The 72,089-nt window shown below is 42.3% G+C and overlaps 2 protein-coding genes across 8 annotated transcripts; both read right to left on the reverse strand.

The window, feature by feature from the left end:
- Nucleotides 1–444: 444 nt before the first annotated feature.
- IL18R1 (interleukin 18 receptor 1) lies at nucleotides 445–40,754 on the reverse strand. 6 transcript variants are annotated; one of them, XM_027128723.1, is made up of 13 exons: nucleotides 40,095–40,753; nucleotides 39,492–39,566; nucleotides 34,839–34,924; nucleotides 30,615–30,858; nucleotides 27,030–27,195; nucleotides 24,398–24,548; nucleotides 21,694–21,795; nucleotides 17,736–17,798; nucleotides 13,580–13,700; nucleotides 10,254–10,393; nucleotides 8,064–8,225; nucleotides 5,131–5,289; nucleotides 445–2,867 (listed from the first exon to the last, which is right to left on the reverse strand). In XM_027128723.1, exons 3-13 carry the CDS (start codon nucleotides 34,894–34,896, stop codon nucleotides 2,512–2,514), a joined length of 1,722 nt encoding a protein of 573 aa, XP_026984524.1. In that variant the 5' UTR covers nucleotides 34,897–34,924; nucleotides 39,492–39,566; nucleotides 40,095–40,753; the 3' UTR covers nucleotides 445–2,511. The 6 variants fall into 6 exon arrangements, with proteins under 6 accessions (XP_026984524.1, XP_026984526.1, XP_026984523.1 ...); XM_027128725.1 differs by lacking the exon at nucleotides 39,492–39,566 and having other exon boundaries at nucleotides 8,064–8,222; nucleotides 40,095–40,754; XM_027128722.1 differs by lacking the exon at nucleotides 39,492–39,566.
- A 5,020-nt stretch (nucleotides 40,755–45,774) lies between these two features.
- Nucleotides 45,775–69,911, reverse strand: IL1RL1 (interleukin 1 receptor like 1). 2 transcript variants are annotated; one of them, XM_027128729.1, is made up of 11 exons: nucleotides 69,754–69,911; nucleotides 60,346–60,517; nucleotides 59,602–59,812; nucleotides 58,452–58,626; nucleotides 58,193–58,355; nucleotides 56,714–56,785; nucleotides 55,041–55,182; nucleotides 54,802–54,947; nucleotides 51,293–51,439; nucleotides 49,967–50,284; nucleotides 45,775–47,245 (listed from the first exon to the last, which is right to left on the reverse strand). In XM_027128729.1, exons 2-11 carry the CDS (start codon nucleotides 60,404–60,406, stop codon nucleotides 46,848–46,850), a joined length of 1,833 nt encoding a protein of 610 aa, XP_026984530.1. In that variant the 5' UTR covers nucleotides 60,407–60,517; nucleotides 69,754–69,911; the 3' UTR covers nucleotides 45,775–46,847. The 2 variants fall into 2 exon arrangements, with proteins under 2 accessions (XP_026984530.1, XP_026984531.1); XM_027128730.1 differs by having other exon boundaries at nucleotides 50,117–50,284; nucleotides 69,754–69,910.
- Between the last annotated feature and the right edge of the window lie 2,178 nt (nucleotides 69,912–72,089).

Below are 72,089 nucleotides of genomic sequence, written 5' to 3' on the forward strand. Positions count from 1 at the left end.
TTGGGTGGCCTTGTGAGAGGGAATGGAATTCTTCTTTTGCTCCTGGATGGATTTTAAAGAAGGTAGGTACAAAGTAATTTGACATAAGAAAAGACAGATCTAAGCATTCATTTTGAATGACCCATATCTCATTTTAAAAGGTGGGAATCTATGTTGAGACTGAGGGATTGAAATTTTTTTTTTTTTTGCGGAACGCGGGCCTCTCACTGCCGTGGCCCCTCCCGTTGCGGAGCACAGGCTCCGGACGCGCAGGCTCAGCGGCCATGGCTCATGGGCCCAGCCGCTCCGCGGCATGTGGGATCTTCCCGGACCGGGGCACGAACCCATGTCCCCTGCATCGGCAGGCAGACTCCCAACCACTGTGCCACCAGGGAAGCCCCTGAAATTTTAAATTAAGTGAAAAAGGTGTCGAGATTTTTCAAAAATAAAGGCACGAGACTAATGGTTCATTAATGTATTTTAAAGCCTATATTTACTGTATACATTTAACACATTTAATACAAAATACATTTAATGTATTTAAATCATACATAATAAAAAAGAAAAGCAGATCATTCTATTAGAGACTATGATGATAGCAATAAAATTTCTCACGACCATATATTTTCACATATAAATCTTCTTAGTAATTAAATTCCTTTACTTTTTTTAGCCATCCAACTAGCACGCAAAATTTTAAGTGCTACAAAAATTAGACCACTTTCTTGTACTGAAAATCTGATGAAAATCTCATTTTTCTTTGATTTTCAGTAGTATCTACTACAGCTGTTTTATTATTTAAGTTGCCTGATTTTATTTTTTTTTATTTTATATTGGACTATAGTTGATTTACAATGTTCTGTTAGTTTCAGGTGTACAGCAAAGTGATTCACCTGATCCGTTCTTTTTTAGACCCTTTTCCCATATAGGTTATTACAGAACATTCAGTAGAGTTCCCTGCGCTATACGGTAGGTCCTTGTTGATTATCTACTTTATATAGAGTAGTACCACAGCTGTTTTAAACAGTCTCTGCTTTAAATTTTTCTGGAACATTCATGCCGCACCCATATCTTCTAACCAGCCTTCCAAACTTACCCAGCTCTTTCCTTTCTCTGTAAGCCTGCTTGCTATTTATCACTCACTCAGTGATTTTCATGAACAGACCTCTGAGGCCGTCAAGAAGGCCCAGTACTAAGGAGACAGATATATGTCTTCCAATGTGAAAAGTTGCAGACGTCCAATGCAGATATGCTGATGTGCTGCTCCTCTAGGCTTCTCTGTAAGAATGAATCGCCTCAAGTCAAAACTGCCTTCCTTTCCAGATCTTGTCCTCTTTCCACCGCTAAATGACTGACCTAGGTGATAACTAATAACAATAACAAACGTAGCAATACCAACATTTATTGAGTGTTAAGTTTGTGTCAAGAACTGTTGTAAGAGCTTCATTTGTATTTATTCACTTAGTCCCCCTGTACAGTTCTTATAAATTCTAATGTTACAGATGAGGAAATCGCATCACAGATGAGTTAGAAGAGTTTCCGGAGATCACAGAGGAAGTGGTAAACCTGGGATTTGAGCTCAAGTGTCTTGGCTGCCATGCTGCCTCCACCCAAAGGGCATTTAAAATCTGTCGCCTTTTAAAAATCAAGCAAGTAACCATCCTTTTTTGGCTGTTGAATAACTCATCTGATCTGGCACCCATCCTGTGTCTAAACCTTTATGCAGAATCAACAAATGTTTTAGACCATTTTTTGGAAAGACCCAGAAAATTATTTGAATTAAAACTTGTGTCTGGCATGAAAGATTAAAAAGTTGTTTTGAGTTCTTTTTAAGAAGTTCCCACAAATAGGTCCAATTAAGCAAGCCCTCTGCAGCATCTTAGTGGGGTTTCAAGAACTGTAGGTCTGCAGCTGTAGCCAGGATACATTAATGCACGTGCTCTGAGGCTGAGGCCCTGTTACAGCAGCTCACACCTCGCTCCCTGCTCTGCTCGCAGCCCTGTCGGTTCTCCCAGAGCCCCACCCTGCACCCCGCATCCCAGGCACTGTCAGAGGTGTTTAGAGGTAGGGAGCTATTGTGGGTTCATGAAGGCACCATTCCAGTTCCTGTGTCACCTACTGGCTCATAGAGAAATGCCACTTTGTGAACTTAAAATCCTTCAGTTCAATTGTTAGCATTAAAAAATCTCTTAAAGACGTGCCCTTATTTTAAGGCATAAATTATTCTGCACCGCGTGCAGTCTCACAGTTGCTGAATGGGATTGAGCAGAGTGCCTGCATCCAGTTATGGAAGAGGGAGAAACAGGAGACCCATTTCTGTTGAATTCCAGGGTCTTCTGAGGGCCCACGACTATAGCTCAATGCTTAGTCTTATCCCCGGCAACCTAATGACAAGTTTCATCTTCAGACTGTGACTAGGACATTCACAGCGTAGAGTTAAATATTTGAATAATGCCCTTCGTTATCAACAGGCTCATACACTCAGTCCCCAGAGTGTCAAGAGTTCTTTCTTCTGCTCAGCTTTTCTGAAGATCAGGGCTGCGAAAAAACAGGCAAGACTTCTGCTTCTTCTCTATATGGTTTGACTGCTTTTGCGGGCATCAGATAAAGAAGATTCTTCCAGAACCTTGAGTTATAAGACAGAGACTTATCGGCCTGCCACTTCAGAACTCTGTGGGATTTCAAAAGCTTCAGTGATTGAGGCAAGAATGTGAAGTCACCGACTGGTGTAAATTCAATTAAGATGATTTTAATTTTCCTTTCCACTAGTGCTTCATGGAGTCCACTTTCAAGTTCATACCTGACTTCATTAGACATATAACTTTTACTCAGGACAATTATCAGTCTTCGGCTTTTCTCTATCAATGAATGGATTTCATCAACAACAGCTGAAAATACGAGAAGTGGCAAGATTAAGAAAACTGAAAGGGTGGGCATGAGATTAAAATCATTTTGCACAGGGCTTCCCTGGTGGCGCAGTGGTTGAGAGTCCGCCTGCCGATGCAGGGGATGCGGGTTTGTGCCCCGGTCTGGGAAGATCCCACGTGCCGCAGAGCGGCTGGGCCCGTGAGCCATGGCCGCTGAGCCTGCGCGTCCGGAGCCTGTGCTCCGCAACGGAAGAGGCCACAGCAGTGAGAGGCCCGTGTACCGCAAAAAAAAAAAAAAAAAATCATTTTGCACAGTCCTATTTTGTATTAACTCAAATTCACTAGTAAGTTTTTCTTTGAGATAAACCATTAATTCTCAACTTTATATGCCTATTAAAAAAGCAATCATCTACACAACAATATAATGAATACCTACTTGGCACTTTTTCTGTGCCATACCTTCTTCTAAATATTTTATGTATATTAACTCATTTAATCATCATAATGACCCTATGAAGGAAGTATTGTGATCACGCCCATTTTACAGCTGAAGAAGCCAAAGCAGAGTGGTTAAGTAACTTGCCCAGAGTCACGTGGCTAGTAAATGGCAGAACCAGAATCTGAACCCAAGTGGTCTGGTTCTGGAGTGTATGTTCCTAAACATTCCACTATCTTGCCTCTTTACATGGATGGTGGAACATGGTAAAATTTGAATTAAAAAGTTTTTTACAAAATCCTGCCATTATTTCTAGACCACAGGTTGCTAAATTTTTTCCTGTAAAGGGGCCAGGTGGTAAATATTTTAGCCTTTGTGGGTCATACAGTCTTTGTCACAGCTACTCAACTCTGCTGTTGTAACTCAAAAGCAGCCACAGACCACACATGAACATATGTGTAGAGATGCTTCAATAAGAGTGGCAGGCAGGACCTGACCTGTGGATGGAAGACTGCCAACCTCTGTTCTAGACCTCTAGCCCTCCTCAGATAGAGTTCTTAGCCAAAACTAATCATATCAAATATACAAACATTCTTTATTTTTATTTAAAAACTAAGAAGAAATCTGTTTTTAAAATGACTCCTAGAAAAATAATGGAAATATTGGGTTGGCCCAAAAGTTCTTTTGGCTTTTTCTGTAACATCTTCCGGAGAAACCCAAATGAACTTTTGGGCCAACCCCAATATAATAAAATTGATGTAATCGATGTAAAGTCAAGCAGAAATACTTTGTACGTGACAGAATGTCTTCTTAGATACAAAGAGTGATGCACAAAAATATCACAGTGTTGAATGCATCTGACAATTTGGCATATTATTCCTTTTGAGAAGTTATCTATTACTAAAAAGTATTCTCTATTTCTGATTTGTAATATTTTCCCTTCTTAATTTGTAACCCAGGAGGAAAAAAAAAAAAACACAACTGTTTCTTATTTCCTACTCTGTCCTAAATGCCCAGCTTAGAATTTGGCACAAGGATGGTGCTCAGTAAATGTTGGATGAATGAATGAGTGATGGTAACTATGAAGACATCTGTATTGCATCATCTGTGATGCGTCAGCATCCAACATAATTTGACACCAGATTCGAAATCTCTGGAAGACTTCAAAGCTCTGGAGGACTTTCAGAGAAAACATGGAAATGTTACTAAATTTCTTTGATTTTGACTGTAATATACTTCAATATATGTGTTATAGACATTTGTATTCACATATTAATTAAAAAATAAAATTTCACAACTAAATTATTCTAGGAACCACCAATCTCCTTTTATTCATCCTTTGCCATCAGTCCTAATTTCTACTTCAATTTTCTCAGCAATGTTAATGCGATAAAGAAGAAACATTTTCTGGTAAGAATTAACCTGTTTTATAGTCCAAAGGATCACATATTAAATTAAGAACTGGTTCTGCTGTACAAAATATCATCAAAAGAGGTATTCTTACTGTGGGGTATTTCTAGCTAAATGCCTCATGATAATGATTCTGGACCTGCTTCTGAGAATGGAATGCCCACTTCCTTTCTCCAAAGACTCAGAGAACTGTGAAGCCAAGTGAAGAGACCAGGTCCCCAAGAGGCCATTTTTGGAAACAGTGCAATCTTCTCATCTTCTCACTACTGCTTGTATTGATTTAGCTGGTTATTTCTGGTTTAGAGGATTACTTCATTTGTTTGTTTTTAAGCAAGCAGAATAGCCTTCTGTAAGGCTAAGCTCTTCATCTTCTAAAAGTAAAGATGAAGTTAAAGATGAAAACTCCACTAGTTTTCTATCTGATATTTCCTTTCTTACCTCTTCCAGGCACCACATCCCGTTCAAATATGCATAACTTATACCCAAAATGCTTCTCCAACACCCTGGGCAAAACCTCCACAGCAAAGGTGTGCTCCTCTCCGTTCTCGGGCCGACATTCTTTTAGGTAAGACACAAAAGCATCGTACGTTTTCCCATCTAGGAGATAAGGTTGACTCTTTTAATTAGTGTGAAAATAAGGGTTTATTTAAGTACAAATTTGAGCGAAAGTTCTGAAAAATGGGAACAGAATCATTGAAAAAGAAGAGTTAAATATAGCATCCTCACCTCTAAATGCATCGAACAGTGTGCATTAAATATGTGTAGTTCGTTGTATATTGATCATACCTCAATGAAGCTCTTAAATAAAAGAATAAGATACTTTTCATAGGAAACAAATAATTCTATAACTTAATGACAAATTTAGCTCAAAGCAAAGTGAATTAACTTCGTTATTTTTATATTAGTAAATTAGAAGTTGTAAATGTGAATAATCTATAAAAACTCAAAGGAAAAATATGAAAATTATTTTATGACTTTGAGGGGTTCAAGACTTCATGGGAGAGGTAACTGTAGCTATGATGGAAACAGCAAGAGAACTAGAATTAGAAGTGGAGCCTGAAGATGTGACTTAATTGCACGATGAAACTTTCAACGGATGAGCAAAGAAAATGTTTTCCTGAGATGGAATCTACTCCTGGTGAAGATACTGTGAAGATTGTTGACCTGACAACAAAGGACTCAGAATATTACATAAAGTTAGTTGATAAAGCAGCAGCAGGGTTTGAGAGGACTGACTCCAGTTTTGGAAGAAGGTCTACCATGGGAAAAATGCTATCAAACAGCATCCCATGCTACAGAGAAATCATTTGTGAAAGGAAGAGTCAATCGATGCAGCAAATTTCACTGTTGTCTTACTTTTAAAAATCCCCACAGCCACTCCAACCTTCAGAGGCCACCACCCTGATCAGTCAGTAGCCATCAACATCGAGGTCAGACCCTCGAACAAAGACCCAACAAAAAGATTATGACTTCCTGAAGGTTCAAATAATGTCTAGCAGTTTTTAGCAACAAAGTATTTTTAAGTTATGGTATATAAATTGTTTTTTAGGCATAATTCTATTTTACACTTGATACACTACCCTATGGTGTAAACATATTTTTTATATGCACTGGGAAACCAAAAACTTCGTGTTACTAACTTTATTGCGATATTAGCTTTATGCAGTGGTCTGAAACTGAACCCGCAGTATCTTCAAGGTGTGCCTGCACATTAAAAAGTCTTCCATGTAGCACACCACTATCAAGAAAGTCAAAAGCACACCACGATCAACAACCTGGGAATAATATTTGCATTTTATATTATAGACAATAGGCTAACCTCCCTAAAATGTAAATAGCTGCTAAAAATAAGCAAGCAAAAAAAAAAAAAAAAGTCAACAACCCAGTAGAAGCATGGGCAAAGAATATGAATGGGTACTTTGAAAAAGGAAGTACAAATGGGTCTTAAACACATGAGAAGCGGCTCATACTTTTGCACAGTAAGCAAAATGCAAGTGAAAACTACACTTCGATACCCCTCAGATTTTATCTATCAGATCGGCAAATATCCAAAAGGTTGTGGGTAAGGCTATGAGAAAAAAATGTACTCCCGTCCTTTGAAGGTGGTAGGCAGTAGAGAAATATGGAGCACAAATTGGTAATATCAATCAAAATAACAACTATATCCACCTCTGCACTTCTAGTAATTCCACTTTAGGGAATTTTTCCTTCAGTTACACTGCACACATGTGAAACAATAAGTGTACAAAAGTTATCCACCACGTCATTTCTGCAGTAACAAAAGGTCTTAAGCAACCCAAACGTCCATCACACGGTGACTAAATAAACAATAATACATCCACAGAAATAAAACACTGTGCAACCCTAAAAAATGAGAGATTTTATAAACTAATAGGGAAGGGTATCCAAGGTATAGTACAGCAAAGTTCAGAATAGGGCACATAGCATGCCAAGATTTGTCTTTTAAACAAGAGTGAAATAAGATTCTCTATTCATATTGGTTTGGATGTACATCAATGTGGGATGGGGTGGGAAACAGGCACGGGACAAGTATACATGTATAATTTCTGAGACTTTTGGTGTTTGAACTACGTATGTCCTACACACACACACACACACACACACACACACACATGGAAACAAAAGCAAGTGCAATGGATTAGATTTATTTTCTAAAATTTGGTAGCTATTTCGAATCTTGAGGACTTCTAGTCACCTGCAAAAATAGAGAAACTGAGACAGTCGCCAGATAGAAGCTGGAGTAGATGAAAAGTGGCAGATCTAGGGGACTGGAACTCAGGTCATTTGGTGCGCACTTCAAGGTTCTTACAAGTACATCATGCAGCCTCCTTTGCCAGGTTAAAATAATGAACCATAATACAATTCTTTATTTTTCTGGCCTTGCCACGTGGCACATGGGATCTTTGTTCCCTGACCAGGGATTGAACCCGTGCCCCCGCACTGGAAGCACAAGAGTCTTAAGCACTGGACAGTCAGGGCATTCCCAATTCAATTCAATTTAAATGACCTTTATTGAGTGTGAACTTTGTAAAGGCACCAGATGGCGTGTGAGCAATGACATTCAGACACACAGTCCCTGGGCCTAACCATCTCACAGGGCATTTAGAAGGACACGACACACATGCATGAAACAATTAGAGAACAACTTTTAGCAACAGATAAGCACAAGAAAAAGTGGCCCAGACAACATTCACAACAGACGCTTTGTTCAGATCAATTTTTCTTATGGAAAACTTCTACCGCCAATATGTCTACAATATAATCAAAATGAGGTGAAGATTAACGTTTATTTATATAGCTTCTTAATAAAACTGTAAAATAAGAAATCCCAGCATGACGACATTCGTTACCTGTTAAGGTTTCATCTCTTCCCAAGAAATGTCTATAAAATAGAACCAAGTCAACTCTATAAATGGCACACACGGTCACTAGGCACACAATGACCACTGAGATCAAAGCAGCTATGATCATTCCTCTAGTGAAGATGTGGCCGGGGATGTCAACTGGGTCTTCTAGAAAGAAAAAGAAAATGGGAAAAACTAGAGAAATTTCACCAGCATCTTTCGCCATCACTCTGTGGTGGTCAGCTTTCACCTTTAACACAAATCTACTTGTCTACCCAACACATTCCATTGAGTTACTCTGCAGTCCTGCCTTTAGTCTCCAGTGGTGACCTCTCTGCTGCATAAAAATGTGTACAAGGGTATTCAGAGACGTGAACTGAAAGCATTATGATGTAGTCTGTCCACACTTTTGGAAGCTGGATCTCTAGGATGATAAGACACTAGGATGAGATTCAGAGGGGCCCACACCGAAACCTCAGCTAGCGGCTTGGGAACATAGATGGAGGCACAGAACCTTGAGAGAGCAAGCACTGAGCTGAGTCTGTGTGGGCTCCAGCCTGGCTCCATCATCTACTTTGTATCCTAGGGAAAGTCACTGATGCCCTAAACTCTTAGTATTTCATCTGTACACATAATACAGCTATCAAGCTAGTGATATTTTCTCCTTCACTTACAGGGTTGCTGTTTTGGAGGAGGGTTAAATATTACACATAAGTAGTTGACACAGTGCCTGGCACTCAGCTCTGAGAATTTTTGTATATTTTTATATGAAAGTGTCCTTTGAGAAAAAAATTACGTTTCCTAGATTGATTCAGTTTACGTTCATTGTGGACAACATGAGATAACACAGAGGAGTATAAAGGATAGAATAATTACTTAATAACCATCCCACAGTGTGGCAACAGCCACCGCCAACAGGCTAGTACATTTCCTTCCAGATTTTGTTTTTTCCCTGAAAACATTTACTTAGTTGGAACCATCTGGTGGTCACGCTTTATTTCTTAACATTATATTAGAAGCATTTCTCTAGGTCTTTAAAATTATAATTCATATTATCTCAGTATTTAGATCGACTGCAATTTTTCATAAATATACAGAATGCTGCAATGAACACAGGCATAAATCCTTATCTATGTTTCTGATTATTTCCCTAGAGTAGATTCTAATGGAGGTGGGGTTTCTAGGTCAAAAAGAGTAAGCATACATAAAACTCTTGCCATCGTGACACAATTTGAGGGATTATCTTTCTGGTAAAATTAATTATTAGGATGTAAGTAAGCAACCATCGTTGCTTGGTAAGTGAACTCTGAATAAAGCCAGCCCCTGGGGTTCCTGCATCTCTGAAAGGCTTGCATATCTATGACTGTGTCGCACAAATACCACTCTCACGTTGGCCCACACACTCCTCCGGGGATGATGGTGGAGTCAAAGACCCTATTCCCCACACAACACTTGTGAGCCCAGCAGAAGGAAAAAATGATCAGGGTAGAAACATCTATGGCAGAGAGAGCACAGCCATGCATTGATCTAGGACAGTTTACAGAACTACTTCTGAGCAGCTCCTGAGTCTGTGGCCCTCGGTTGGACTGTTTTGGTGGAGGATGCCCTCCATCAGGTGGGCACTGAAAAACTCTGAGTCCAGTGATCAGAGCCATCAACTAACTGTCCACTTGCCAAGTCCAGGGACTATCCCAAGAGAGGGAAGCCTAAGTGAGTCTTTGTTGAACGAAAGACCACACCACAGACACACCTGTGCCCAGGGCCCAGCTAAGGTAGGGTGGAGGCAGCAATTACTCCTGGACCACTGGTCTCATCCTACACGGAGCAGCAAACTTTCCTCCTGTTGTTCAGAGTGTGCCAGAGCTGCCCGGACCACCTCCCCTGTGACTCACCAACCCTGAGCTCTACCTACCTCCCCGCTCTGGGCCCCTGGTTGCTACACAGGATTGGAATATGTTTGAGAGCAGAAGAATACGCTTGAGGTTTTCATTCTCTGCTTGGAATCAGGGCACAGGGGATTGCAGCAAGGGCTGAGCACTAGCTCTGCCACGGAACGCCTGTGACACAGGGCAAACCCTTCACCTCTCAGGAGCTTGGTTCCTGGTGTGTAAGATGAGGAAGTGATGAGCGACGACAGGTCTCTCAGCCGCTACATTCTAGGTTTCCACAAACTGCCAAAGATAAAATTTCTCACACCTTTTTTCAATAAGATGAAGCTTTTGGTGTCTATGCCTCCCTCGCTGGCTGCAGTGCAATTATATGAAAAGTTCAGATTGTTTTCATTAACAGTCTCAACTCTCAGTATTTTTGAAGCAAGCCATTTGCCTTCTGAAGTCCTGTAAGAGAGGAAAATGGTTTAGCAATAGGCTTTGTGGCATTGCCAACATGTTACCCACGAAAGAGGAATTTGTATGTGCAAATGCATCTGCACAAAGACACGGCTCTGTGGACTCCAGGGAATCGTCCCCTTCTGGTGGGTTCTCTTCAGGTGTGAGCCTCCTGCTCCCCGGGGGTCTCAGCCCTCCTGAGACCATCTGGGGACGGCGCTGCAAACTGCCTAAAATCAAAACGCCTGGGAGGTAACGATGCTCAGTTGAAAACACAAGAAAATATTCTCTCTCTCAATTACAGGCACACTTCACTGTACTGAGTTTTGCTTTATTATGCTTTGCAGAAACTGCACTTTTTACAGATTGAATGTTTATGGCAACAGGGTCTCAAGCAAGTCTTTTGGTGCCCTTTTCCCAACAGCATTTGCTCACTTGATGTTTCTGTGTCACATTCTGGTAATTCTCAAACTTTCACATTTTTTTCATTATCGTTATATTTGTTAAGGGGACCTGCGATCAGTGGTCTTGGATGTTACTATCATAATGCTTTGGGCATTTATTTTAGCAATAAAGTATTTTTTTTTAGCAATAAAGTATTTTTAATTAAGGTATGTACATCATTTTTTAAGATGCAACGCTATTGCACACTTAATAGACTACAGTATAGTGTAAACATAACTTTTCTATGCATGGGGAAATCAAAACATTCACGTGACTTGCTTTATTGTGATATTTGCTTTACTGCCGTGGTCTGGAACTGAACCCTCAGTATCTCCCAGGTGTGTCTGCGTTTTCCCCCATTCCTCCTGTCCTGACGACTCAGCATTCCTCCCACTGTGAAGTCTCCACCAGCTGTGACGATGCCGCGGATCGTTAATACAGACGCAGATTCATATCAAGTGTGTCCTAGCAGTCCTAACGACCACTCCTCTTTTGTTCAGCATTTAAAATAAATTAAAACCACTATTCTCAGACACCCCCAAGCACGTGAGAAATGCCAATTAAGCTGCTCAGTGAGTGTCAGAAAATGACCGGAGGCCACCAGGAGCGGCCAGCTCTCTTTCTCTACTAAAAGGTCTCAAGCCACCCTGTCCCTGATGCAGGGCACACGCTCTTGGCACCTGCCTCCTGCTAGTGGCAGGCTCTGAAGGTGCGCCGTCAGCCAGCACTCCCAGGTGTAGTCGCTCACCTGGCAGGCCCCCCGCAGCTGGATGTGGTACCCACTGTAGCCTCTAACTGTCTCAAATGCATTTTAGAAGAGAAGTCATACATCTGTACAGAAGTCACCCACCCAGAAATATCAACCATCTAACATCAATGTAAAATCCACAAAGAAAGTAAAAAAAAACCCACTGAGAAGCCAAAATAGATGACATAAGTTCATGCGCCCAGTATAAAGAAAGGTTTAGCCTCGCTTAAGCCCTTAGTTTAGCTGAAGCTCCGTTTCTAGTAAGTTTGGTGAATTGGTCTTCTGTGCCTCCAGAGATTAACAATGGATCATGAGAAGGAGGAAATGCAGGAATCCAGTGGGGGACAGACACTGAGGACAAGATGAAGTGGCAGGATAGCCACGCAATCCAGCTGAGCCAACACTCCATGAGCACTAATCACGCACCCGGCTCTGGGCGAGGGGATAAAAAAAACCTCACAAGTGCAGCTAAGATGACAGACACCTTCGGACCACTACTCCCTAGAACCTGAGTGTATAGTTACCTTAATAACGACAGTAATGACCCAAAGCCATTCAGAAACATTGTAATGGCCACAGGCTTAGCATGTTTTGTTTTAATAAGTATAACCATTCCTTAATACAGGCTATTTAAACTAGACGGCATTTGGAAATTTTTGCACCAACTCTGCCTCCTAGATATTTATATCTAACCATTGCCCTGTTTGCGTTTTCTAGCTGTTCTTAGTGTGTTTCTAGTTTCCATTAATGGACTCTGACAGGAGAGTGCTGCCATAATTATGATCAGTGGCAATGGACCAACAACGATGTCACAGGGCAGGAGACTGGTCATTTAAATTAGTATTTTCTTGGGTCATCACTGGCATCTGACAATCTTTGGGGACCCTTCTGGACTCGAGAAAATTCCTCACTTCTCACCTTTAAGAAAGATAATCCCTGTAAGGAATGTTCTAAAAACAAGCTCTGAACTATCTCTAAAGAGCTGGAAGCAGTGTCTGTGTCAGCATATCTCACGCCCAGCAAAGAAATCCACCCACCCCACTCCCCCTGCCACACACACAAAGCTGTCTTCAGAGGGCTATTTCTCGCTTTGTGATTTCTGGTAATTCTCAAGTATCTTATAATGAATTCTTTTCAACAATCAGAACAAAGAAAGCTGTGTGTGTAAGCCAGGTACAGGGCATAGATCTGGACAGGTAGCCATAGGTGGATGGCCTACCTGTGCCCAGGGCTGCCCCCAGGGTCCTCAGGGAAAGGTACTGATGACGTGCTTTGTCACCTATGGATACCCAGCGGGCCCCACGGTGACACGTGAGCAACACAGCTAGGCACGCCTACTGCACACAAGGGGCCCGGAATAACTTGTACGTGTCCCAGGCTCCTGACCTGGTCTTTTCTCTGGTACACTAGTAAAAACAAAGCATTTAACACAATTTTCAAAATTCAAATGACAGTGGCCTAGGTAATCGCTCTTTTATAAGATGCTTAGGTAAAGTCCCCACCCCCATCAGATCCTGACTGACCAAAAGCTACTTCTGTAAGGCGATGCTAAAAAGCCTCATTGACCTTCTTTTTCTTTTTCTTTTTTGTTTTTTTGCGGTACACGGGCCTCTCACTGTTGTGGCCTCTCCCATTGCGGAGCACAGGCTCCAGACACGCAGGCTCAGCGGCCATGGCTCACGGGCCCAGCCGCTCTGCAGCATGTGGGATCATCCCGGACCGGGGCACAAACCCATGTCCCCTGCATCGGCAGGCGGACTCTCAACCACTGCGTCACCAGGGAAGCCCTGACCTTCTTTTTCTAATTTAGGTCTCAGCAATAAATTTCTGCATAATGCGTCAGCCTAGAGTATGCGAATTATAAAATATGTAAGTTATAAGTTAAACTCATCTCAAGCATCCTGTCAGCCATTCAGGAGTCTGGTGTTTTTATCTCATATATATATGACACTATATGATTTTTGTATATCATGATATGTATTACATATATCACATATTCATACCTAATTCTTGTCCCTTCCTCTTCGTGTACATTAGGATCCTTTCCATTTTTTTTCCAAATGTTCCAGTAAATCACATCCTTTTCATTCAGCAAGGCAGAGCAGTTGAGCTGTACATCTTTTCCTAGGTAGAAGTTGACAACCGATGTTCAGATTTTAGAAACTCAGGTTTCTCAAAGGTTGAAATTAATACAGCCAACGTATATTAACCTAATATACAACGACAGTATAGAGCTGCATCTAAGGAAAAAAATGCCTTGTTTTCCAATTAAAAAAAAATTATAAATCAGAGAAATTAAGTTGCAATTACAAGTCATCACCAAACTATGAACTGGCTTCTCTTCAAATGTTTATGTCTAAATCAATTATTAAAACTTAGGATGGCCAGTGGACTTTCTTTTCAACCTATAGTCTAATAGGTAGTGTCAGGCCTACATACCCACTGCAACTTCTGGAAAAACAAAATGGATACAAAACAACAAAAAAAATTACATTAGCTAAAAATTAAAGACATCAAAGTGCAGGGAAAACAAAGAGAAACAGATGAACTGAAACTACAGTCAGGAATAAAGTCCTTCCAGGGTGAGCTGAGATAGCCACCATTTTACTCCTTTAAGGAATTTGCTTTGGTTTGTACAAAATAGAGGGAACCTCATGGAGAAAAGAGAGTCCAGTGGAGATGCTGACAGCCACATGGGCTCACAGGATTATTGCTAAGGGCTTGGGCAGCATAGGAGGCTGGAAAGGCCTAATGATTTCTGCTGCAGTTTCACGGTACTTAGCAGAGTAAGTCCCACTGGAGGACAACACACACATGACTGGAGTCTCCCCCCAGCCATAAGAGATGAAAAGCAGGTTAATTCCAACAAACCTGCATCCTAGCTACTGCTCAGCTCAATTCCTGACTGGATTGAGATGATCAAACCCTCACATTATCTGCCTAACAAAGAAAAGGCAAACACTCTTAGGGAAAAGTAATACAAACTTCATTCACCTTGGTTGTTTTAGATACAGAAAGATCAACAACAACAAACAACAACAACAAAGAGAGACATACAAAGGGCAAAAAAAGGGGACAGTAATCAATAGAAAAAATAGGTAATAGAAGTTGACCCAAAGACGATCCAAATGCCTGACTTGGCAGATAAAGAGTATGAAATAACTAATATAAATAGGTTAAAGAAAACAGAGGAAAAGATGGACAAGTAGATGAAAAGATGGATGTTTTCAACAAAGAAGAGTAACCTATTTTAAAAGAATCAAATGAGCAATTGATAACTGAAAGAAACATGAATTTAAGACCTCAATGGTTTTAACAGAGTCTGAGCATAAAAGAAGTCAGGATTGCTAAGGCTGAATACAGGCCAAGATCAAAACTAAAGTACAGAAGGGAAAAAACTAAAAATGACAGAACAAGAGCGTAATACATGTAATTGGAGGCCCAGGAGAGGAGAGAAGAAAGGGGCAGAAGAAATATTCAGACATAATGGCAGAGGATTTCTCCCAAATTAATTAAATACATCCTTTGCAGACTCAAGAAGCTCAGAGGGACCCAAATCAGGATAAATGCAAAGAACACCACACCCGGATGCATCAAAATCAAAGAGAAAGAGAAAATTCTGAAAGCAGCCAGAAGAAGAAGACACATCAAAGTACCAACAATAAGACTAAAGGCCAGTCTTTCAGCAGAAACTATAGAAACCAGTGAACAACAGAAGGGCATCTTTAAAGTGCAGGAAAAAACTGCCAACCTAGAATTATTGAAATTATTGAAAAAAATCTTCAAAATTGGAGGTAGAGATATTTTCAAGTAAATAATAGCCAAAAGGATTTATTGCCAGCATAACCACACTATAAGAAATACCAAAGGAAAATTTTCACTCTCAAAGAAAAATTATCCCAGATGAAAGCAAGGACATACATTAAGAAATGAACAGTGCAATAAAGGACAGACATTTGGGTAAATACAAAATAATTTTTGTGTTTCAAGCAATAATAATGCCAAATTATTGTGAGTTTTATAACATACGCAGGAGAGAAATACATAAAATAGTAGCTTAAAGTGAGATAAGAGGATGAATGAAATTAACTGTTGTGAGGTTCTCACGTGTCTGTGAAACTGTCAACTAATATGTGATGCATATCTAATGCACTAATGTGCATTAGTACAAATGCACATATGTACTAATATGTGCATTTGCCTTATTGTAGTAAGAGGATATATATTGTAATCTCTAGGAGAACTACTAATGAAGAATACAAAATGGCATAACTAAGAGGAAAACAAAACAGATTAAATAAAAAAATATTAATCTGAAAGGAAAGGAGAATAAAAGGAAGAAATAAGACATAGGACAACTGGTAAACAGCAACGTGAGAGGTCTCAAACCGACTGTATTAGTAAGTCATTAAACGTAAATGTACTAAACACCATAGACTGGATTTCAACAAAGATCCAAATATATGCAGTTTATATGAGACATATTTTGTGTACAAAGACAATGAAATGTTAAAAGTGAAAGGATGTGAAAAAAGATAAAACATGCCAGTCCCAAACAAAAGAAAACTGGTGTGTCTATCTAACATGAGAGAGAGTAGGGATTGGGAAAAGATCGTATGATAGATGAAGAGAGAAATTTCATAATGTTAAAGTGTCAATTCAAGAGGCATCAATTTGTATGTGCCCATAAGGTAACCTCAACATACATAAAGCAAAAATAGACAGAACTAAAGGATACGTAGACAACTTGACCATCATAGCTGGAGATATTAACATCTCTCTTGGCAATTAGTAAGGATATTGATGATTTGCAGAGTACCATTAACCAACTTCACCTAATTGATATTTATAGAAGGACTAAACCAAAATCTGCAGAATACACATTTGTTTCAAATGCACTTAGAACATTCTGGTCCAAGTAAGTTACTACAGATTCTAAGATTTAAATGATACAATGTATACTCTTGGACCATAATGGAACTAAACTGGACATCAATAACAGAAAAATAACTGGAAAATCCTCCACATATTTGGAAATTAAGAAACATTAAGTAATCCATAGATGAAAGAAATATCACAAGGAAAAATTTTTTAAATAGTTAAAACTTTGAACTGAATAGTTATGAAAATATGGCATATCAACATTGTTGGAAACAGCTAAACAGCGATTAGAGGGACATTTAGAACTTAACATACACATACTACAGGAGAGGAGAATGTAAATTAATTCTCTAACTCTCAATGCGTACAAAGGAAAAATGAGGTGCAAATTAAGCCTAAAATGAGAAGAAAAAATAATAAAGTTCAGAAATCAATAAAACTAGAAAGCAGGCAAGCCACAAACACAAATGGCAAAGTATCTGAGCTCCACTGGGCATATGTGGCCATATACATGACTGTGGCCATCTGTAGTCAAAGGGTATGTGCTTTGGAAACAATCAACAGGATCAAATGACAACCAACAACAAACAAACAATGTAAGAAACTTGAATCCCAGCTCTGCCCCTTTCCTGGGGTTTAACTTCAGACAAATTACTTAACCTTTCTGAGCTTTGGTCATTTAATCCAAAGCTTAAATGGGAACAATACCCCTCAGAGTTGCTTTGAGGATTTAAGACAATAACATATTTCAGTTACCTAATCCAATACTCAGTTTAGCATATGTGAATTTATTCTTTTCCTTCCGTCCTTTCTCCTTTGAAAGAAATTACTCAACTGGACATTATCGATTCATCAAGACCCGTCTAAACAAACCCTAAATGTAGAGTCGAGTCCATTGATTCAAAGTGAACCCATTAATCAAATATTCAAACCACACAATAAGTTTGAATCATTTCTCCAGAGTATTCTCATTGAGTTTTCATATTTAAAAATGATCATAGATACTATTAGAGGAAAGCCACATACAAAGTGACTAAAATCACAGGTCTGCAAACCACAGGCACTTCCATAATCTTTTGAACAGACTGTTAACTGTAATTATTACTAAAAAGGGCAACATTCAAACGACGACGAGGTTTTCCTGCTTTTTCAATATTCTTCAGTAAACATGGTACGTGTTATGAACACAATGTTGATCAATAAGGAACCAGATTTAGCCTTGGAAGACTGTTATGACCCCCATTCACAAATCCAAAACATACGTATGTCAAAACATACCTAATTCCACTTTAACATGCGTAAGCTTTGGTCCAAGAAGAGCTGGAATTATATTACTGTTGTCTGAAAGTGAAAAAAGAAAAGAAAAATGCATTAGTGTTACAAGGAGTTTTGCTAAGACAGACATTTGTTGTAATACACTTATTATTCCAGGTAACCAAGATTCTAACAGTCATCACTTTACATTTATTATTTAATGTATTTTCATTAAATAAGGGTTGCAGGGAATACTGGTCGTTGTTTCACTTTCCATCAACTCAAAGCTCACCTCACTGGAGAAAGCACACTGAATTTCGTCTCCCCTCAATTCCAGCCTCTGCCTTCTGCCGCTTCAGATAAAAGCCAGAAGAAGATGCTCATCCAGGGAGACAATGAAACTTTTAGGACTTAGAAGATGCAAAGTCACTGGGATATGTCTTTCTGCTCTGCCTTTCTTCCTTCCATCTGCTCTCAACTCCTCAAGATAGATTTACTGGGTGCAAAGACTCAGGTAGGGTAGGCAAAGCGTTCACTCTCAGAAGCCTCCTGAGACCCTCCCCTGGCAGGACAGTGAGAGGAGTGCCCCTGGATGCGTCACTTGCCTCACCTTAGTCCCAGTCCTGCTGGGGTGTCCACCCCTGTAAACTCAGTTCTACTTCTGTTCCTTAGTGACCTCTGACCCAGACTGGAGGTACACAGATATGCTCTACCTCAGCCCCACTGAGTAACACTGAGGAAGGAAGCAATCCCCCAGCAACCTCCCACTGAGGACCACCCCACAACCTAGGATGCTAATAACTGCAGAACACGGACAGCCCTGTGGTCCCGCATTCACAAGGTATGTAGTCCAGTCCCTGCTGCTCCCATCATCAGCATCGGCAACTTTCTTCATGACCCGGACTCCCCCTTCTAAGTGCTTCCGGTGCTTCTGGGGCATTTACAAGTAATGTCCAGTGCCTCCCTCATGGGGGCTCCCAGGCGCCCAGCAGATGTGCTTGCTCACGAGGACTAAAGGGGACTCAGGTGCTCTCCTGCAGCACCCACGCCCTCCTAGGCTCTCCCAGGAAGCACGCGCTACAGAGTGAAGAGCAAAGAAGGGAAAGGAGGAGTAATGTGGGCAAGGATACAGAAAGACACTAGTGTAGCAAAACCTCAGGGTAAAGGACTTCCCTGGAGGTCCAGTGGTTAATAAGACTCCGTGCTTCCACTGCAGGGGTCACGGGTTCAATCCCTGGTCGGGGAAGTAAGATCCCGCAAGCTGTGCAGTGCAGCCAAAAATAAATAGATAAATAAAAATTTTAAATAAAATAGTTAAAATACAGTGATCTTCAACTATCTTTGTAATGAGCTGAGAGGTAGATCATAGATAATTAAAAACAAAAATCCCAGGGTAAGAATCTCTTCTGGGATTCAGACTCCAGGCGAGACTAGAATTCACGTCGGCAGGAAGAGCTGGAGGAACCGCTGCCGGACAAGGAGCTGACCCTCAGGTCTGAGCACAGAGGAACAGAGGTTGCTTCAAGCACACAGGGGCAGGAGGTGGTTTTGAGTACTGGAGAAAATTGCTACTGATTATTTTTCTCTTCATCGATCTCCTTTTCTCAGGAATTTGGTGGGAGTCCTGGGAAGAGGAGGTGTAAAGGACATCTTTATGAAAGGACATCTTTGAGAAAGGATGCCATCTACTAGAACTCGAAGCAGATCATGGAGAACCCAGAGCAGTACTGGGTTTGTACAACTGGTGTAAAGTGAAGGGTACAATCCTACTGAAGGTAACAGAAGGAAGAGAACACTTCAGTGTGTGCCCCTGGCATGGCTAGTCTACCTCTGAAGTTACTATCCCTGGATCAAAATGGCACAGAGACGGTCAGCTGCAGGAGGAGAGACATCAGCAGGTCAGCCAGAGAGTGAGATGAAGACAAAAGGCAGAGGCCAGGTGGGTTGAGAGGCCTGGGATCCACAGCAGTGATGCTCCCCACGTGACAGTGCAGAGATCTACGTCCGTGACCACAGGTGAGCACAGACAAGGTAGGCGCTCAGTCCCGCTGCCCTCAGCAGAGGCCATGATACCTCCTGATCATCAGCGTCAACTCTAAGCTCCGCATTTTAAAAGAATGGTGGCAAAACTTCACCAAATCCAAAGGAAAAGGGCCAGGATGGTGAAGAGTCCTGACTTCCTGTGGAATGAGGCACGACTGAAGAAACTGTTCCTATCTCAGTACAGAGCGACCTTGGAGGTATTGCGGGTTCTGTCCAGACCACCACAATAAAATGAATGTGACGATAAGGCGAGTCACACAACTCTTTTGGTTTCCCAGCACGTATACAAGTTATGTTTACACTGTACTACAGTCTATTAAGTGTGCAATAGCATTATGTCTAAAAAACAATGTACGTATTTTAATTTAAAAATAATGCTGTTGGAAAAATGGCGCTGATACACTGGCTCAATGCTGGGTTTCCACAAACCTTCAATTTGCAAAAAATGCAGTATCTGCAAAACGCAATAAAATGAGGTATGCCTGTAATTCACTCAACAGACATGTAATGAGCACATGTACAAAGGTCCAGTCGTAAGTACAGGAGAGACCAACATGAGGAATAGAACACAGGTTAATCCCTTCTTTCCAGGAGCTCTCATTCTAGTGATAGAAACAGACATGTCATCTGATTCTGAGAGCAACCAGAAATAAGAGCAAGAGGCTGTGGGAGCACGGAGGAGGACGGACACTTAGCTGAGTCCTGAAAGACACAGGTGGCGTTCTCCAAGAAGACGAGGAAAACAAGATGGGTGGTTAAGACAGAAGGATAGCACGTGGGGCAGTGTGGGGATGTGGGAGTGAGGAGACGGGAGACGGTAATACTAAGATGGTAATGACAGAGCTTTCCACGTCCCTGGCACCACTATCAAGGCTCTACAACCTCACTCACTCGGTCCTCAAGGCAACCCTCTGAGGGATGACTCAACTCATTACTGTCCCATGTCACTAGTGAGGAATGAGAGGCAGAGAAAACCTCAGTCATTTAACTCAGCCACGGTCACAAGCTCACAGGGTTCAATGCTCCAGCACAATTCCTGGTCTTGTGCACGTGCTCTTTGGATAATGGATATTCTTCTTCTTCTTCTTCTTTTTTTTTTTTGCAGTACGCGGGCCTCTCCCTGCTGTGGCCTCTCCCGTTGCGGAGCACAGGCTCCGGACGCGCAGGCTCAGCGGCCATGGCTCACGGGCCCAGCCGCTCCGCGGCATGTGGGATCTTCCCGGACCGGGGCACGAACCCGTGTCCCCTGCATCGGCAGGCGGACCCTCAACCACTGCGCCACCAGGGAAGCCCAATAATGGATGCTCTTACTGCTCCTTCCAAGAAGGAAGGAAAGAGGAGCTGATGGGCAGAAAGCAGAGATGGATGAAGGGAGGGAGTTGGCAGTGGAAGTGTCAAGGGACCAGAGATGTAGGATTTATACGATATTAAAGAAAGTCAAACTGAAGGATTTAAGGTAGATAAACAGAACTTATTGAGTTTAAGAATTTAGTTATGGGATACGCAGGTTATGGGGCGTGACAAGCAGGATAATGTCCCCCCCACCAAAGGTGTTCACATCCTAACCCCCAGGTGCTGAATATTATACCTTACACGGCAAAAGGGACTTTGCAATATGATTTAATTTAGGATTTTCGGATACAGAGGGTGTTCTGGATTAGCCAGGTGGGCCTAGTGTGATCACAAGCATCTTCATAAGCAGGACGCAGATGGTCAGAGTCAGAAAAGGAGATGACGAGATGAAGGAAGAGGTGAAAGAGATCTGAAGATGCTGCGCTGTGGGCTCTGAGGATGGAAGACGTGGCGTGCACCAAGGATGCAAGGCGCCTCTAGAAGCTGCAGAAGGCAAGGAATCGATTCTCCTCCAGAACCTCCAGCAGGAATGCAATCCTACCAAAACCTTGATTTCAGCCCAGTGAACCCGGTTCAGATTTCTGACCTCCAGCACTGTAAGCTAACACATTTGTGCAGCTTGAAGACAGGAAGTTTGTGGTACTTTGTCCATTCGCAATGCATGGAGTACAGCTATGTAAGTGGATGGCTGGAGAGAAGAGGGAAAACACTTCTAAAGTCGACAAGCTCCGGTAACCGTGAACCCACAACGTTGTTGAATGAGTCATCCCAGGAGTTTACAGCTTCCTGGATGATGGGAAAGAACGTGAAGGGTGGGTCAGTCACCTGTCTTCAGACACTCGAAGGAGCTGTCATTTTCAGAAGGGACCAGACAATCTGTGGGGTTACTCAAGGCAAACACAAACAGTGAGTGGAAGCTACAAGAAGGAGTAATTGGACTCAATAAGAAAAAAAGACTTCTCTACAATCAATCCTTAAAATCTGGACCCAGGGCTTCCCTGGTGGCGCAGTGGTTAAGAATCCGCCTGCCAATGCAGGGGACACGGGTTCAAGCCCCGGTCCGGGAAGATCCCGCATGCTGCGGAGCAATTAAGCCCGTGCACCACACCTACTGAGCCTGTGCTCTAGAGCCCGCGAGCCACAACTACTGAGCCTGCGTGCTGCAACTACTGAAGTCCGCGTGCCTAGAGCCCATGCTCTGCAACAAGAGAAGCCACCACAATGAGAAGCCCGTGCACCGTGATGAAGAGTAGCCCTTGCTCGCCGCAACTAGAGAAAGACCGTGCACAGCAACGAAGACCCAACGCGACCAAAAGTGAATTAATTAATTAATTTAAAAAAATCTGGACCCGTCTGCTGTGTGATTTGGTAATTTCTACGGTAGTTCCTGAATGATCTATTATTGGTTGAGTCATATGAAGGATATCTTCACTGGATAGGGTTTAATTAAATTACTTCCAGGGTCTCTGTCACCCTAAAATTCCAGGCTTCAGTTTTCCATTATATATGGTCTGGGTTCATGATAAACCAAACGAGTAGCCATCATCCCAAAATATACAGCCCTTTTCCACAGCCACGTCTGTGCTCCTTATACGTTCTTATTCCAGCCCGACCCCAGCACGTCCTTCTGCCCGTCCATCACACGCAGCCTCTGAGAACCAGCTCAAACAGAGCCTCTGACATCTATTCTTCCTCTGGACTCTCTCTGCACCCTGAACACCTCACAGATGACTCCAATTTCATATTCTACGGTGCTTCTATGGGGCAGGACCCTGCGGGGCTCCTGGGCACAAAAGCCTTTCTATGTCCCCCATTTCTGGATTACAGGAAATAGGCTTCATTCAGCCTCCAGGACCTTCCCCAAGTTCCACTGACAGGTTCAAACAGATGCTAATCAGGGAAGGGAGGGGATGCAGAGACAAGGGAGGAGCAGTCAGGACACAACAGTGCAGCCTTGGGGCAGGGTCCCGGTTCCCTTCAAGGGATATACACAACGATATATTTCAGCTGTTTTGCAGATACCGAAACCCCCTCCAGGCGGGAGAAGTTAATGGTGATAAATGGAATATTTCCTGCCATATCAGTAAACAAAGGATGTCACAGTCATCAGCGATTGCAGCCCTCCAAGGGAGCTGGTGAGCCCTGAGGAAACCCAGGAAGGAAAGAATACCTACCATCCAGCAGCCATCAGACTGCAGCCACTCCTTAGGGTGCCCTGAAGAAACTCAGGGTGAGAAAACACAGGATACTGGTCCCAGATAGCTGAGGTGCACATCAGAGGAATGATGCCAGACAGCCCAGACTCTTGCATCTTCCCATACATAGAAAAGCGATAAATTCCTTAACTTGGGATATCTGGCTTTCTTTAATTAACAATAATCTTTTGACGTTCAGACTACCTGCCCTTTGTTGCAAAACTTCTATATAACCTGGGTCCCCCCCTCGCTTCCTCGGAGCAGTTCTCGCAGGGTTACTTGAGATGCTGCCTCCCAGGTTTGAAATCCTAAAAATTCCCACCGAATAAAACATAACTCTCAGCTTTTAGGTTGTGCATATTTTTTAGGTCGACTACAGTAAGCACCTAGATCCCAGACCGGTTGGAACCAGAAGGTTGATGATGCCGACTCCCGATGACCTCACCACCAGCCAATCAGAGGAGTGTCCACGAGCTGACCACGCCCTGCTCCTTGAACGCTATAAGACTCCTCACGACCCGCTCCACGGCCCGACACAGTCTAGAGGGCATGAACCCGCTGTGGTCCCCTTTGCCTGGCAAAGCAATAAAGCTGTTTCTTTCTACTTCACCCACAACTCTGTCTCAGAGATTTAATTTGGTGTCGGGGTACAGAGGCCGGGTTTGGCTTCAACCTTTCCTGACTATAATCAAATTCCTGAGAATCGTACATTATTCACTCCATTTTGTATTTCCATGCTTCCCTTACCTCCCAATACTCAGTACAGTTTACTGAGTATAGACACCCATCGATAAGTATTTACTGAGTGCAAGCAGATGCTTAATAACAAAAGATTCCACAATTTAGTCAAATACCAAATAAGAGAACTGACGCATCAGAGGTTCACCTATATAAACCTTCATTATTATCCCCCCCAAAATTTTTCAGCATGGCAGGTGATGCCGAAATGATTTTCACCCTTATATTGGAACTAGTGATGTGGTCACGACTCCAACTAAGTTTGCCTCAGGCTTTCCATACGGCTTTCGAAAAAAAGAAAATATTCCATTTTACTACGATACATTTGTTTTTTCCCGATTCTAAGATTTCTCTTACCTCCAACTATTGTTATATTGAAGGTTTTGGTGACGTTAAATAGTTTGCCATTACGAAGAAGGAAAAACATGCAGGTATAATATCCCTGATCTTTAAACTCTGCATTCTTCTTTAAAAATGGGTTTTGATGGTTCTCTATCTTTTCACAGTTCTGTTATTAAAAAAAGCAAGTTAAAATATTTTAAGTGAGAGTGGTATCATAGGACAAGAATTCAACATGTTAAAGTTAAAGATCTTTAGAGAAAGAGGGAAACAGAATAAAAACTAGCAGTTTCTGAGCAAACGTCTCAGTGATCTGGACTGCCTCTGCTGGAACAATGAAACAGAGTCCCATTCCTGGTATTATCATTATTATTAATTCATGCTGGGAAATAGAGTATAGGGGGCGCTGTAGTTGCTTTTCCTCGTTTTCCTTTAATCTCTCTCTTCACACACAAAGAGAGGGAAGAAGAGGAGAAAGGAAAAAAACCCACTACAACAACAAAAATCCCCGCTTGGATCAAAACTTTCCAAGCAATTCTAATTCTTAATGCTTTTAGCTGAATGCCATGTATTCAGGACTACCCATCCTGGGGATGGGTAGTGGAGGTGGGAACAGAATTACTCAGAGAACCAGGTACCTAGCAGACTACCCATACCCATTGATGTCCTCCACCAGGAGACAGTGGACCGATGAGAAATGCATGAAAAATATTCCAATGTATAGGCACACACAAACATGTCTCTGTATCACAAATTTCTGTATGCTGTAGGAATGAATAATAACAAAAAGGCCACCTTTTTCAATCCAGCCATCAGGTACCAATAAATAGGTTCCGAAGCAATCTAAGAATGAGATGGGGAAAAGGGAAACTAAATTGCTAACCTTCACTAGGTGACACTGTTCCTGTAAATACCAACCAAGGAGCAGCTACTGCCCACAGACTCCTCACAAAGCTGCCAAAGCTGGTAGCAAGCGGAGGTAGACCCAGAGGATGCTTAGAATGGGCTTGTGAAGCACCCACATGTGTAGCTCACATCAGTGAACTGTTTCTGCATACACCAAATTTTTATAAACCCCAACTTATTTTTTCTAAGGCATATTAAAATATCAATTCCAAGGCATATAAAAATATCTTTATTTTTTTTCCAATCGTTTACTGATTTAGCTGCCTTGTTCCCCTCCCCTCAATTTTCTAGCTAAAAACATTCTCAATACGTCTATTTTCTAAATTCAAATACCTGCATAGAGGGATTTCTTAAAACCCAGTACACTGATCCCCACACATTTATATATACTGTAAAAACATTTGTACACGTGACAGGAAATAGAGTCAAGTCAACTCAGGGCTGATACAGATATTTGGAAAACATTTTGGATAAGAGCTTCCCTTGAAAAATCACAAGTAAACAGTGTTCAGGCAAAAGCTACAAACAAACATTTCTAAGGAATCATCATCAGTAGCTTGAACTTTCTCAAGGTCGTCTCTTCAGACCACCCTCTCTCACAGCTCTTCAAAGTTTCCATGACAGAGTTATACTTTTCAGATCTGTTCCTCTATAGAAATAATATAATTTGTGTTGTGTGTGTGCATGTATGTGTATGCATATTATGTAAGTACACGTGACTGCATATATACTTGTGTATATACAATTTCCATAGGATTGTCTAAAGGAGCTCTTACAACTCAACAAGTAAAAGGTACATCAACCGAAGAAAATAGTTCACAAGAGAAGAAATATTAAGATGTAGTAAATACATAAAAATGTTTAACTTGTTATTAAGGAAAGAACTGGGGGAAGGATACTAAGAGTTACAGAAGTTTTGCATGTCCGATTTTTAAATGTTCTTAAAAGTATTCATTCCCATGTGGTAGTGATATGAGAAAAAGAGGGTTTTAAACTGGTGTAGCTGCCTGTAGAGCAGCTTGATAATTTAAATCAAAAGCCATAAACATGCTCATAGCCTTTGATCCAGTTATTCTACTTTTAGGGATTTAGTTAAAGAATAAAATCATAATACACCTCCTGAGTTATGGGAATGATATTTATTTTAGCCTTATAAATAATAGTGAAAAGTAGGAAATTAACAAATGTCCAATAACAGGGGCTTAGATACAAGTGTATACACATGGAATCCATGTTTGGGAAAATATTTAAAGATGTGGAGAAATCATCACAATATAATTTTTAGTGGATAAAGGAAAATACCACTTTTTAAAAGTAGATGTTTACATGGAGAAAAACCCCATTCTCTGGTGGGTGGGATTATGAATGCTATCTTCATCATTCATTTTTTCCATCTTCCAATTTTGTAAATGCATATATTCAGAACAAACATATACAACAGAATTTAAAATTTTAAGTATATGCAGCAGAATAAAATGAACCAGCATTCCTAAAAATTAAATTTTTTGAAAGAAAAGGAAAATTAAGGAAGGCAGAGGAAGCTCTTATCATTTATTGAATGCCCAACACGGGGCAGGAACCTTGACACCTGCGTTACATGTAGGAGCTCAGACAGGCCACCTGAGCTGTGTGGACTCAAAGTTTGTATGTTACAAGACCAAAATGCTTCACAGCCATCAGACCCTCACTTTGGAATTTTGTCTTTTCTGTCAAGTTTTAAGTTAAAATATTTTAAAAGCGTTACCTTATACAATAACGTTCTGTTGACCAGTTTTTGATAGTAACTATGTTCACAGGCTATCTGCAAAGATTTTTTAACTTCCACAGATTTACTCATTACTTGTTTCTCAGTAAAACAGCTGTGTTTAGGTCTTCTGATGACATTTAATTTCCAGTCATGAGTATCATTTCTAGGAAATAAAGGGTTAGACATATTTTATCATTAGTACAGAGACTTTGCAAATACCACCTTTTAGTAACCAATCCAGTGAAAAATTTCCCTTCTTTTTGTATAAAGAGATTCATTCATTGATGCCCAAATCCTGCTCTGTCTCTTTTTGGTTCAGTGCAGCAAGAAATTTAATAACTGCCATGGGAGGGGGGGTAGGGGGTAGTAAATGAGAAAAACCCGAGATGTCCTAAACACACACACACACACACACACACACACAAACCTACATCAGACCATATGTATTATGGATGTCAGGACAGAAATCTTTAAAACGTCAATGGTCTTTAGAGATGGACAGGTTCAAAGATTCTTAACCCAGGATGGGAGAGTGGAGGTGGTTCATGAGGACTATAATGCTTTCTGAAGGTCTGTATATATACACTGCGTTTTATATTTCTCAGGACACTTTGTTCCTATCCTCTTCTCTTACTGTTGAGTAAACCATGTCTGGAGTGGCTGCTCTCCATGTAGTTATATTAGCACTTTAAGTACCTTACTAAGCAAAAATTAGTTTGAATAGATGCCATTGTTGTTCCTTCTGGTTAGAAGTTAGGAATATAGAGGAGGAAAAAATTTTAACAGCATTTTTGGAAACGATCTTTTTGTTAACTTTTTATTTTCTACTGGAGTATAGTTGCTTAACAATGTTGTGTTAGTTTCAGGTGTACAGCAAAGTGATTCAGTTATACATGTATCTATTTTTTTCAAATTCTTTTTGAATTTTTTGGGGGTTAGGTTGTTACATAATATTGAGCAGAGTGCCCTGTGCTATACAGTCGGTCATTGTCGGTTATCCATTTTAAATATAGTAGTGGAAATGATCTTTTAAAAAAGAAAATGTTTGCAATCTCACGTTTGCTTGAACTGCACGTTACATAGAGATACATATACTAAACACGACACGAGGTTACGTTGTCCTGTGTGCCTGACACATCTGTACTCGCCCCCCAGAGGCTCTTCCAGCTCTCCTTTTGAGTCTACAATCAGATGGACAGAAAACTGGCACTCACAGAGTTCCAGGTATTGTACCACGTGTGTGCACTAAGATGACTCTTTTCCTTACGTTAGATGAGAAACCTAACCTTCAGGCAAGGTTAAATAACTCGCCCAAGGTAACACACCTGGTACACAGTCGGGCCAAGATGCAAATGCACATCAGTTTGGCCCTCAAGGCCAGGAGTGCTTGGTACAATACTATACTCTCACAAAACTTTGATCAGACAATGCGATTTTCACTGTAGGATTAAAGTATCAGTCTCCAGAGACATTTGATTATTAGTAGAGGACTCCTGAAAAATTAAAGGAGGATTCCAGGAGTAGGGTCTGGTCATTGATGACTCCCACACAAAACTACAAAGACTCACTCACCCAAATGGTATACACACACATACATGCACACATACACACATGCATACACACGCACACTCACACCTGTGTGCAAAAACAGAATACTGTTCACCAGTTGCACTATATTTGAAAAAGTTTCTATCTTCAACGCTCTCAGGTGTTCAAAACCACCTTCTCCTGTGTAGGGTCCCAGTTATTTTCAAAACCACCGTCAAGGCTGCTGCGCCCACCATCGCTTTAGTCTCGTGTTATTCATCAGCCTCCAACCGCTTCAAAGCTTATCACAAAGCACTCTGAGCCCGCCACCCTCCCTGTCCTATTCCTGGCCCCTCCATGCCTCTCTGACATCCTGCCTCCACCTGACGAGTCCACTTTCTCTTCCTACTCCAGGCTGTGTTCTCCACCTTTCACATCAGAAAGACAGTTAATGCCCCTGTCCCTCCCTGTCTCCAAGTGACATTCGTAGATGACTGACTCTCCCCATCAATTTGTCCTTTCTGCCTTGTCCAGAATAGTTTGTGCATTTGAATCACGTCTTTCTTCAATCAGGATTAGGGAGAGTATACATTCTGCCTTAGTTTGAAAAGACCCAGTTGTGACCCACTTCTGGAATCGTCCCTCTTAAAAGGTCACATAAAATTCATTGGTTAACAAGAGTTTCTGAACTTCTTTCTAACTCCTGGGAGTTCCCATATATAAAAACAAACCAAAATGACCCCTTTTTGTGCAAAACCACAGGAGTGCTATCAAGATTTCACTGTGGGGCTTCCCTGGTGGCGCAGTGGTTGAGAGTCCGCCTGCCGAGGCAGGGAACACGGGTTCATGCCCCGGTACGGGAAGATCCCACATGCCGCGGAGCGGCTGGGCCCGTGAGCCATGGCCGCTGAGCCTGCGCGTCCGGAGCCTGTGCTCCGCAACGGGAGAGGCCACAGCAGTGAGAGACCCACGTACCGCAAAAACAACAACAACAACAACAAAAAAAACACACACACATACATAAGTACAGACACAACATCACAAATGTACTGGATAAACACTATGCCATCAATGTTCTCACTAATGGTTCATCACATAGAAGTTTTCTTGTCCCAGTTACTCCTTCCCCATCTCACAAAATAAAGTATAAAGAGAACCAAGTTCAGTAATAATCATGGACACATTCAGTGGGCTGCCGTCATTTCACAGAATTTAGGATTCTTGACTACGAATATCCTGGAAGACTCTAGGGTTAGCCTGAGAAGGCTGTGCAAAGCCCTTTCGGTGTTCCCCTCTTTCACTGTCCCTGGCTATAAATTTGTCATTGGCTGACACACACGTCTTTCACCAGTACCGCCACCTGGCTCTCAACAAACCCCTGAAAACTGGACTAGGATGTGTCTACACCAATACCAACCCATCTCCCCAGCTTGACGTTACCACCCAGGAAGCTGACACTGCCCTCCTTCACTACCTGCTCATAACACTACGAAGCGCTCGCCATTTATTTCCTTTGACCGGCAGCTCTAGGCAATGGAAGCAGCTGAATTTAAAAATGAATTTCGGGCTTCCCTGGTGGCGCAGTGGTTGGGAGTCCGCCTGCCGATGCAGGGGATACGGGTTCGTTCCCCGGTCTGGGAGGATCCCACATGCCGCGGAGCGTCTGGGCCCGTGAGCCATGGCTGCTGAGCCTGCGCGTCCGGAGCCTGTGCTCCGCAACGGGAGAGGCCACAACAGTGAGAGGCCCGCGTACCACAAAAACAACAAAAAAAACAACTTGAATTTCATTCAATCCTCACTTATCTTTGGCAAGGATCACCTAAAAGTAAATCATACTAAGGTCATCTCCTTTCATTATGATTACTAAGAAAATAAACACAGGGCAGTATTTAATTTAATTTTTCAAGAATGAAGTATTTATTTCATGCTGTAGGAAGAGTAGGGAGAAGGAAATGGATGGAGTATCTGACCTTCCCAATGACTGTATATTTGATTTGCCGAACAAAGTCCAAGAGTGCTATGAAATACGCCAACACAAAGAGAAGGTATACTCACCCCATTCGGATAGAGTAAGATCCACTGTCATTCAAATGAACTGGCCAAAACTCCAAAACATAATCGAGCAAAATAATTCTGGGTGAACTACTCGAGCTCAGCTCAAGGGGTCCATGCGATTCATTTTTGTACCATTTTATGGTGGTTGTTTTATTCTCATGCTCAGATGAAGATGAACAATACTTCAGATAGAAAGGTTCCCCTTCAACTGCAGTAATGTGAAGACGCGAGGTACAAGTTTCTTCTAAAGATTAGCAAAGTAAAAGAAAAATATAAAAACAGAATAACAAAGGTAAATTTTTTTCCCTAATGCATTAGGTGAAGAAGCTGGGTCAGTAGCATCCTGAAAAGTCTCAATGTCTCATTTCTGTGGATTCTTTTATTTTAGGGTCAATCTTTCCAACACTAAAAAACAGGAGGTCAGTCTTTCTAACACTAAGGCACTTTCAGAATATAAATGAAGACAGAAAAACCTTCCAACAGCTTCTCCCAAACAGGAAGATACCGGAACTTAACCTACCAAAGCTAGAAGACACATAAATTCACTGTAATCTTTTAAAAGAAATGTTACACATTACAGCTTCCTCTTAAGGAAAGCCACCAAAGTCACAGTGTTGCCACACCTACCCCAAAACATCCCTAGCTGAGGAATCTCCAAGGATAATAAAAAGAGAAACCTAGAGACCGCAGAGTTTTCCACTTGTATCGTCAGAAGTCTCACGGGTCTTGTTCTCAACCACTCTACCTAACCATTCCCCGGGCAGACGTGGGGATGGTTAAAGGTGCGCCCACATGTGTATAAATCCATTACCTCTCTAGGTTACCATGTGGATACTCAATACATGATGCATACAGTTCATATTGATAATTAATTCATATAGACTCACTGCAAATCTGGGTATCTGTCACTTCCTCTTTCTGAGATCTCTCTCTCTCCCTCTCCCTCTCCCTCTCCCTCCTCTCTCTCTCTCTCTCTCTGTCTCTCTCTCTGTCTCTCTCTCTCTTCTTCCTTCTTTCTCAACTAACCCAGATACTCTGGCTTTAGAAATTTATCTGATCCTTTGTGCTGTACAGGGTCATCATTTCCCTCCTTCTTCACTTCCAGCAGTTCAAAGTCAGTGTGAATGGACCTTCCCTGTATCCTGTCTTTCAGCAGCAACCTTTGGCTGTATTTTGAGAATGAGAACTCTTAAACTGAACAGAGCAATTCTCTGAGGCCACAGAGAACATGCTTTCTCTATAGTCAGGGTTTATTTCTCAAAGCAACTGTCTGGTTTTAACCACAAGGTTGTTAACCACAAGGTAGAGAGGAGGTGGCTCTAATGGCAAAAACACTCTTTGAAAACATGGCTGTCAAACCTACCCGGAAGCACAACATTTAGCGAACATCAACCTTGCATCTGGTGGTTGTTATTAAATCTTCATCTCACAATTCAGGACTTCAGCTTAGAAGGTGTGATGCATGTGTAAATGTGGGTATTAGTTTTAACTGACACCTAAAAGGATGGTAGGTCATTAACAGCTTGATTTATTTTCTAGTTTTAGGAAATAATCTACATATAACAAAGTGCAGAAGTCATACATCATGTGCTCTATTGTGTCTGGACTTTTTGGACATCATTACGTCTATGATGGGCAATCATGTTGCTGCATGTAGTGGTGATCTGTTCTCTTTTTCATAGTTATGTAGTATCTAATTGTGGTAGTATTTGACAATTTATTTATCCATTCTATTGGTGTTGAACATTTGGGTGATTTCGAGGTTTTGGTCAATCATGAAAAAGCTTCTATGAGAGCTACCATATGATCCAGCAATCCCACTCCTGGGCATATATCTGGAGAAAACCATAAGTCGAAAAGGTACATGCACCCCAATGTTCACTGCAGCACTATTCACAATAGCCAGGACACGGAAGCAACCTAAATGTCCATCGATGGAGGAATGGATAAAGAAGACCTGGTACATATATACAGTGGAATATCACTCAGCCATAAGAAAGAACAAAATAATGCCATTTGCAGCGACATGGATGGGCCTAGAAATTGTCATACTGAGTGAAGTAAGTCAGAAACAGAAAGAAAAATAGCGGATGATATAGCTTATATGTGGAATCTAAAAATGTGGTACAAATGAACCTATTTTAAAAACTGGAGTCACAGGTGTAGAAAACAAACATGATTACCAAAGGGGAAAGGTCGGGGGGGAGGGATAAATTGGGAGACTGGGTTTGACATACAAACACTCTTATATATAAAATAGATAACTAATAAGAACCTACTGTATAGCACAGTGAACTCTACTCAGTACTCTAATGACCTATATGGGAACAGAATCTAAAAATGAGTGGATATATGTATATGTATAACTGATTCACTTTGCTGTACAGCAGAAACTAACACAACACTGTAAATCAACTATACTCCAATAAAAATCAATGAAAAAAAAAAGCTTCTATGAACCCCTGTGCCTGTGTTCGTACAGACATAGGCACTTATTCCTCTTTGGGGACAGTTATCACTTAAAGAAACCTAGCCTGGAACTCATACTCTCCAGGGTGCATGGTTGGCAGTTGAAAGCTCATATTCCCCAGGCAGCTAATGGCTTCAGAGATCTAATCTTACATTTAACATTGCAGGCTCTGTTGATTTGAAATGGCTTTTGATTGGAGAAATGAGTGGAGCTCAAAGTGTATAGATGGCCCAGAACACCCTCCCCATCTTACAAGAATGGAGCACCACGATCCAGTAGGGTCAAGAGACTACAGCCTCTGCAATGATGTCTGGGTTTGGAATTGTCTTGAGTTTCGGCAATAATAGGAGGTCATCCAACTTCAGCTAAATGAATCTGACACGTAAAATATTGTCAAGTCTGCCTAGAGAGACCCCTTCACGAAAGGTGCTCTTCAAACACCTCAAAGGACATAGAGCTGGGACCCTAGCATCCTTACAGCAAAGGCTGCGTGGCTGTTGGGAGCCTGCAGCATGTTTTCATAATAACCTGGGAGCGAGGTTATCAGCCTATGTCCATAGGGGCCTTTAGAGCAGGGGGCCTTTTCACGTGATGCACACTTTCCTACACCTTGGTCTCTCTCACCTGTTCTGACAGGTCCTTCCGTATCAACAAGAAGAGGTCTGTCTGCTTCCTTTAACACCTGGGTAATGTTGCACTGTACGGATCTCAACGATACATAGATCCTCTTAAGTAAATATACCCAGATATTGGACCTGAATTATTTGAAAGTATCAATAACCAAACTGTAATCTCTTCATTAGTAATTCTCAAAGTAGGGGACATGCGCTCATGTCTTCCCTCCTCCAGATACTGGATCAAGGCAAATCAACAATCGTGCCCCTTCTTTCTTCTCCAAAGCCTTTGGAGAACCTTGTTAATCAATCACAGAACTCTTCTTCAGAGAACCTGCTGAGGTCTCAGAACCTTCTCAGTGAGAGTCTCCAAGCAGTGACTTCTAATAAATTAAAATCGGTACCTGACACCGGACGCAAAGCCTACCTGTCTTCCTGGTCCGAGCAGACTCTTTCTAATGTATTCCTTCTAACTCTAATATTTTCTTTAAGATCTGTAAGGTATTCCCACTCACTTTCCTCACTACCTAGATAATGAGATGAATTTTTGCCTTCCTTTCGGGGAGGAAACAATGTGTTAAAACTTTGTAAAAATCAGGAACAAGGACGGCTGTGATCGCTTCAGTTTCAAATAACGTGAAACTAAGCAAATTTTTATCTCAGACAAATGTATTTCAGGATAAAAGTTTTCACTTCCTGCTCTCTCTACATAAACTCATAGGGCTGAATCCTTTCTTTTTTTTCTTTTTTTTTTTTTTTTGCGGTACGCGGGCCTCTCACTGTTGTGGCCTCTCCCGTTGTGGAGCACAGGCTCCGGATGCGCAGGCTCCGCGGCCATGGCTCACGGGCCCAGCCGCTCCGCGGCATGTGGGATCTTCCCGGACCGGGGCACGAACCCGCGTCCCCTGCATCGGCAGGCGGACTCTCAACCACTGCGCCACCAGGGAAGCCCGCTATGAATCTTTTATTCTCTATTCCAGGCATACCAAATGGTTGGCAACTTTCTAAAGTAAAATTTTAAACTACGAATTTTAATAAATCCAACATCTTCAGTAACCACCTCCACATAAATAAGCCAAACTTCGATATTCCCTCTAGACGACCAATGAAGTATGTTTGTGATTGATTATAACTACTTACCTGAGGTGCTTATAAACATAAGCACCAAAAGTATCAGGGGTATTTCTCTACGATGCATGTTTATGATTCTGCTTCAGATGGTTTCTCTGGAAAACAGAATAAGACAGGTTCGGCCAAGACTTTCAAACAAAAGCATACCTGTCTCACGCAGGAGGTTTTAAAAAGTCGTCTGGCATACAGAGTTTAAAAAAATCAGCCCAGCAAATTTTCATATCCCTTCATAGAGTCACCAGTTTTCCTCAGAACTTCCAGCCATGTAGAATTAATAAAATTTCAAGGCATAAATTTGGGCACCCAGGGGAAATCCCTAATAATGCAGATTTCTAAGAGAAGAGAGCCTGCCGTATTTTAGGTCTGGTCTACTAAATCTTACCTCCAAAGTCAAAGTTGAGGACGACAGTATTTCCAGAAAATCTACCATCCTATGAATGGACAGTCTGCCCATGTAGGTGTGTGTGTGTTCCAGCCGCTTTTTTTCCCTCTCACCACACCAAAATGTTCATCACAATCTTCACTTATGGGCTGAATTTTTAAATATTGTTCTTTCTTCAGAACTAAGTTAGGAACTAAGTCTGTTTTGTTCATCACTGTATCACTAAAATCAACGCCTCCCACAAAGTAAGCACTGATTAACCCTTGTTAAGAGGAAAAGGTGTGTGCACGTGTGTGCATGTGTCTACACTCACATGCCCCTAGTGTTTATTTTAGGAAATGAAGACACAAATCTGGGAGTTTCCTGCCATCCGGATGCCTAATCCACACCCACTCAATGAATGCAAATCTGTGTTGAATTTTGATCCTACTGCAACCTATCTTTGGTTCTACTAATTACAAGTTGAGAGAGTAGAGGAAGGGTGCATGGGGGCTCATACGCCAAGTCTATTTCATAAACAAACACATGCTCCCTGTATACCACACACCTAGCCCCACTGGGCGTAGGAAGCACAGCACGATGGAAGGAGCTTGGATTTTGGGCCCACAGAACTGGACTGGCGTTCCTGCTTGAGTCTCGACAAGCTGTGCAACGTCGGGCAAGTTACTTAGAAGTCACAGGGCCTGTTTGCTCATGACCAAAATGGGGTTGATAAGAAGGTCTATCTGCCAAAAGTACCGAAGGAAGTATTTATGAAGCCTTCCTGGGTGCATGGTAACCGTTCAACCCCAAATAATTCTTTCACCAACTGTCACTCACCGCCCCTGCCGTACTAAAAAAGAGTACTGTTAATGCCCAAATCCTTGGTGAAGTTTAATGGCTAAACTGCCAAACCTTTCACATCAAGCCTTATGAATAACATCGCCAAGCCTTTGATGAAATTTCCGAGAGGTGATAATCGATAATGTAAAGACAGAGGGAGAGTATGTGTGGAAAGTGCCAACTATTCATAACCAACTTAGAAGATGGCTATGGTTTGAACTCAGTCCTCCAGCCCACACACACCACTCTATTATGAACTCTCTCCATCCTCTTATCTCAGGTAGAATGAAAAGTGTTGTTTCCTCTGGTTTAGGTTGACACAGCCTTGCAAAGGGCACTGCTGGGGATTTTTGTTTGATTTTTTTTAATTATCAAGGTTTACTAAGAGATAAAGTTATTATGAGATTACTCAGCATTCTGATGAGCTAACTCTGAGTTTCAATATGAAACATGTTAAGATCCCAGCATGCAAATTAGCTGACATTTGCCCTGCTCTATGTGTCTATATAAAATTTTTAATGTACTTACCATGGATTTAAAAGATTAAGATATTAAATAATGGAACTCATTTCCAAAAGACAAATCTGTCATAGATACCCTAGTAAGTATTAACGAAATATATGTAGGAGGATATAAATATTACATTTCTTGCGTATGGGAATTTTGGGGGTTCTTTTAGTGTTATATTTGATGATGGTCCCATTTTTTGGCCTTTTCATAATCTTTAAATTTCTTCTTCTCTTTCTTTTGTTCTTCTTTCTCTTAAAAAATTTTCTGATTTCTAAAGTAACATATTCCCATTATAGGACACTTATAACATGAAAATAGAAAAGGAGAAAATAATCTCAACATGCATAATACTTTAGCATTCTCTTATACTTTTTCTATATATCTTCAAATAATTAAGGTTTTAAATAATCTCATATCCTGCTGTTCCTACTTAATAAAACAGCATTTTCCTGTGTCAGAAAATACTCTGTTATCATTTTAATTGCCACACAATATTCCTTCTTGAGGATATATTATAGTTTACAAGATGTATTTTACTATAAAATAACCCCATGACCATCTTCTCATGTAAGGCAGTACAGATCAGTTTTTGGAGCCTGACCTCTGGCACCAGACTGGCTGGTTGAATCCTCATTCTACTCTTTACCAGCTGAATAACATTGGGCTGGTCACTTACCATCTCTGTTCCTCAATCACTTCATCCGTAAAAGGGAATAACAATACTATCTCCCAGAGCTGATGTGAAGGTTCCATGAGTTACTACGGCAAATAGTAACTGGTGAATAATAAATATCACTAAGCTATTATTACTCATCTACATTTCTTATTATTTTCTTGGTGCTACTTCATGGCAGTATAGTCTATGAGTCAAAGAGTACATTTTAAACAGGATGAATGCATACCGCCAAGCCGCACCCAGAAATGTAATCATTCATACCCCTCAGCAGTGAAAGACAATATCCCTCCCCTATACCCACAGAAGCATTTGAGCACTCTCATTCTTTAAATCTAAGTAGGTATTTAAATTGGTAAAATGGTATCTCATGGCTTATTAATCTGCATTTCTATTGGTATAAATGAGGCAAAATATTAATCATGTATTTTTTAGCTATTTTATTTCCATTTTTTTATGCTTTTTTGTCCAGTTCTTAAATTTTTAGTGTTTTTTTTCAACTTGTTGCACAGTTTTCCTTTCCAATTCCTCTTCTGATGTCTTAACATATGGACAATTTTCTATTTATGCAGTCAAACCTATCATTCTTTTGTGACTTTTCCATAACTGTTACATTTAGAACATTCCTTTGCCCTCAGTAGTCAGATAGATACCTACCTGTATTTTCTTCATTTTTATGGCTTAATAGGGTTTTTTTGCATTTAATTTTTTACCCTTTAACAATTAACTTTGTTGTTTGGTATGAAGATAGGGTCTAACTTATTTTTCCCAAATGGCTCCTAATTACTACTCTATCATTAGTTAAAAATCCTGTCTTTCCTTTAGAGTTGGTTGATACTGTAGTTATATTGTACAGGGCCTCCCTGAGCAATCTACGGAAAATCTAACATAGAAAAATCTAACATCTGCTTGAGAGAGAATACACACAAGCGTGTGACCGAGTGCACACACGCAAGCACGTGCGTGCGCACATACACACACCTCTCTCTGTCTTTGCTCTCCCACTTTGTTTGTTCTTTTATTCCTAGCACTTATCACCAACTGACGTACTATCATCTTATGTTTGTTTGCTTGTTTGTTATTTGCTGAATTAATGAATGCATCAAATTCATAAAATATGTACAGTTTGGAGTCTTACGTGATTATCTGATCCATTGTTAAAAGATTAAGATAATCTTCTACCTGTGACATGCTTCTTAAATCATAACATCCTGCAAAGTATGTTTTAACGACTGATGTTAAGTCTAGGGCAATCATCCTTGCAGACACAGATCCAGGGGACTTACTTCTATACTTAAAAGTAAATTTACAATATCCTAAACATATAATTAATAAGAATACCTAATAATTAAGATATAAATATACGTGCATGTATACGTACGAATATGTGTATGTGTGCACATGTAGGTACGTATGTGCATGCACACACACACACACACACACACCCCAAGAAAACTCACAAACGTTCCGTAAATCACCCGATGGCATGAAGTTTTCTCTAAATGAAAAAGGCTCTCTTCCAAAGATTGTGTGACCCTGGGTGAGGGTCAGATCCAAGCTGACCACTCCCTCTGCCCCGAAGGCTACACAGTCAGAGGTGCCTCCAGAGCATCTGAAGGGTCATCTCCTGAGCTCCTCGTTCTGCCCAACTGCCCTGTGTATAGACCCCATTCTGAGCAAAGTGACGGTTCTCTAGAAAAAATAATGCACAGAAACTCAGAGTTGCTAGGCCACTTCAGAGCTCCTTCTCTCAAGGAACCTGAGACTAGACCAGGTGAAATGATCAGTGTTTGTTCATTCATCTTTTGAGATGACAAAACAATCAAATGCCAAGCGGAGAAAATGATCTTGGACATCACGCACACGTACAAGCGTGTATATGCGTGCACACACTTCCACTCTAAGAAGAATTTATGTCAAAATAGGTTTCTCTTGGGGAGGCCAGGAGAATCATTCCCATCCCACAGTCCTGGTCACACAACGTCTGCTGTTGCTACCCTTACGCTTCCCCAGCCTCCACCCCTGGTGCTGCCGTTGGGGTCACCCTCCACACTTCCAGCTGCACACTCCCTGAGGTCCTAGCAGTTTGGCCCAGTGGCTGCCTGCGCATGGAAGCTCTCTAGCTAGCCCAGAACCTGCACAAACCCAGTTTCCTCCAAATTTACCCCCTCCTGGCCCATCCAAGGCCCTCAGATTTGGGAAGTGGGCCCCAGAGTCCAGCACTGCACAGCACCAAATGGGTGTTATGTAATACAGCGAGCTCAGGTGCCTGTACCTGAAGGGGCTGCCCAGTCATCTGTTGGTCTGCTAACCGCAGTACAGCTGCCGGGCTTCTAACTCCTGGAGGCACCTGGGATGCAGACGAAGGTTTTGAAATCAGGAAAATCTGGGTGTGAATCTGGGATCTGTTACTTAGTAGCTGGATGCCCTTGGGTAAACTACTGAACCTCTCTGGGCTCGGTTCCCCTCCTCTGAAGAAGCATACTGCATTTGGCCTGTAGGAGGCTTAAGCGAAAATGATGCATCTAAAAGTGTCAGACACAAGTAACTGCTTAATAAATGAAAACTATCACTTCTTTTAGCTGTTCTCACCTTTCTAGAAAAAAACTGGGACTCGTTTAACCACTAAAACTACACTATTAGGGAAAGTTGATGACGCTGAATCACCAGTTATTCGTGTGGATACATACATATGTAATGCATATGTGCTAATTATTTAAAATAATATATATTATATATAATAGCTGTATGTATATGCATGCATTTTTAACGGATCTTTCAGAACCCCTGCCCCTGAGGCTGGGTCGCCCCTTGTCCGCAGCCGGCAGCAGAGGGCAGTGGGAGGGGCCGCAGGTGGCAGAGGCAGGTCTGTCCTTACCTTCAGAAGGCGTCCGGAGGCTGGGGAGGGGGCGGCTGTTCCCCTGGACACCCGATGGCGAGGCAGTTGAGAAAGAGCAAAAGCTGCCTTCCTACCACCGTGAAACCAGAAAGGAGAGGAGCCGCAAGCGTAACGCAAGAGATAACGCAACCAGAGAAAGCTGAAAAAGAACAGAAAGTCTGAAGAAAGAAAAAGCGTCTGGCAAAACTCGGCTGGCCGAGGCCGCGGGTGCGGCGCTGCTTCTGGCCCCGCGGCCTGGGCTGTGTCCTGGGTCTGGGACGCTCCCTGACTGGGTTTGCTCTCGGTCCGGGTCCTCCCACTCCCGCTCCTCCGCGAGGACGCTCTGGGTCCGCAGTGCTTCCGGTCTGGGGGTGCCGCGGCCCCGCGCCGCTCCCAGTCTAAGGATGCTCCTGCGCGGGGTCGTTCCTGGTCTTGGGTGTGTCGGGTTCCGGGCGCTTCGGGGCGGGCTCCCGCGGGTCCGGGGATGCTCCTCAGTGGGGGCGCTCCGGGTCGGCGTGCGCGCTCCTCGCGGCGCTCGGGGTACTGGCTTCTCTGGCTGGGCGCGCCGCCCGTGGGTTCCGGGAGCGGCTCGCTCGCGGGGGTAAAGGCGCGCAGCTGGAAAATCCGGCACCTTGCCGGGGGCCGAGGAGGCTGCGGCCGGGGGCGGCGCGCCTGGGTGCCGGGAGCTGGCGGGCCGTGGGCGGTGGCCGGGCGAGCCGCGGGGCCAGGAGGGGGCGGGCCTGGGCGGCTCCTACGCACCCTCCGGGCGGCGGGGCACCCGGCACCAGGGCCAGGTGAGGAGGTTGTCAGCCCCGGCCTGGCCGAGGGGCAGCACCTGCGCTTAGGGGAAGGGGCTGGGGCCGGCTGGGGCCACAACGGAGGCCGAGGAGTCGTCCCAACGCCACCGGGCGGCTCCCCGAGGCCAACCAAAGGTGCGGAGGACTTGTGGTTCCAGCCCTGGGGTCCTGGCTCCGTCCTAACGCCTTCTGCTTAACCTGAGGGGTGGGTGGTTCGCCATTGGGAAGTAGAAGAGGGGCGCAGAGGTGTTAAATTGAGATTTTAAATTGGTTAGAAGAAAAGGAGGCCAGTGGAGAAAGCGTGTTAATAAGTTTTTATGGTGTGGTGGAACTCAGGATACATTTTTAGACTGGTCTGTGATTGGACCTTTCAAACAAAAATGAAAAATGAAACCCACAGCAGGCAGCGAAAAGGTTTAATGAGAATGAATTTCATTCTTTTTATCCAATCAAAGTCATTCACCACATAATAAAAGAGAAAAATCGTATAAGTATCTCAGTAAATGCAATTAAAAAGCATTTTGCACTCGTCAATACCCTTTCTTGATTAATAACACCTGAGAAACTGAGAATAGAAAGGACCATTCTTTTTTTTAACATCTTTATTAGAGTATAATTGCTTTACAATTGTGTGTTAGTTTCGGCTGTATAACAAACTGAATCAGCTATACATATATCCCCATATCTCTTCCCTCTCACGTCTCCCTCCCACCCTCCCTATCCCACCCCTCTAGGTGGTCACAAAGCACCGAGCTGATCTCCCTGTGCTATGCGGCTGCTTCCCACTAGCTATCTATTTTACATTTGGTAGTGTATATATGTCCATGCCACTCTATCACTTCGTCCCAGCTTACCCTTCCCCCTCCCCTCAAGTCCATTCTCTACGTCTGTGTCTTTATTCCTGTCCTGCCCCTAGGTTCTTCATGACCTTTTTTTTTTTTTAGATTCCATATATATGTGTTAATACACGATATTTGTTTTTCTCTTTCTGACTTACTTCACTCTGTATGACAGACTCTAGGTCCATCCACCTCACTACAAATAACTCAGTTTCGTTTCTTTTTATGGCTGAGTAATATTCCACTGTACCCATGTGCCACATCTTCTTTATCCATTCATCTGTCGATGGACACTTAGGTTGCTTCCATGTCCTGGCTATTGTAAATAGAGCTGCAATGAACATTGTGGTACATGACTCTTTTTTTTTTTGCGGTACTTGGGCCTCTCACTGTTGTGGCCTCTTCCGTTGTGGAGCACAGGCTCCAGACGCACAGGCCCAGCAGCCATGGCTCACTGGCCCAGCCGCTCCACGGCATGTGGGAACCTCCCGGACCGGGGCACGAACCCGCGTCCCCTGCATCGGCAGGCGGACTCTCAACCACTGCGCTACCAGGGAAGCCCCGATGACTCTTTTTGAATTATGGTTTTCTCAGGGTATATGCCCAGTAGTGGGATTGCTGGGTCATATGGTAGTTCTATTTTTAGTTTTTTAAGGAACCTCCATATTGTTCTCCATAGTGGCTGTATCAATTTACATTCCCACCAACAGTGCAAAAGGGTTCCCTTTTCTCCACACCCTCTCCAGCATTTATTGTTTGCAGATTTTTTGATGATGGCCATCTGACTGGTGTGAGGTGATACCTCACTGTAGTTTTGATTTGCATTTCTCTAATGATTAGTGATGTTGAGCATCCTTTCATGTGTTTGTTGGCAATCTGTATATCTTCTCTGGAGAAATGTCTATTTAGGTCTTCTGCCCATTTTGGATTGGGTTGTTTGTTTTTTTGATATTGAGCTGCCTGAGTTGCTTGTATATTTTGGAGATTAATCCTTTGTCAGTTGCTTCATTTGCAAATATTTTCTCCCATTCTGAGGGTTGTCTTTTTGTCTTGTTTATGGTTTCCTTTGCTGTGCAAAAGCTTTTAAGTTTCAATAGGTCCCATTTGTTTATTTTTGTTTCTATTTCCATTTCTCTAGGAGGTGGGTCAAAAAGGATCTTGCTGTGATTTATGTCATAGAGTGTTCTGCCTATGTTTTCCTCTAAGAATTTGATAGTGTCTGGCCTTACATTTAGGTCTCTAATCCATTTTGAGTTTATTTTTGTGTATGGTGTTGGAGAGTGTTCTAATTTCATTCTTTTACATGTAGCTGTGCAGTTTTCCCAGCACCACTTATTGAAGAGGCTGTCTTTTCTCCATTGTATATTCTTGCCTCCTTTATCAAAGATAAGGTGACCATATGTGTGTGGGTTTATCTCTGGGCTTTCTATCCTGTTCCATTGATCTATATTTCTGTTTTTGTGCCAGTACCATACTGTCTTGATTACTGTAGCTTTGTAGTATGGTCTGAAGTCTGGGAGCCTGATTCCTCCAGCTCCGTTTTTCTTTCTCAAGATTGCTTTGGCTGTTTGGGGTCTTTTGTGTTTAGAAGGGACCATTCTTAATCTGATGAAGAGCACCTATAAGAAAGCTACAAGTAACTTCTTAATAAATAGTGAAACACTTGGCGTTTTCCTAGGATGGGGAACAAGATGAGGATGTTTGTAACTGAAATCGTCTCGAAATAAAAATACAAGGCATAAATATTGGAAAGGAAGAAATAAAACTACTGGTTTTGACAGAGGGCATCATTTTATGTAGATCACCCTTTGAAATCTACAAATAAAGCCTGTTGGAATCAATAACTGAGTTTAGCAAGACCATGGAATACAAGGTAAATATACAAAAATCAGTTGTAATTCCATATACTAGTAATAGAAATATGAAAAAATGAACTTTGTTTAAAAAAAATGAACCACTTAGAATAGCATAAAAAATCAAATACCAAAGGAGAAATTGTTTGAAAGATGTACAAGGTATCTACTATAAAATCTACAAGATATTACTGGGAGAGATGAAAGACCTCAGTGAATGGAGGGCTATACCTTGTTCATGAATTGGGAAACTCATTGTTAAGATATCTGTTCTCCACAAACTGGAGAGTTTATAGAGTCTATACAGTTTTAGACTCTGTAGGTTATAAAGTCTATCCAAATCACAGGAGGAATTTTCAAAGAAATTGAGAAACAGTTTCCAAAATTTATATGAAATTGCAAACGATCTACAATAGTCAGAGCAATCTTGAAAAACAAAGAACAAAGTTAGAGGAATTACACTGACTTGGTTTATAATAAGGCAATAGTAATCTTGGCAGTGTGATATTTGCACGAGCATATAAGTAGAAAATAAAAGAGAGGAGAAGAATAGACCCATATATATATAGTCTATAAATATTTGACCAAGGCACCATGTCAGTTCAATAGGGAATGAAAAGCCTTTCACAAATGTCGCTGAAATAACTGGTATCTCTATGGGGAAAGGAGAAAAGAGCCTTGACCTTTACCTCATTCTATATACAAATATTAATTCACAATGGACCATAGACTTAAACATAAAAGCTGGAACCATCATCAGTTTATATAAATACATAGGCGAATATCTCCATGACCTTGGAACAAGCAAAAAAAAATTTCAGGACACAGAAAGCACTGACCTTGTAAGAAAATTTGATAAATTGGATGTCATCAAAATTGTAAATGTCTGCCAATCAGTAATACCATTGAAAAATGAATAAGTAAAAGCCTAGGAAATTCTCACCTTACATCTCTCTGAAAAGGAACTTGTATCCAGAATATAGAAATTATTTCCACACATCAACAATGAAGGGAAACAACACCAATTTAAAAATGTACAAAAGGTTTTACCTTCCCTGAATGATACATGAATGCTATGTTGTGTGGAAGTAATGCTGGCTGACTGTATTGATATGAATTCCAAGATCAGACAAAACCAATCCACGGAGATAGAAATCAGAACATCGTTTGCCTTTGAGGAAGGAGAGGGATTGACTGAGAAATGGCAGGAGGAATCTTTCTGGGATGAAGGAAATATTTCTGTCTTGTTTGGGGTGATAACTACACAGGTAGGTATGACTGTCACAACTCATCAAACTTAGGAGCTGCATTTTATCGTACTCAGGTTTGACTGAATTAAAAATAATTCCTTGTGATTTTTATAATTCACGGGAATTTTCACCATGATCATATGGTAGACACTCAACAAGTTTGACTGAATTCATTTTATTCACAGGATCTTGTGTGGAAGGTGAAGCATCTATTACTCTCACTGTACAGATGAAGCACAGACGTAGAAAACAAACTTATTTGTTTGCAGGGGATAAATTGGGAGTTTGGGATTGACATATACATAGCACTATATTTAAAATAGACAACCAACAGGGACTTACAGTATAGCACAGGGAACTCTGCTCAATATCCTGTAATAACCCAAATGGGAAAAGAATTTGAAAAAGAATAGATACACGTATATGTATATAACTAAATCGCTTTGCTGTACACCTGAAACTAACACAACGTTGTTAATCAACTGTTCTCCAATATAAAATAAAAATTTTTAAAAGATTTAAAAATAAAAAAATAAAATAGGTCAACAATTGTTTAAAAAGAAAGAAGAAGAAGAAACTAAGAGAGGTTAGTGGCACTGCTGGTATGAGAAGCCAGGTCTTCTGGCAGTTCCCCAACCTCTCTGTGAGTGTAGGGCTTGGAACCCTGGGCTATCAGAGCTGAGAAAGCCCTCACAGCTCTTCTTCTCCATCCTCCCACTTTTCAGTTGCAGAAACTGAGGCCCAGGAGCAGCTCAGTTGAGGATAGGACCTCCATCCACTTGCAAAATCTGAGCTCTGACAGGACTCCCAGTCTGAGGGTCCCTCAGCCTTAGCTCGGGTGGGCTCTGCTGGTGTGCGAACTCCAAGGAACTGATGGGAGTGGCCCTGACTGTGCAAACTGACTTCAGTTTTACTAAAACACTTCTGCCAAAATGCCCTACTTATTTCATGGAAATGTTACAACAAATTTAATTTGTTTCTCAAATTAAAAAAAATTAAATTTAAAAAAGTTTCTCAAATTTAAAAAAAGTTGTTTTAATTGGAAGATATAAAGTATAATGATATGGCCACTGCAGAATTACTTATAATGATGACTATTTAAATTGGACACAACTTAAATATCCAACAATAAGTAATTAGGCATGTCACCTGTAGCACAACCAGGAGCTGGAACACTATGAATATTTTAAAACGTTAAAATTTGAATGACTTGTCAAATGCTTTTATTATGATTTTAAGTAGATAAAAATGTAGAAACTACATGCTGTATAATCTCAGCTATACAAATGGTATATTTAAGTATAAATTAAAATTTCTTAAAATGCAAATTTACCAAAATGTATAAAAGTCATAATCTTAGGATGATGGATTTATGAACAATTTCTGTTATTTTTTCTTTCATACTTTCTGTTCTTTTATAACTTGTACAGGAAGAAAAGATATTTCTAAAGAGAATAAAAATATATGAAAGAAATTTTAGAATTAAAAAAACTTAAATATAATGATAATTGGGTAAGGTACTCCAACCAAATGGACAGTATTGATATGATACAACTTAAGCGTCTGATCGAATAAAATCGAACACATTCTGGCATTGGGAACAAGATTCAGTACCAGCGTTCTGCTTGAGGGGATCTGAGTGTCCAAGATCACGTTAAAATTTAACTCTAAAACTTTCAGTTTGATGTCAAAATGTAGAATATCAACAAAGAATAAGGAGAGAGAGAAAGAGAGAGAGAGGGGAAGAGTAGTGAGAAGATGCTGGGCCACGATGGAGAAGGACCAACCACGGGAGACGAGGGAGGGGATGTGAGGTGGAGACAGCGAGCCTGAGGATGAAAATCTCGGGGTATTTTGCATCCAGCCAGAACCAGGGAAATGGAAGTAAAGTCAGTGCATGAAACCTGAAGTCTGAATACCCTCGATACTCCCATTTCTGGAGCCTCCTCCCCCAGTACAGCGGCGTGACCCAGCTGCGAGGGATCTGGATCCCCCAAACGCAGTGCATTAGCCGTCAAAGCAAGCACTGCTGCCCCTGGGCGCTCGAGGATGCCGAGCGGGGAGTCTTTCTTGGAAGTTGGCTTGGCACCGGCATGTGGTACCTTATGTGCTTCCAGAACTTGGAATTCAGAGACTGTTTGTTGGCCACGAGGTCCTCCCTCCACTTGATGGTCCCCTGCACTTTGACGAGATGCTTGAGGGAGTCCTGAAGCTCCCCAAACTGCAGTCCGCTGGGCGGGCACAGAGCCTCCATTTCAATCAGGATGGCCTTGGAGTCGTTCCGGATGAGGGTGTTGTGCAAGGCGATCTCCCACTCGTAGGCACACTCCTTGCTGTGCGTGACCTCAGGGGTCAGGATGAAGATGTGCCGCCTGCTCTTCTGAATGCTGGTTTCCACTGTGGTAGCTACATCTAGTGATAAAAGACACAGTGGGAGGGGTGAGGACACACACAGCCCTTTCACGATGAGAATATCCACCCCAAGCCTTCTTCTCTCCCAGACAGAGCAGTCCAGAGTCCTTCAGTTCAGTGGGAACGTAGAGATATGTAGCAGGAGGCTTCGAATTCAGGTTCACTAGCTATCGATACATCTTATCTTCTTAGAATATTAGCTTACATGTTGTAAAGGGACTTAGAATTTTCACTCTCTTCTTACAGAACGTTCCATGCAAATGCAGCAGAACACACGTTCTTCTCAACACACATGGTACATTCTCAAGGTTAGATTATGTGTTGGGACACCAGACAAGTCTGAATAAGTTTAAGATTGAAATCCTATCAAGCATCTTTTCCAATCACAATAGTATGAAATTAGAAATCAGCTACCGAAAGAAAGTGGGAAAAATCACAAGTATATGGTGAAAAGCATATGCTATGAACACCCACCGGGTCAATGAGCAGAGCAGTGGTTACCAGAGGGGGAGGCACAGGGAGGGCAAAATGAGTAAAGGGGGCCAAGCGTATGGTGATGGATGGAAACTAAATTTTTGGTGGTAAGCACGCTGTAGGTTGTACAGAAGTAGAAATACGTTGTACATATGAAACTCACATTCAACGAATGTTACCGCAAGAAAAATAAATCTTAAATAAATAAAATAAAAAGGGACGGTGGGGGAAAAAAAAATAGAGTGCAAACTCAGGAACCCTTGCTTCTCTGAACTGACTAAAGTCTCTAGGGAGTCCTGGATCCACTTCATCCCCTAATAGTCTCTGTTTTAGAAGCTGATTTGATCCAGACTAGGGAAATCTTAAGGAAGATCAGATCCCCTTATCAAATCAGTGTTTATGGATCGTCAACTCCATGGTGATTTCACTTAACTTCTGGGTGGACTTAGAACATGTAAAACACCCAGCTCTCACGGCAAGGAGGGGACGGCATGATTAAGGAAGCACAACCATGAACAAAACAACTCAAGACATTCTTAGGCAGTGGAGGCTGAAGACTGCCGGTCCACATGGTCTGAAACAGGAAATGAATGTCGAATAGTGCCCGACAGAGACCTTGTGTCAGTCAGGGTCCTAACAAAAAGCTCGGCACCCTCAAAAGTACTGACTAAAGAGAATCTAATGGAAGGACAGTTTATAAAAGATGTGGGCAGAGCCAAAGGAAATCAACAAGAGATGGTGCAGAGCCCCACAGCAGGTGATGTCAGGGAGCCGCAACTGCCCTCCAGGTGTGACGGAAGGGGAGCGGTGATGGAGCCCAAAGCAGGTACGTGTCTGAGGATGGCCAGCTGACAGGAGCCAGTGCTTCAGCAGAGAGGGGCACAGCTACCCAGGGGACCCCACCCAGAGGGAACAGGGATGCACCCTGCCCTCCGAGCACCTGCCAGTGCCTCCCATTGGCCAAGCCCAGCGTGGAGCAGAGAGCAAGGGGGTGACGTCTTCTGTAAGGATCAGCTACCAGACCACTGGATGGAGGAGGGGGCAGAATGAATTTGAAGGAGCAAATGGAGAGTAACTGTCATGGGAAGAAATACACTGCATGGGCCTGTCATGAACTTTTTCTAAGGGAAGAGTGAAGTTTGGTGTTGTTTTGTTTCACTTTGTTTCACTTTGGTTGAGGTAAGGTCAGAGGACATACTTGAGAGAGGTGGAGGTGGGAAACTTTTCCAAATGAAAAACAGCACGATACAGGCCACACAAGCTTGAGCACCAGTGAGCTGGCACTCACGTTTGGCTGGGGAGAGGTGTAACTAGAAATGAGGTCGGCGGACCTAAGAAAGAAGAGATGGAGAGCATGTCACACCTGGTGTGACATCACAAACAACTGGAGTCCCTGCAGCCTCATAAGCAGATGCGTAACGGGCAATGAGCATCTGAATAACATGACATTGCTCTCGACTTGCAGGGGTAGCCAGTGGGGAGAGCTGAAGCAAGAAGAGAGCCTCGGGAGAGATGTGGGTTACGTTTTCCTGAATTGCGCTCTATACATGTCTCCCAAGCTGGTACTAGGCCATTAACATTATCCAAATATTGCAGGATAAACCAGATTCACCTGTCGTGTATACATTTAATTCCATAGACACTTGAAGCCCTCTTTGCGGTAGGAATGCCAGTTTAAACTCACAGTCTATTAAACATTGACTTTAGAGGACTTACACTCATGATGTCCCTGCCTCATTCATATTCCACACGCTTCCTGGTCCCTGAGGAATGTGAGAAGGGCTAGAAAGAGGGTTCCTAGATACTTGACATAAATATGGAGGGAAAGGAGAACGACTACTGAAATGCCAGAATTGTGACCCTACTGTCAAAATCACATGAAATCAACTAGGAATATTAAGGAACAGAAGACACAATTCTATCTGTTCTTGTGAGGATATAAATTTGCAAATATGTCACCAATATAAGGAAAATCATAAAGCCTTTCTGAGTCCTTTCAAATATTTTAGCCAGTGCCTCTGGATAGTAGAACAAAATTCCTTGGATTTCAAGTCCTCCTTCAAATCTTCTAGAGGGACTTCAGAGATGTCAGCTATCCTAGTGGTGGACATGGGGAATGAAGTAGGGGCTGGACCCCACTAAATCCACAAGCAAGGCTGCCTTATCCTGTCTTCGTATCACTGACACGACTGTGAAGACCTCAGGATCAGGGTGGTGATGGGGGCAGGAGAAGCAAAGAGTAAGTACCTCCTTCTCCTGGAGAAATATTGAAAAGCACTAATCTTATGACCTGGAATAATAATTGCAGCTCCTGATGATGGCAGGGATAAGACCACCTATTACTTATCCTTCTGATGAATGTGAATTTCTGTCCCTGATGGTTGTTGACAGTTTTACCTTCTCCAGGGAGCAGATCTCTCCCATAAATGTACAAGTCGTAGCCACATTTATTTTCAAGGACGTCAGGCAGAATCTGGTGAACAAAGTACTCCACAGAGCTGGCCCCCTCTGGACTGTTTTTACAGTTCCGTGGGTAGATCACGTAAGCATCATAGATCTTCCCATCTGAAGATGAGAACAAAGAACACAATGTTATTACTTGGTCCTCAAAAATTCTCATTGGACTCTTAGTAGACATTCTTCAGGGAGTTTTATGGCTGTTGGTGAATGTATCTCATCGCCCCAAATAATCTAGACTCCAGAGACCATGACAACAATCTATTGCCACAAAATGTCATCAGGAAACCAATCTTAGTCCCAAAGTTCTCCTTTTTACTGTCTCAGGCTGAATGATAAAAAACAGGCAAGAGCCTGACTAGTTTAGTTCAAACCATATTGTCAAGTTTAATAATCTGTTAATAAGTATTTATACTCATGGCTAAGGGGCTTTCTGCTGGGCTGAGCAGATCTCAGGTTTAGCTTTCGTTTTCCCCGTGGGGACGTGAAAATGCTAAAGGGTAATTAACGGTGGCAAAAGAGTAGAAGTTTTTAAGGGATCTGAATTTCCCACAAATCAAATAATTAGCTCTAGTTGAGTGACCCATATGGAAAATCTAAATTTTATCTGCCTCCAAATGAAAGAACGGTGTTCATATTTAAATAAGCAGGCGGCACTGTCTTCTTTCATGGGTGTACATCTGTAGGTAGGTAACACTCTTTATGGAACAGGGTTTCTGGTAAAATACATTGCATTCTGATGGACCTTTCTAACCTGTTCACATCTGGAAAACAGGAACAATTTTGTTAATGTTTTGACTTCCATAAAGTTTTCCCGTTTTCCAAAATGCCCTTTCTGGGCTTGGAGCAGATTCTGCTACAGGGGATTTAGTAAGAACAGCAATTCTACGGGGGAGAAAATTGGAGCTGTTGGGATGAACCTCAGAACCACGAGGAGTGACAAGGCAGGATGGAGAGTGTCCTCTGAGTGGACTCAAAAAGGTTTATTGATAATATGCTAGCAAGCAAAAGGGAATCTGTGTTAAGTAGCATAACTATTAAGAGATTATTCGATAAACAACCAACAGCCCTTATAGAACCTTTTCTTTTGAAGAAAACTTGAAACTTGCCACTTACCGTTCCTAGTTTTGTGAGGTCTAGCTATGTCTCTCCAGAGCAGAATAATCTCAATCCAGAATGCTTTTAGAATTACCACCGAGACATTGATTAGCAAGAATAATATGCTAAATCCTGCAAGCACGTAGTAGGTGCTTTGTTGATCCACTATTCAAAAGATAGGGGGAGGAGAAAAATGATCATTATTATTCCTAAAACAGGAGAAAATAAACAAATACGTGGATGCTGGCTTCCACTGGGATGAGAGATTTATACAAGGGATGCCTACATGGCATTTTCATGGCTGTTTTAAGAATCAGTAAATTAATGTTTAGTGAGCCCCTACTCTGTGCAAGGCACCAGGCTAGGCATTGTAGGGGATTTTCAAAGCATAAGAGAAAGACAGACCCATGTAAACTTAGCTAAGATTGGAAGTGAAAGCATTAGTTTTAGCTAGCAGAGGTTTTAGGAAGGTGTGCTCACTCCATGCTGGATTGGGCAGTGAAGGCTTCTTGCAGAATAAGGTCTCTGGAGGATGAGTAAGATTTAGATAGCTGCAAAAAAAAAAAAAAAAAAAAATGTATTCCTGGCAAGAGAGGATGCTGTGAGCGCAAGGGCAGAGACGGGGTGTGTCTTCTGAGGAAGGGGGATGATCCAGTTTGGGGAATTGCTGGAACATATGATTGGAATGGTGGGTCTAGGGCTAGGTTCTGATCAGATTTGAGCTCCAGCTAAAGCATTTTGTCTCTATTCTGGTCATGAGAGCCACTGAAGAGTGCTGAGTCGTTCGTTAACAGTGAAAGTGGTTTACAAGCGAGATTAATCTGATGGTAGTGGAAGTTTTCTTTCTATGACTCACAGGTCCTCGGAGTCGAATGGGATGAGAAGTTTCTGCAGTAGGGGCCAGATTCGTGTAATAATGAGAAAGGAATGGACAAACCTGGCGTTGGCGGCGTTAAGGACAAAGAATCAACAGGTCTTGGGGACTTACTGCATCTGGGGTTGGTGGCATAGGAAAGCAGGGAAGAAACAAGAGCTATCTAAGTCTCTAATGTGTATTTGATGAAGTCAAATGACTGGGTTTTAGGTCCTAAATATGCCCTATATTTCCCTTCTGATGAACATTATTAGCCATCACTGAACTTTTATCCTTACTCATTGCTTCATAACGTATATATGCAAGATGGCCCCCGTATTTATTGAATCAGATATATACAAATTGAATGTAAGAACTGTGCTCGTCAATAGTATTTTTGGCTGTTTTAAGTTTACTTCCCTCCTTAGAATCGTTAACTATCCCATCTTACAAATAGTCCCACTTAAAGATAAATGTGACAAGACTCTCAAATGCGATTTGGCTAGATAGCTCCCTTTTCGTTTTCATCTGATCTCAAAACACAGGCTCCCAGTTTTGCCACAGAAAATCCCTGGTCTGTATTTGCAAATCCCTTCATTAGTTCATCAGCTCCCTGCGTATCCACACTATGAAATCAAGAATGACCAAGGTGGGGACTTTCCTGGCAGTCCAGAGGTTAGGACTCCGAGCTTCCACTGCAGGGGGGTGCGGGTTCGATTTCTGGTCGGGGAAACTAAGATCCCACGTGCTGCATGGCATGGTCAAAAATTTTTTTTTAATTAAAAAAAGAATGACCAAGGTGAACCGATCCAAAACTGAAAATTGTGAGTGAGCCTAGTGTCTGCACTGTCATCAGTTTAAATGATAAATACTCCCTAAGTGAATTATTTCAACAGGATTCCTTTCCAGGTCACTCTTTCCAAAAATTCTATCTGGATGCATGCCGGGAATCCCTATTTCTTGTGAAGTAGTTATGCACGTGACTAGCTAACTAGAAGAAAGAAGCTAATCCAAGACCTTAAGGCAAGTTGAAGTTCAGTATCTTCCTAAATGTTAGTTATTTTATAAATGTATAAGTGATCCTTGTACGTGTTGACTAAACACTGAATACTTTCTGTAAGAGCTTATAAACAGGAAACACTGCTTGCCTTTGAATCCTGGCTCTGTAACTGCAGCCTGGCCAATTATTCAACCTCTCTTTGCCTCAGTTTCCTCATCTATAAAACTAGATGATGGTAATAGTCTCTTCATCGTGGATTTTTGATAAAATAAATGAAAAATTATAGGGGAAATAATGACAGGTCCTGGTACCTAGGGAACAATGAATAAATGTGTACTATTAATTGCAGTAGTATCAAATGTTTAATGATATTTAATAATATGGGGACACAGGTTTTTTAGTTTTTGTTTTTAAAATTCAGGACAATGTGTAATTTCTTTTATTGTATGATTAGAAATAAGGGAATTCATTGTGACCTTTGAGAGCAGTTGTAACAGTTTTTGTTTAATCGACATAGTTGTTGAGACAGAGTATAATTGTGTTGCTTTGAAGAAACACAGGTGAAAGGTAGCATATACAGATGAATTAGAAGGAACAAAATCACCAAGTACATGTAACGTGAAAACAATTCCAATACACAGGCACCCGGAGAACGTTCATATAATGACAATGTGAGAAAAGCATGGGGATAAGGACAGCATGGCAGTGCTAGGGGTGGAGGTGGCTTCCTCTTTCTTGCGGGATCTTCCGTGCCCACCAGAACCACAAATGTCACCCTAAAATGACATCTCAACAGGGTCCACATGTCCTGGGGTGACACAGTTATAACTGGCAGAATCCTGATGACCCATGGAACATGACAGCATTTAAAATCATCTACAGTAGTCATGATTCCGTTTGTTTTATAATAGCTTGCAAATCGGTGGTTAAAGTTGAATTCAAACAAGAAAAATCCCGAGCACCCCCTCGGGCAGAGACTAAAAGACCCTATCTGACTGGTGGTCTGTTTTCTCATCTCTCCCAACCATGTTGTGCCTTTGTGGGTTTATCCAAATTAATCTGGACTATACCCCACTTAGGGGTATAAACTGGGAGTTTACCTCTCCCTATGACTATGTGACAAACACATTACATAATTTCTACATAGTGGTACATGGAGTGACAAGTTAAAGTATCAAAATTTTCTCCCCACCCTTCATTACACCGGATTAAATGCTACATCTAACCAGTGGGGTGTCTTTATCTGGACATGCAAACAAGTGAGGAAATTGACAGGTGGTCAGGAAGGAAATGTTTGTCAAACTACTTTTCTGCCATCATTGTGTGCGCAGTGATACACGGAGGGAGTGGAAGCAAGATGCCTTTGCACCCGAGAGGAGGGGCACGTCCTCACGGACTCGTTTAACACTGTCTGGACGTGCCGAGGATGGGAAGCACAGTGAATGTGGCGTGGCTTCGTTTTTGTCTTGAATTCTCTACACACAATATGTCCCCCTGTTGCCTACACCCAAGACAGATCTTTTCTCCCCCTGCCTCCAATCTGTGAGATGGACCACTCTGACTTGACGGACTCCCCGGAGCCACACTCCAATACACTGTTCCCTAAGAATATGATTCAGCTTCCGGTTGTTAACAGCAAACTCAGGTGACCCAAGTCTCAGAGACATGCCTTACTTGGATTTTTCCTCCTTAGTCTTACGGTGTGCGTGATCAGGCCACGGAAATTCATGGCCAGACAGTCGTACTTCAGTGAGAAATCCTCTTCCTTTACATCCGCTATTCTTAACACGGCGTTTAGGCAAGTCAGCTCGCTGCGAGAACTAGTAAGACAACCTGTTACTTTCAGTGCTTATTTTGCAATTGCAAACTTTGTGGGAAGGGAAGGGGATGCTTTAACTGAGACTGCAAAATACCTTTGAGTTTGCTCTTGCAACACTTGCATTCTTGCTTCACCGAAGTTCTCAACGTTGCTTCCGTTAACCTGCCACAGGATGTCAGCCATGGTCTGAGAGCCTTTCCCAAAGCAAGCAGAGCACCTTAGGTTTGCTGGTTTTCCTAGATGAGAAGGAAAGCGATTCACCAATAAAAGTCCGTTCTGCAGAGAGGACTTAATTTAATTGCAGGTGAGAGAAAGTCATTGAACGTCTAGTGTGTGTCATGAATTGATTTCCATTTCCTTTCCTCATCTTCAGCACCTTCCTCCTTCTCTACCCTCACTTTGCCACCTTCTCCGTCTCCCATCGTTTTCATCACACTCACAGTTCAGGTTGAAGCTCAGGCCCCTCTCCCCTCTCCCCTGCAGTGGAAACTATAGAGGCTTCACCAATGCCACGTTACAATCTAAGATTTCCCCTTACTACGCATTGCCATTTCTTTTCCTTTTTTTTTTTTAATTGGAGTAGAGTTGCTTTACAATGTTGTGTTAGTTTCTGCTGTACAGCAAAGTGAATCAATCAGCCACATGTATATATGTATATCCCCTCTTCCTTGGATGTCTTCCACTCCTTTCTTCTCCTATGGAATCCCCTTCATCTCTCTGTAAGCTACCTTTGTCGGTAAAACCGTTTCACCTGAATCAGCCACAATCCCACTGCTTAATCGTCCAACAAGAGCCTCTCCACTCCCACTCCTGTTAATTTGAGATTTCCTCCTTTCAGAACTAAAAGCTTAAGGGCTGATTCCTGCCTTGGGTTGGGTACTCAGCCATCCTTTACTGAGTTCTTCGTCCCTGTGTCAAGAATTAAGCATCTGAAGAGGGATGAGGAACTTAGAGTCTCCAGGGAGGTGACAACGGTATAAGCAAACGATCAGAACACACGGTATTCTAGTGTTTTAACAGAAAGATAGACAAGTGGCATGGGAATACAGAGGGAGCCATCAGGGCAGGGAGCAGGGCTGGTGCTGGTGGCCCTGGATCAGAGCCGGATGCTGGCTCTGATCGTGCTCCCTGGCAGGTAAGGAGGCGGGCAGGGGGATTTCACGGAGGAGGGGGTACTCGAGCTTCGTGTCGACGGATGGGAAGGAGGGCATTGGCGAAAGCAGGGAGGAACGTGGAAAAGCCTGCAAAGCGGTAGAGCAGCTCTGAGGCAGTCAGCGTCGTTTTGCTTTACGTGCTAAGAACTTTGATTTTGACCCCATTCTCTCAGGGAACCAGGAAAAGCAGAGACGGACAGAGGCATACAATCTGGGTTCTCCTCCATCACCATTTATTCACGCCGCATCCTTGGGTGTGTCATTGAGCCTCTCTAAGCCTAGGCATCCACAAGCATAAAGTGGGGACGATATCTACCTCCTTGGACAGTTGGGTAGAAGTGAGAGGGAAATGAGGTAGCACACATGAAAGCACCAAAATAAGTAAATAAAATAGAGCCCAGTGCAGTACAAATGTAAGTGCCGTACGTTGCTGTGACCACATATTCCTACTATTAGCAAGGGCCCAAGGTGGGTGTTTCCAAATACGCATCTCATTTAATCCTCACGATCCGCTGTGGTAACAGCCTGACCCCTGCTTGGGGAATTCAGAACAGGGGTCATATGGAAAGATGTTCCAGACGAAACATTGACAGTATTCTTAAAGTTTTCTTACCAATTTCCACTTCCTTTGTTTCATTCTGTGGAGGGGCTATAATTACTGGAAGCAAAGAAAAGCTTTGCTTATCTGAAATCAAAGAGAATATAAATATGTAAATCTATATAAATATTTAAACATTTAAATATAAATATGTAATTAATTAAATATAAATATGTAAAAATATAAATATGAGGCAAGCATTGGGCGGTCATCAATAGAAAGCTTGTATTTCCATATTTCTGTCCTTTTTCACATGATGTTTCTCAGATTTTTCTCGTTGTGATCCATGGCAACAAATACACATGCATACACACGCGCACACACGCGAAACAAATACGTTCCAGCAATACGTCCTCTTACTACCTATGATGTTTTTTGATATTTTCTATTCTCTTTTTATCATCAAAACAAATGCCATCCGGAGCATTAAATTAATTGCATGACGCAGCAATGGTCAGAAAACGACGATTCTATAGGAAAAAGCATAACGAACGCTACAGGGACGAGTTCAAACGACTCCTGAAGTGATAAACACGTGAGTCCACACTTCCGCTCACAGCGTTCCACCCGTGTGGCCCACCCTATCAGGAAGTTCAAATGCCTGTGGCACTGACGCGTAGACACGGTGAATGCACGGCTGCGTTCCCGCACCCCTTGATTCTCATTTATTTCGGGATGGTGTGATTAAGGACCCCTGCGGGTTTTGATGTTGAACACTGAGAGGTACTAACACAAATGTGGTCCGGCGATGCTTATGTTACAGCGGTGGGGCACTGGAAAACTACCAACCAAAACTCCTCTCCACGACTGCTCTGCCCTGGGGAATCTGCCGGACATACAGGTCCTGCTTCGCCTCCACCCACAGGTCAAGCTCTGCTAAGGGGACCCCGACTCTGTAGATTTAACAGGCTTGACTGTGAAGTCTCACCCCTCATGGACTTTTATAGAATTTAAAGTAATTTTGAAAAAAAAAGGTAGAATTAAATGACCTCCTTAAGGTCCTGGACGATGATGAAAGCATTGCAAATCGGGATTGCAAATCAGCCAACAATATCTATGTATCTCTTTATAAAGCTTCTCACTCAACTTCTAACCGGCTAGTCATGACAGAGGTGAAATCGATTTTCCTCTATTTACAGAACCTCTGACGACAAACTGCGAGACAAAGAGTTAATCTTGCTCTCCAAATAGTGGTACTGCCATTCAAAAAAACGTTAGGTTAGCATTCAGATCACGTTATCTTTGAAAAATGAAGCCACAGAGGACAGAACAGACGTGGCTTTGGATCAGCAGCGTAATTTCCCTCCAAAATGTCTTACATCTTGATAGTGCATTTAGAAAATCTCTTTGCGTCACATTAGAAAATACACATAAGATGAGTCAGGAGGAGGTTTGGGGAGGAGCATGGAGGACCGGCAAATCAACAAGAAGGACACAATTTCTGTCACGTTAGCTTTTTCCAAGTATTGCATTTTGTTGAATTCAGTAGCTTACCAATAACTGTGAATGACCTGGTTGCAGTCACGGTATAATTGACTCCATTTTCATTGTGCATAAATTTACATGTATAATCACCAGTGTCCTTGCTGTTTGCACGGTCAATCAGCAAAAATGACTTGTGTGCTCGGTACCTGGGTCCTTGAAGAACTTCACAATTCTGAAATGAAAAGTTCCAGTCCACTTTCAGTAATTCTTTACTTCCACCTATTCTGATGGTGTGATTTTCATCTATTTCCTGCACGTTTCCTTTTACCTTAAACCACTCCACAGGCGCTGTCCAATTGTAGAGGTCAACTGTAGGACAATATATTTTGGAATTTCTTTCTGATCCAGATGTTGCTGAATATATCAGAAAGTCTGGAATATCACAACCTGGTTGTTTTTTATAAATGGTGACATTCACATATCCAGTCTTATTGGAGGTAGGACTATGAAAATAAATCAAACAATTTTTTAAAAAGTCACTTAGCGTTATGAAATAACTTAACCCAGCTCTAACTTTTACTTAATATTGCTTTTCTTCCTAAAACAATTGACAGATAGTGGGTCTTCTTCTAAAATAATCATTAAAATCTAGAGTTTTAAATGCTTTTTGTTACATTTTAGGTAAAACGCAACCCCTACAGTAGCCTTTAAAATGATTCCCTCACCATTTCTGTATACGCTGTACGTGCTGTAACACTGAGACCTGATATAATAAAGATAATTAGTATTTATTAAGAGTTTACTGTGTATCTCATTTTATTCTCATAGCCACGCTTTGAAGTGGGTTCTACTATCACGTGTATTTTACAGATGAGGAAACAAGGATGGAGAAGTAACTTACCAGCAATGCGCAGCTAACTAGTGACACACCGTGACTTTGAAACTAACGCTGTCTGACCTCAGAACCTAGGCACCTAACTGTACCCATCTTGCCTTTTGACTTAGTTCATCTGACACCTTGCACGTACCAAACAGGCACAAAATCACAAGAGCTGGCAATTTACATGTAGAGTGAGGGACTTGTGGGCCCCCAGTCTCAGGTAAACTTCTTGGGTTTGCCCCACACGTGGGAGGCACGGATGACCCCCCTTTTACACCCATCATAAGCCTCCTGACACCCCACATCTAGGCTGCTGGTTTGTTCTGATTTGGAGCCCAACGTGAGCAACTGCTCTCAGTTTTCCTGGTCACTAGAAAAGCTAGGTCTTTTTCTAATTGGGCTACAACTTAAACCCTGTCATTATACATCCAGAGAGTTCACCATCACCTAAAGCCCAACCTCATGGTGTTCCTCAGGTGCTCTTTTATTCCAATCACTTTATAAATTCAACTGCTGCAGAGAGGTCTAGAAAGAGAAGGGAAGTGAGGCAGCTCAGACTATCAACTCTGAAAGACAAAGGAACAGGACTGGATAATACCTTCTGATAATGCAAGTATAAAATCCGGAATCGTTGACTTTGGCTGGGAGAAACTTAAGACGTTCCCCTGAGGCAACTACACGACTTCTTCTCTGGGTGGTAATACGTTTGTTGGTTTTTGAGTAATACCAGACCACAGGGTACCGAGATTTTTCTTGTCTGGGACATCTCACAATTAAAGCCTCATTTTCCAGGCCCCAAGATGATTTGCCTGCAAATAAAAAATATGTATAAATATCATCCTGAAGTGATCATATAAAAAGGATTACAATTTCTGTATTCTAAATATCCCCTTCTAGGATTAAATTTAGAAACTGGTCACACTTTGAGAAAGAATAAGTAAATGATCTAAGATCTTTTAGGAAATATTCTAATGGATACACAGATTAGTGACTTAATTTGGAGCTAGATCCTTCACATTGCTCCAAAGGAAAGCATCCATGTCATCTACCAAAGTGTGTTGTCAGTCAACAAACGCTGTCAATACCTTCTACGTGCAGGCACCGTATTAAATTTTGACGTATTTGAATATGTAAAATTAAAATTATGCTATATTTGTTATGGGCATATATATATATATATCCTGATAGATTGGTGATGAAGAATGACTGCAGAGCATAAATGAATTTTCTAGGTTACCATTCAGCTAGGGCAATTGGAAGCAGGCAATTTAAAACTAGGCAAATGTTCTTGGAATTACTTAATTAAAAAAATTTTAAATGTCAGTTCAAAAGCAATACTTACTAAATGTAGCTGATGTGGAAGGTATGAGAATTGCTGGAATTACCAAGACCCAAAGTCTCATTCTCAGTTTCTCAATCTAGAGCAAGTGTTGGTAACCGATTCTCAAGACGATTCAAGGCAGATCTGTGACACACGATGGGGAGGCTCCCCTCTAGGTGGTTGATGGTATTCCCTAAGATTTATAGTTGGAAAGAGTTGTCAGTATCTCTGACAAAAAGACACCAAAAAATAAGTCAGACAAAATCACAAGCAAAATATTTACAGCCATGATTTTTACTTGCTCAATACCGCCCAGGAAAATTATTCATGAACAGATCTTTAATATGTATAAATATGTATAGGAGCAGACTTCAGACACGTATCATTGCATTTATTCCTACTGGACTTTTGGACCACGCAGGGCTTACGACAGCCATGCTATATCACCGTCTCGTGAGAATGTACCGAAGCTAAATTAAGAGGAAAAAAATGGGTTTCTATTTTTGAAAAAAAAGAAAATTATAAAATTCAACAGACCTTAGAAAATACAATATTATAAATGCAGATATGAAACCCAGACATCCACACAGGATGGCAGCTGTGTGTACACACACATGACTCCCGCCTGCCCTCAAGCACACAGGCAAACAAACGGTCATCCCAAAGCAACTAAGGAATAGAGGAAAGTTTAGATGGGTAAAACAGTCATCAAATAGCTGCCCTGGACACTATACCAAACCCTCAGAAATGTGTCCCTGCCCCTGCCTATCCCCAAGATTCGCCAAAAGCTTTCTAAGAAGAGTTGAAGGTCTGTGAAAAATAATGACATACTTTTTCTTTCAGCAAAAGGATAACTTAACCATATCATTTTTTTCTTAAAAAGTTAGGAGAGAGATGGAACCAATACAGAAACTGACAAATATAGAATGAATACAACAACCTTAATATATTTTCAGAAAGCACATTTCCTCTAAACATGAATTGTTGATACTTTCCTTATTACGTGTCTGGAAAAGTTTTCACTACAGATTTTAGATAAGTAATTGATGCTTACCCAAACTGAAGGGCAGGAGGAATGAATTTCAAGTGAATGACTGAGCTGTGAATAGTTTCCAGATCTTGTAGCTCCTTCCCTGCAGACTACTCACTTGCACGCTCTCTTTTATTTTAAAGGGGAGATACTCAAAGACATCCTTCAACTCACCACTCCACCCACCCTGAAATTTGATTTCTAGCCAAAATTCATGACTTGTTCAAAAGTGCTGGTGCACCATGTACCAAGAATTCTGACCTTGGTACATAAATATTTAGATGTAGGGACAACATTGAATAATCCTTTAGAAAAAGTAATCAAAATCATTTCCCTGTTTTAGCATCAGTGACTCAAGCTAATGCTTGTTGTTGATCGCACTGATATTATTACACTGAGTTCCAAATGATCTGGAAACCTTGGGGCCCTCGAGACCGCTCTTCCAGATACTCCTCTGACACTTCATTTAGCAGACACTAGTGAGGAAGGCGCGGCCAGTTACGGCAGCTTTGGTGCAGAGAGTTTCAAAAGCAACGTGGGGGCAAGCAATGAGAAGTAAACAGGACTGTACGGGATTCTGCAAATGTTCTGTTTAGGGTCCAGAATTGACACAGTCTCATCCAGAAACAGACTCCAGATACTCAGATTTAAGTCCCTACAGGGCTCTTGGATGGGAAAAAGAAGTTTTTCTAAGGAGTTCAGAGAAATAGAGGGAAGTTTTGAGTACGAAGGCTGCCTTAAGGGGAATGACAAGGAAAATCATAACCCTCAACTCCTGGGCTCCATGTAAAACAAATGCTAACCGCAAGATTTGCTTTTAGCTAGGAATAGCGGGTATGAGTCAATCATGGGTAAATTCGACTTACTTTTAAAACTCACCACATCCCAGAAGGATTCAGGGACTAATCCCAGACCCGTACAATAATATAACAATGAAAGCTAAGGCTTCTCTGGAACTCACTCTATGCCAGATACAGTTCTAAATGACTTACATGTATTAACTCCTTCATTCCCATAACCACCCAATGAAGCAGGCACTACCATTATTATGGCCGTTTTACAGACAAGGACACTGAGACACGGAGAGGGTAAGCAAACCGTCCAAGTCATGTTACGCTAAGAAGAGGAACCAGAATTTGAACCCAAGCAGGTTGGCTCCAAAGGCTAGATTCCTGACCACTAAATCATCCTGCCACCAGGTGAAGAAGGTCAAGAGAGGAGGCACAGCCAAAGAATAATTCTAGTAGGTTTTTGGAACCAGTTGACCGTACCATCCCCCTCTCCCCACTCCCCTGTGGTTGGCAATGTTCTTGAACAGGCATCCCTACCTGCAGGGACACCAGTCGTGTGCTCTCAGAGGAAGAGATTCAAAGTCTGGTCACTGCTGGGAGATTCACCACCATGTTTGGCGTCACTTCAAGGAATTAGATCTGTTCATTGTTATTCTTGACTTACTTGTCAAGAACATGAGTTTTGGCACTGAGACCACAGAGTCAGGAGCAGGCAAGACTGGAACAGTGCCCAGGACACTGTAAGCTCTAGATAACATTTTTTTTTTTTTTTCGGTACGCGGCCCTCTCACTGCTGTGGCCTCTCCCGTTGCGGAGCACAGGCTCTGGACGTGCAGGCTCAGCGGCCATGGCTCACGGGCCCAGCCGCTCCGCGGCATGTGGGATCTTCCCGGACCGGGGCACAAACCCGTGTCCCCTGCATCAGCAGGTGGACTCCCAACCACTGTGCCACCAGGGAAGCCCAAGATAACATCTTTTAATTAACTTTTTTGGAGTACAGTTGCTTTACAATGTTCTGTTAATTTCTACTATACAGCAAAGTGAACCAGCTACACGTATCCATGTATCCCCTCTGTTTTGGATTTCCTTTCCATTTAGGTCACCACAGAGCACTGAGTAGAGTTCCCTGTGCTATACAGCAAGTTCTCATTAGTTATCTATTTAATACATAGTATTAATAGTGTATATATGTCAATCCCCATCTCCCAATTCATCGCACCATGCCCTTTCCCCTTTGGTATCCATATGTTTGTTCTCTATGTCTGTGTCTCTATTTCTGCTTTGCAAATAAGGTCATCTGTACCATTTTTCTAGATTCCACATATATGCGTTAATATACGATATTTGTTTTTCTCTTTCTAAATAAAATGATACCCACTTGAACATTCTTACACTTGAATACGAACTTATATTTTGTACCCTAAAACATCTTAAAATTTTGAAATTAAATTTAGACATTTATTCATCTAGATGAGGCCACAGTTACCTTGATTTCTTAGTTTTAAATAAGGTTTCAGTTAGAGTTTTAATATCATAATCATGACATCTTGCAGAAGCATTTAATAAAGTCTAGCTATTATGATAAATAAAAGCTACTGTTTTAATTCAGTCCGTTATTCAGCAATGAAGTCCTTTCATTCAAAGTAAAATACTGCATGGTACTTAGCATTAGCATCTTTCAAAGTTTACAGATTAAAATAAAAAACCAAGGACGAGACTGGTGAAATCATTTGACCAAGCTCACCCAGTTGTGGCTGGGTTTGAAACCAGACTTGCTGAACCTCAGCGACAAGGCTTTTTTTTTTTCTAATATCAACTAAAAACAGAGAGAGAGATTAGAGTGGTAAAGCTTTCCTTCTTATGATTGTGACTGGGAGATTAAACAAAATAAGCAGCTCTAATTTCCTTTAAGCCTCTTTTCTGTAAAGAACCAGACAATTCTGGCTTCTAACCACTATGACACCATCCAGCGTAAAAGTGTAATAGTTTATAATAACTCAGCAAGACAAGGGCTTCTAATAAATAACTAAATCCAAGCTCTTGGGCAGGCATGAATTCTGCCAAGTTAAGCAGAAGTCTTCCAGTGCCTGCTGGTTTCATTGGCAGATATCGTCTTTTTAAGACTCCTCAGAATTACTCTTCATTTTCAAAATTCATCTAACCTAATTTGGCCATACATTTTTTTCTGGTTTGGGGGTTACAGTTTTGAAATCTTGCATGTCCCCACATATAATCTAATTCTCTGACATTTCCACTAACAAACAAAAAACAAAACCTTTATTTGCCAGAGGAACATCTAGCTGCTTGCATTTGCAGCGTGGCACCCAAGTATTTCATAACTTAGAAGGTATCCTGTGGGGCTTATTCATTTGTTTTGGCCGGTGTCATGTAGCTAAATGGAGATACGATGTCAACACACCGCAGAGCTTGGCCGTCTGTAGCCTGGTCTTACTGGAATCATGTGAAAACGAGGAAATACTTGTCCTGTGAAACTTTTGTGAATTTAAGTGAGTCAGGTTCTCACTCAATAACTCTGACGATAAGCAAATGGATTTTTTCCCCCTCATTTCATTAGAGAGCATTTTAGACCCCACTTTCCTTCTGTCTTTCCGATGAAAAGGTGCATAGAGCCGGTGACAGATGGGGGCAGATCCTGTGTAGTGTGAGGTGGTCTGCCTGCATCTCCAGAAAAGGCTCTGGGCCCAGTCTACCCACTGTGTCTCCTTTGGTTACACTTTCATCTCTTTGCTGCTTCTTTGCCACACTCCAAACTCTTGGGGCACTCAGCATTTATCTCCCTCCCTCCATGCTTCTTTTGGCCTCAGCCAGTTCTCCCCTTCAAAAACTAGAAGCAACTTGTATATATTCAAGGACAAACTGGAATTAACAGAGACTTTATATCTTCAGAACTAAACTGGAGATATAACCCTCCAACCTTCCTCCGCTCCCTCGCCCCTAAGAAAAACTTCTCCCACAATCTTCCTTGTCTCAGTGGTGACGACTCCATCTTCCCCCTTGAGAGTTGCTCAAGCCAAAACTCTCCATATATGAATGGCTCTCCTCTTCCTCATGTGTCAGGACATCCTAATAGTTTCATCTTCAAAGTACATCCTACCTACAATGACATCCCCCATCTCCCCGGCCCCACCTCCACGGTCACGTCCCCATCCGAGCCACCATTATCTCTCACCTGGATTTTAAAAATAGTTTCTAACAGTTCTCTCTGCTTCCACAAGTGCCCCTCTTCAGACTATTCCTGACACAGAGGCTCCAGAGATCCTGTTAAAACCTAAGTCAAATCATATGCGCCTCCACTTCCCCCAGAGGAAACGCCAACACCCTTACAGCAGCTATGGTGCCCACATTATATGAGGCCACCTGGGTCCTCCTTTCCAGTCCTGGCTCCTGGGTCCTCCTTGAATGTACAGCCAGTACTCTGCACTCACTCTTCCTTCTGTCTGGTCGCCTCCTTCCAATTACCTACAAGGCTAACTTTCTCACCTCCTCAAGTCGTTGCTCCTATAGCACCTTCTCAATAAGACTTAGCCTGACTATTCAATTTTCTTTTCTTTTTTTGCTGCTGAATAATTTTTTTTTATTGATGTTAAATTCACATAACAAAAATTAATCATTTTAAAGTGACAATTCAGTGACATTTGGTACACTGACAATGTTGTGCAACCAACACCTGTATCTAGTTCTAAAACAATAGCATCACTCCAAATACCACGCGGAACAAAGGAAGACAGAAATACCTGCCCATGTGGAATTTTCAGCCTAGTGGAGAAGGAGGACGATATTTATATAAATAAGTAAAAAGTATTTATAAAAGGTTTTACATGGTGATACATTCAGGGAGAAAAAGAAAGCAGAGGAGGGAAGTAAGGAGGATTGGAGAGGTGTGCAGTTTTAGGTAGGGTGACCTGGAAGGCCAACTAGGAAGGTGGCATTTGATAAACAGTCGAAGTACAGCCCAGGCAGAAGCACGCCTGCTGTGTCTGAGGAGCAGCAGGGAGTCCTGTGACTCGAGTGGAGAAAGACGGCAGGGAAGTAAGAGCAGCTCGGAGAGGTCCAGTGACCAAGTCGTGCACGGCCTCATGAGTCAGCTTAAGCACTTTGGTCCTTGCTCAGAGAGGTGGGAACCACAGGAGGGAACAAGCCAGGGAATGGCAGGACCTGACGTGGGTTTTAGCAAGAAGGCTCTGGGTGCTGAGAATAGCCTTCGGGAGGGCAAGGGATGAGGAAGAAAGCAAGTTAGGAGGCTTTGTGATGGCCCAGATGAGAGACATGGTGGCTTGGACCAGGCTGTGGAAGTGTAGGTTGTGAGACAAGGTTGGATTTTGGCTGTATTTTGAGGTTTGCTGACAGAATTTCTTGATGAACAAGGTATAGGGTAGGAGAGAAAGACAGTGGCCAAAGACGACTTCAAGACTTTTGCCCAAGCAACTGGGCATAGGGGGTTGCTATTTACTGAGATGGGGGACTGGATGTGCAACAGGTTTTGGAATGAGAGTCAAGCAGTTTTGGACATATTCAGCTTGGCATATCTCTTAGACATACAACTGGAGATGTCAAGACACCAGCGGGCTGTTTGCTTCTGAAGTTCAGGAGACACATTTGGGCTAGAGATATATCATCCAGATATATATAAATTTGGAACATGTCAGTGTATAGATAAAATTAAACCCACCAGACTAGATGAGATCTTCAAGAGTGGAAGTATATAGATAGATCATGAGGTTACAAAAGAGCAACTGCTTATTTTCACTGGAAAGCTTCCCTGGGGAGAGATATTCATCTTTCCCAAACAGATAAATTTGCATCTCTGCGTGTAAATCACTGCGGAAGTGCTGAGAATTTAGCGTAAGTTAGAATAAGTTTCTATTAGAATCCTTTCTTTCTTTGTTTCTGTTTCTCATTTTGTTTTGTTTGTTTGCTTGATTTGCAAATAACCTTATAGAATCTGAACCCACTTTGGAAACACTGCATTGCTTCTTTCTCTAAATTTCAATTCTGTTAGTAACTAGCTAGGATTGCAATGGCATCCTGCCGTTGTCAATGCCACCAATTACCTCCACGTAATCGCTAAAACCACTGTGCGTGCTTAGTCTTCATCTTGCCTTGAGCTCTGAGCAGCCTCTGTCCCAGTGGAACAGTTTCTCCCCGTCCTTCTTCAGGACACCGCTGGCTGCTCTTCACATCTCCTCTTTTCCCCACCACTGCATGGCTCAGTCCTTGAGTCTCTTTTCTTCTCTGTCTACACTCATTCCTCATGTGATGTCATCCACTTTCCTGGTTGTAGACTTCATCTGTATGCGGATTCTACTCTCAATGTGAAACCTGCCGTCCAGACTAACCCCCTGAACTTCAGACTCAGATATGCACCTGCTGACTTGACCCTCCACTTATCTGTATCCTATTAACCCTCCACTTATCTGTATCCTATTAATTTGGAGATGTCTCCAAATTAACCTGTCAAGACTTATTCCTGTTCTTCACACCAAAATCTGCCCTTCCAACAGCCCTTATCATCTTGGTTGATGGCAACTCCATCTTTACAACTGCTCAGATCAAAATCCATGGTGGTTTCCTGATGCCTCTGTCTCCAACACATCTCACCCAAACCATCAGCAAGTCCCACTGCATCTACTTTCCAAGTATATTCAGAGCTCAACCACGTGACACTGCTCATGACACTCACTGGTGGTCCAGGCTACCACCATCTCTTGCCTGGATTATTGCAGTAGCCTCTGAATTAGTCTCTTTGGTCCTTCCCTTGCCCCCTTAGAATCTATTTTCAAAGCAGAAACCAGCATGATCCTTTTAACCACTCCTCTCCTCCAACCTCTCCTTTTATTAAGTGAAAACCAAAGTCTCTGTAATGGATTAAAAGGTCCTCCATGGTCTGCCACCCTTCACACTTCTCTGATTCAGGTCTTCCATGTGTCCCACCCTCATTCCACACTTTTCTCCTTCCTCTTCCCCCAACACCCCAAGCTTGCCCCACCTCAGAGCTGGTATTGGTATCCCTTGGATACCCCTTGGATATCAATGTTACCCAAATCTCTGGAGATCCTCTCCTTTGCGCTTTTCTATCCCTGCATTCACAGAAAACTGGGAAGTGTGGAGGGGCGAGCAGAGAACTATGGACCCTCATAATCATAGGACAAACATTTTGAAGGACACATATGAAGAGTTCTCCTGATGGAAAAGCAGGAATCTGAAAACCAAAGACGTCCCAGATCTGTTTGAGCTATTAGTCCACATCTTCAGACACAGAGGGAGAAACGTCCTCATCTATACAACCTGTTCAAGAGCAGAGACAACCCAATGTCCTGCTGGGGATTCTGTAATTCAAATCAGCAGACACGGCGTGCTGCCAGCAGGGCACAGAGATGAAGGTTCCCAGAGCAGGAAAGGTAAAAAATAATGACGATGGCTGACATTATTAAGCGTTTGCTGACAGCTAGGTGCGGTGCTGTTACTTTACATCCATTTAATCTTTAGAACCCACCCTCTTAGCTTGGTATTAGTACTAAGATGCTGGTTTTATAGGTGAAGAATACAAGAATTAAAGAGGTCAGATGAGTGGCCTAGAGTCATCGGTAAGTCATCGGCAGGGATTAAGTGCAGTTCTGTGTAAGTCAGAGCTTTCTCTCACATACTGTACATAGAATAGCAGAAAGGGGATAAGAAGGTCCATATTGAGATTTGGGGGCAATGACACATGAGTATTTTTGGCCTCAAGAATGGCTGCAAAAAAAGAAAAAAGAAGGGGTCTTCCCTGGCGGTCCAGTGGTTAAGAAGCCATGCTTCCACTGCAGGGGTCGCAGGTTCGACCCCTGGTCGGGAAACTAAGATCCCTCATGCCACATGGGGTGGCCAAAAAAAAGAAAAAAAGAGAGAGAACTGTTGCAGCCAGAGGGAGCACACCTCCCACTTCTCTGTCCCTGACGCTCAGGGGTACGGCTTTGGGGGTCAGCTCTGCCACATCTGACTCTACACGCTTTGTTGGGAGACTTCAGAGAGGAAAGAAATGGAGCTGTCAACTGGAGGTGCCAATGCCAAGCATGAACTTAAATCAGGTATATTCCTCCCTACCCACCACTCCCCCAGAAAGATGGGCCCTCGGCAGCCCTGCTCCCCATACCTGGCACTCTCCTTTCTCATCCTGCATCTCCTTCTCCCTGAGGGGCTGACTTCTCTTCCCCATACCACATACCCTTTGCCCCGCAGCTCCTTGCTCGCTAAGCACTTTTCCCTTCTCCACGGTCTGAGCAGACTCCACTTCTGGACTTTAGTGGGTTCCAGCAAGGATAATTCTGGCATATGAGTACTTTGTATGTACTGTATACTGCAAGGCCCCCTCCCAAGCCCATCCTCCCCCATTTATTTTCCATTACACGAGGCAAAGTTCCACATCATACAAACAAGACTTCACAGGACTTCATGAGTCTGTAACTTGGGTTTCCCATGGGGTAACACTATCTTTTTCATAAACAGAAAATTGAGAGCAATGATTAAGTTTAACCCACAGTTTTGTTTTAAAATTCCATTCCCTTTGAGATAAATGCATTTTTGAAAAACACCCCAAGGAAAGACACTTACCATCAGTCCGATGCGCTCTTTCTTCCTCAACTTCCTACCAACAGAGTTTGTTAACTCTAAAAACGAATTTCTCTAATAGCTCTGTGCTAAATACGACAGCCACCTCTCTCTTAAAACCTCCCATTTTCCTTATCAGTGAAGACACAGGAACCAGCTTACTGATAAGCTAACACTGATTCAGGGTACTATTAACAAAGACCAACTTCAGTTGGCATCACATTCTCTACTCGAAAGGTCTCTGATGAAGCTGCACTTCCAGCTGTAACGTTATCTCCATAGATGGTCACATTTCCTCTAGCTCTATCTTACCTCCCTTGTGGGTGACTTCCTCAGCAAAACCTCCACTCTCTCTTGGCGGCAGGTCCCTCAGTGCCCTTACAGTGCAAGTTGGCAGCTACAACCTCCCAAAAGCTGCAGCTCTAAGAACAACGGTGCACTTTTCTCTGGGAAGTTTTACTGTTGATGCTTCAACGTCAATGTTTTGAAAACATCTGATACGACTGGGTGAGTTAAGCGTACACCAGGCTCTGTGTGCAGACACTCTTGCACACGCTGACACTTCCATTCCTCAGAGGCTTACCGGAGGCTCAGAGAGGCAGATTAATTACCTTACTCAAGGCAAGAGCCAGTACAGGGTAAAGCCAGAACCCAAAGCCTCCATATGGACTCTTTCCATGTGTCTCCAGATGGCCTGTCTTGGATGGCTGTGACACAGATTTGTGGGCTCATGTTGCGCCTGTTAGAATTCTGCATAAACCAACTTTCATCATCGATGTGATTTTCTTTTTCAGACTGTTGGTGACTTCCAAATAATCAGGATGCGCCAGCTGCCAAAGAACTCTCTAATAGAGTAGAAGGAGCAGGACCTTTAGATACAGCTGCTTTTCCTCTCACTGACAGTGTAGCTTGGGTCCAGCTCTCCATCCTCTCTAAAGCTCTGGTGCAAAGGGTATGGTTATCAATATTAAATGGGGTGGCCAGAAAAAAGGAGAGAGAACTCTGCTGTGGAATCTGCCTTTCAAAGAGTTTGTCAGCACTGGCACTTACGTACTTGACTGTTACCAAGATGACTAACAGCATCTTCAATGTTTCCATTGACTGTTCAAGACATTTCGTGAAGTCCAGGGAGGCCAGCATCTATCAAGGCCTATGAGGTTTTGTAATAGAGAAGGGAACATTTGATGTAAGATAGAGGGGCCTCAGGAGCCATGGGTTGCTTCAGGAAGTTCCTCTTTATCCTTCTGTCTTCAAGGGCTCTGCAAAATGTAGAATACAGAGATTCTTGCTGATGCATCCAACTGGCAGGGAGAAGCTGGGTGAGCCTGGGAGGGGACACAGCCTGCTCCCTTAAAGATCTCTCTCCAGGCCCGAAGATCTGACACTGCACCCCACATATAATTTGCTCTTAGGCCACACCCACTAAAAATGACTGTACCTCTTGGAGGTGACTCTCCTAAACAAAAGTGACCCAGAACCAATGGAAGGCAACGCTTCTCTATGGGGGCACAGAACATCTGTGACAACTCACCATTCAATGACACGAAAGGAAAGATCAAAATTGGCCAGACTTGTTTGTCTGAAATGAGAACAGATCGGTGCAGCTGGAAGAGCAGAAATGTGTTTGTTGTGTGTGTGTGCGTGCACACACGTGTACAAGAGCTTATTTGTGTTTGCATGTGGGTTTCATCCACGTGGAGAGGACATCTTAGCTCTGTACCCAAACCAAAAGCTTTTAAATGTCAAAAATCTCACTGACCTGCCAAAACGGAAAAGTTAGCGGGCCTTCCTTGTGCCTTGGAGAAGTAGGAATAATTAGTTCAGACACACTTCCAATTCCACAACCATGTAACCACCCAGAGCCTTCCCTACGAGGTCTCCTAATTCCGGGGGCTCCTGATCGCGAGGTGTCTCTGCCTCAGGCTTCTGTGCCCGGGAGTCCCGTCTCTGTTCCGCTCAGCATCAGCCCGGGACTCGCCCTTTCTCCAACTTGCACAAGAAATCCACGTACACCAACAGGTCTGAAATGTGGGGCACCAAGCTGACGACGTGTACATCACCTGCAGTAGCTCACAGCTTCCCCTCCTTCCTCCCCTCCTGCACCTGGTCATCACCACCCCTTCCCTCCCAGAGGTGCTCAGAAGCCTCTCACTTCTCCTCAGTGTCTGTCCCCAGATGTGCACACCCCAAATCCCCCATGGTGCTAGGCAGCTATGAAAGCTGCTGCCTTCTAGAAAGAAGCTGAGGCTATAGATAGCAAATTCATTTTTCTGTCACATCTGCCTTTGCTCTCCTCCCCTCCCCATGAGAGCCTTTCCCCTGCTAGCACCTTCTCTCCT

This window comes from Aethalodelphis obliquidens, unplaced genomic scaffold (assembly GCF_003676395.1).
Source record: "Aethalodelphis obliquidens isolate GAN/ISIS:26980383/991018 unplaced genomic scaffold, ASM367639v1 scaffold35, whole genome shotgun sequence".
Classification (NCBI taxonomy): domain Eukaryota; kingdom Metazoa; phylum Chordata; class Mammalia; order Artiodactyla; family Delphinidae; genus Aethalodelphis; species Aethalodelphis obliquidens.

Excerpts from the sequence above, each read along its gene's own strand:
- IL1RL1 (XM_027128729.1), bottom strand. The coding sequence starts at position 60,406 with ATGAGACTTTGGGTCTTGGTAATTCCAGCAATTCTCATACCTTCCACA. Across the intron at positions 59,813-60,345 it reads TTCCACATCAGCTACATTTA|GCAAATCATCTTGGGGCCTG; the intron begins GTAAGTATTGCT and ends TTTTATTTGCAG. Across the intron at positions 51,440-54,801 it reads ACTAAGGAGGAAAAATCCAA|TGGATCAACAAAGCACCTAC; the intron begins GTAAGGCATGTC and ends TCTTTTGAATAG.
- IL18R1 (XM_027128722.1), bottom strand. The coding sequence starts at position 34,896 with ATGCATCGTAGAGAAATACCCCTGATACTTTTGGTGCTTATGTTTATA. Across the intron at positions 17,799-21,693 it reads GTTAGCTTACAGTGCTGGAG|ACAACAGTAATATAATTCCA; the intron begins GTCAGAAATCTG and ends TTTCACTTTCAG. Across the intron at positions 5,290-8,063 it reads AAGAGATGAAACCTTAACAG|ATGGGAAAACGTACGATGCT; the intron begins GTAACGAATGTC and ends CTTATCTCCTAG.